Here is a 67,561-nt window from a genome sequence, read left to right as displayed (position 1 = left end):
TTGACATATTAAAAAGAAAGAAAAAACTTCGTATAATCTCACCGGAATAAAATAGAAAAAAAAATCAACGATTTATTTATTGAGATTTCAACCCGAAGATAGTAGGAAAGCTTTTTCTTAGATCAATGGTTTGGCTTCCACTCAAAGTGACAATCATTAACTTTTCTTTCTTCCTTTTTTTGCTTCTTTTTAAAGAAAAATTCCAACCCCACCTAATATTAACTCTATGATAAAATTATTTACAATATAAATTGTGGATTTTATATTAGTTATACTGATAAAAATTATTATTTTTATATTTTAGGGCTTAATTATCCTCTCATATGCAAGCTATTCCTATGAACAAAAAAAGTGTGAATAAAAATAAAATAGGATTTATTATGAACTATCATTTGATTAAAAAAAATAGTTATGAAAAATTTTCAAATAACTTTTTATTACCATTATTTTCTTAATTTAATACCTGAAATTATTAAAAAATTAATTATTATTTTGAATCAAATTATTGAAGTGTTATCATAATAAAAGGAAGTTACAATGAAAAAGAACGTTACTCTTATTTGATTAATATTAGATATAATTTTAAGACGTATAAATTTTATATATTTTTTTAAAAATATAATCTACTATTAAAAAATGATTTTTTTTATAACTTTAAATTTATTATTATTTTTAAAGAGAGTGCAAGATTTTGATAACCAAATATTGTTTCTACTAAACATCGCTCCCTTAGCTCCAGCTGGGAGCTGCGGTTAGGTATAATTGATATTTTATTTTTTTTGTTTTTTTTTACATATATGTTTTAATAATTTTAAATATATTTAAAAAAAATAAAAAAATAAAATATTATTAAAAAATACTTTTTTAATCATTGAGTAAAAATAAAAATAAAAAATTCTAAAGATCATTTTACTAATTAAAAATATACGATAAAATCTAAAACTGGTATTATTTTTCCGAACAAGTGAAGCGGGGGGGGGGGGGAGGCACTGTTTTTTCTTAGCGATGGGTGGGTGAGCAGAGAGAGGGGAGTGTGACTGTGACAAATGGAAGGAAACACACGCAGCGCTGAATTCGGAAACCCTGCCTGAAACCATTCACTAGTCCCTGTCAGTTCCACTCCCCTACCTATTCTCTCTCTCTCTCTCTCTCTCTCTCTCTTCTCTCTCTCTCTCTCTCTCTCTATATATATATATGCAATGCACCGACTCCCCGCCGCTCTACTCCCCCGGCCATGACCTCCGAACCCAGAAGCCGCCTCTCCAGCTGCCACCGCCATCCCAGCAGACCCGTCACCGGTTTCTGCGCCTCATGCCTCCGCGAGCGCTTCGCTTCCATCCATCCCGCCCCGCTCCTGGAGATCCCCGCCTCCGCTGTGCTCCGCCGCAGAAAATCTTTCTCCGCCAAGGACTCTTCCGCCGTCGCGGTGGCATCCGAGCTGCCGAGCCGGAGGTCCTGCGAAGTTAGGACTCGGAGCACGCTGTGGGACCTTTTCAATCTTGATGACGAGCGCAAGGCCCTGATTGGGAGGTTTGAGGTGGGATTAGGGGACCTCGGATTTGGACCGAGGGAAGAGGACGAAAATGTGAATGATTGTGGAGGAGAAATTAGGGCTACGGAGAAGGTTCTTGCTGATATCGGCAATGGACTAGAGAATGAGATTGTGGAGGCAGGGATGGAGCTTAAGACGATGAAAGAGTTAATAGATCTCGAATGGCGGAGCAAGAAGAGTGGAGTAAGGGATTTCAAGGACATTGCCGGGAGTTTCTGGGAGGCGGCTTCAGTGTTCAGCAAGAAATTGAGGAAACGGTGGCAAAAGCAGAAGATAAAGAAGCACAATGCTGTTAGTAGTCGTAGTTTTGTGGAGGTTGAGAAGCGGAGCGGGAGGCGGTGGTGGGAGACCCAATCAGAGATTGGCGAGTACGGAGTGGGGAGTAGGTCTTGCGATACGGACCCGAGGTTATCGGTCGATGTGGAGCGGTATTCGTTCGATGAGCCGAGGGCTTCTTGGGACGGGTGTTTGATAGGAAAGGCATATCCGAGGCTTACACCAATGGTAGCCTTGGAAAAGAAAATGAATTTGGGGAATGAAGAAGAGCAGAGGAGTCCCGGTGGTTCAGCTCAGACGAAGGATTACTATTCAGAAACTCCGTGTTCGCAGAGGTGGAGGAGCTTTGATCGTTCCAATTCGCATAGGAAAGGGATGGTATCGGAGTTTGATGACCTGAAATTGGTATCCAATGCAAATGCTAAAGAGTCTCCAGTGAGTACGTATTTATTCTACGGGGCGAAGTTGGGCATTGCAGAGGAAGCTGATGCAAGGAATGGAAACCCGAAATGTGCGAAAAATGATGATTTGGGGAGTATCGAGTCTGTTCCGAAAGATGCTGCTGCGGCTGTGGCAGGTGCGACTTGTAAGAAGGGTTTGAAGAAGTTGAGTAAGTGGCCCAAAATACGGAATATTTTCGGATTGATACAGAGGCAGAGGCGAAGCCAACCTAAATGTGGTAATGAAGAAGAAAAGTACGATGAAGGAAATGTGGCTGATCAGCCATTTGGGGAGTCTTGGCAGAAGCTGAGGCGGGTGGCCATTGCAAGAGCAAATGTGTCTGTGAGCCAGAAGCTTATCCGCAGCTATACCGTTAACTGTAGGAACTCCTACAGAGTGGCGGGATTGCAGCAGAACAGGACCGCAAGATATTCGTCAAACAACCTTGATAACGGCCTGTTGAGGTTCTCTTTGACACCGTTGAGGAGCTATAGGAGAAGTAAATCTGGAAGGGGTAAGCTAAAGAACACGCATTCAAAAGCCAGGACCCTCTTGTAAAGGTGCATTCATCTGCTCTTGAAAGACATTAACTTATTGTAAAAAGACATATAAACGTGTTTGTTCTTGTTCATGGAATAAATGCCCATTACATTGCTATCTTTTTCTTGGAGTTAGAACGCTGAAAACTTTGGTTTCTGTTAGTGTTAATGATATTGAGAACTGATATGACAATGTAGCTTAGCATATCCAGCAAAAGAAAAGAAATGATCAGAGGAAGGTTAGAAATTAGAATTCTTTAAAATCCAGGCTTAAATTTCTCTATTTTCAGTAATGTCGAATGTCATTGGCCATCTTCTTGAACTCAATTTTCCTTGTGGAAGTGGGGATAGAGGATAAAGAAAGAAACGGAACTGGCGAGACAAGAAAACAATATCTGATTGTGACGTTCGGTCGAACAGTTGGGAGGCAAGTTCGAAAACGCATTGCAGTTACACCAACACCAATTCAAAGTAATTCCTGTATTAATGTTGAGTTTAACTCTTCGTGAAATATAACTTTCAATTTTACTTGCATAATTATGCGTGCTAATGTATCGATTATTGAAAATAGTGAAAATTTTAAAATTCAAAATTTAAAGTTTAAAATTTAAAAAAATACTGATAAAATGAAGTGCACATAAAATTGTAATTACGTGCAGCACGTTAATATATAAAAAAATGTTAAATGTATTTAAGAAAAATTTACGAAAAACTTATTTTTTTATATGTCAATTATTACGTTGAAAATCATAAAATTTGAAATTCAAAATTTAATTAAACTAATAAAATTTTGAAAGAAAACTAACAAAATGAGTATTGTAAGTAAAAGTATAAGTAAAAGTATTAGAACATATAGCACTGCTCTAATAAAAGTTTAAAATTTAAAAAAATACTGATAAAATGAAGTGCACATAAAATTGTAATTACGTGCAGCACGTTAATATATAAAAAAATGTTAAATGTATTTAAGAAAAATTTACGAAAAACTTATTTTTTTATATGTCAATTATTACGTTGAAAATCATAAAATTTGAAATTCAAAATTTAATTAAACTAATAAAATTTTGAAAGAAAACTAACAAAATGAGTATTGTAAGTAAAAGTATAAGTAAAATTATTAGAACATATAGCACTGCTCTAATATATATTATCTAGTTTCGATACTAAGAATTCCTTATTTATATTTATTATTTATATTTATTATTTTTTATTACTATTTATTATTATTTAATATTTTATTATTACTTTTTTCCTATTCATACAATATTTGGATTCACTTTCTGACGAGGCAATGGGTCGAAATGGAGGTAGCCAAGGCCCAATAGGTTTATCTTTTGGGTTGGGGGGGGTGTTTACAAATTTACACTTTCACTTTCTGACGAGGCAATGGGTCGAAATGGAGGTAGCCAAGGCCCAAGAGGTTTATCTTTTGGGTTTCTGCTCACGTGCTTGCTGGATCAGACTAATCTAATGTGGGCCTAACAGTCCTCATAAGGTGTATCTTTGGATTAAAAAAATAAAATTATTTGTAAACTTATTTATTAATTGACTAAATACAACGTTGATGTGAAAGTCTATCACATTGATAACTATTAATTTTTTTTTTAAAATTTCTTTGATCGACACCAAAGTCTATCACAGTCCTAATAAAGTTTCTCACTTTGTTTAACGCTAAAAGTGTAGATATAAATTGACGGAAAATAGTGCTCCGTAGATCACAGGTTACAGGTACAATAATGCACAGTAACTTCTCTAAAGAGAGTCTGGTTGGTTAAGATTTAGAGATGAGATGAGATGATTTTAAATAAAAGATGAAAGTTAAAAAAATTATTATTAAAATATTATTTTTTAATATTAATATAGTTTTGAGATTTGAAAAAGTTGAATTATTTATTATATTTTGTATGAAAATATAAGAAAATTATAATGATGAAATAAGATAAAACACTTTTCGAATCTAAATGCTGTCATAGTCATAGGATTAAAGTTGTTTATATAGCAGTTCGAATTTTCACTGACCATTTGGTTTTCTGAGCTAAAATAGATGAATGACTACCTAGAAGTTGTACATGTGGAATTACTTAGAATTCACGTCTTTTTTATAAGCTGTATTCGATTGAGATCAAAGACCAGCGATTTGGGTTTCTTAATGGCTTCACTTTGTAGCAAATCTATCACCTTCTATATAAATGATGCAGTGAATCAAAAGAAAAGAAACAGAAAGGGTAGTGCATTCAGTACTTTAATTAGCTATCCTTAATGCCGACCTACACTTGCATAGACGTTCTGATTTGCTAATAAAGGGTAGTGCATAAACAAAAGCTTGTCCCTATTTTTTCTTGGAAGCTGAAGTTGGAAAGTTCGATTTTTGTATTTTGCTCTATATTTATCAATATAATGCATATAGAGAAAATATATTTGCAACTGTGAATTGTATAACCGTCGCGTAATCGCTTTAAAAAAAGTGAATAAAATATGAGACCTACATGAAAAAATTAATTTTTTAATAGTAGACCCTACTCTTTTTCAAAACGATTACACAGCATTTATGCATTTCATAATTATATGTAGAATTACTCATCCATATATATGAGATTCTTAAGGTCTTATCATAATATCTGAGCAACTTGTTCAAAAGGCATAGCAAGAGAAGAGCTACTCGTTGCCTGTAATTTGAAGTGTTTTGTCATCAAGGGAAAGCACGTTGGTTAGAATCTTCAGAGAAAATGCTGACAATCATTGAGGCTGCAGTAAATGTTCAGATATAGTTATTGTGGTACATTGATTTATGAAGCGAGAAACATTTGCTTAATCTATATCGCAGTTCACTTTCTTCCTTCATCCTATTCGCTTCATTTTTGCATTTTCTGATGAAAGCAAACATAAGAGTACTGTTATGCTTGAATATACTTCCAACTGTGTTGCATGCATAAGGAGATGATACTCATAAAGCTGATTGTATATACAAGAGTTTCGACAACCAGAGTATCCGATCACTGGAGAGTTCCCGCTGTCCTTTTGTATGTGTACCATTTTGAAATGAAGATAAAAGCTATCAAGTTCAGCACACTCAGCACAGCCAAGAGCCAAAAGAAGTATTGGAGATGACCATAATTCAAATTGTCTGGTATCCATCCAAGCTTTCCGTTTTTAGTGCTCACTGTGGTAACAATGGTTACAAGCAGAGAACTCAAGTAGCTCCCCAGAGCCACAGTGGTCAATGAGAGAGCAGAGGACAGACTCCTCATGGCATCAGGTGCTTGTTCATAAAAAAATTCCAACTGTCCAATGAAGGTGAAAACTTCTGCACAACCTATGAGGAAATACTGAGGAACTTGCCAAAATATGGACATGGGGATGTACTCAAGTTCGTAGTAGTCATGTCTTCTAACCATTTGAAGCCGAACAAGCTCCAAAACTGCTGCAGATATCATGGAGAAGATGGATATGAAGAGGCCAATGCCCATTCTCTGGAGCTGAGTTAGGCCAGTTTTGTGACCAGTGTATTTCCTAGCTAATGGGGTAATGATTCGATCATAGATTGGGACCCAAAAAATGACACTAAGGGTGTCGAAGATTGACAGAGATGCAGATGGGATTTTGAAGCTTGAGGGGCCAACATGAGGATCCATGGTCTCACCTTGCAACACGAATAAGGAGCTCATTTGACTGTAGACAGTGGAGAAGATGATACCAGTGGCCCATATCGGCAGCAGCCGTATAATAGCTTTCAGCTCCTCAACTTGAGTTACTGTGCAAAGTGTCCATGGATTTGGTGAGTCTTTTATGTGATCTTTTTGTGCCTCGACTGCTGCTTTGTCAAAGAAACTGAAGAATACAACATTGGACAAGGATATAGACTAATTCAGGGAAATCTGACAAAAATGAGAACTGAACCCACCCAACCAAAGAAAAAAGACCGTTTCTTACATTTGTCCAAAAGCATCGTGGGCTATTATATATAGTTTTATTTTTTTATTTTTTTTCCAGGAATCGGATTGTAATGTGGGTGACTTTGTGAAATTTATGGATTTGAAATCCTAACATATCATTTCTGATTTTATGGGATGTTATTCTGACTTTGAACCATTAAATAATTACATAATAGATATTGAACTTGGGATTCTTATGCTATTAGCTTTCTTTCTTGAAGATATAATTAAAAGCTCTGGGATATTCATTAAGATATGTTGCTTGAGTCGGCTAATGAATTAAGATTAAAATCCTGTTAAACTAAAGGGACAAGCAGATTTTGCTCCCAAGTTTTGCTGACCGAGGTGGACTAGAATACTGGGACAAGGCCAAGAAAATGCTGAGAACTAATTCCTTTATCCTTGCTTATTAGCTCTCATTGACAAGTCTTAGAAACTAACCTTAAATCTTTTGTGTGATCAAGCTTGCGGCTTCCTGTGATAGTTGATTCTGCATCTGTAGTCTCATACAAAAGGGACTTGTCAGCAGGTACCTCAACTTTGCGTTTTCTCAACGATGCCACCACCACCTGACAGATGCGTGTCAGAGGGCTACCGCCAGGTTTCTGGTTACGATACAATCGAGTACCTGAAAAGAAACTCAATACAGCGATTGCCATGGCCACTGCTGGGATGCCAAAGCCCCATCCCCAACCCACATTGTTTTGTATATAGACTAGCACAGAAGAAGCAATGAGAGCACCGATATTGATTGAAAAATAGAACCAGTTGAAGAAAGAACCTTTACTTTTCTTCTCAACCTCATCATTATCATCAAATTGATCAGCTCCATAAGATGAGACACAAGGCTTAATCCCACCAGTGCCCAGTGCAATCAGGTAAAGTGCCACATAACACAGTGCAGCTTGTGCATCTGTTGCATTACAATTATCTTTTCCATAACATGTTGGCTTTAGCCCAGGGACTGATGCTGAGAGTGTCAAAAGCGTCATTCCCTGGGTAAATTACAAACAGATTTCATCACTTGATGAGCAAGAACATGCAACTCATATATAAACTTTTTCTGAAAACTGAGGCCAAACATGTGGGGAATCTGAATTATGTATCACTAGTCACCCGAATCATGGATGACATGGCCCAAAAGAAGCAAAACTTTTGCTTCAAAAATATTACATAAATGAAAGTAGACGAATGCTATAGATGAAAGAAGGCGTAGTGTTCCTGATCTTAAAAACTCTATGACCTTACAAATTCTTTTAAATATATGATCATTTAACACATAAATGGAAGACGTATCTCAACAGGAGCAGATGCTATTGCTTTGAAAACCATATAACTTATAGACATAGATTGTAAGCCTGGATAGAGTAGATGAAAGAAGGGGCGTTTAGAAGTGTAATGCAGGAAGAACAAACAAATCTATCTGATTTCCTTTTTAATTGGCCATTTGTATGTGCTTCTTCATAAATTCTTAAAATTCTTATTACCAAGTTGTCTGTCAAATACTAACAAAAGCAAAATCATTCCTAATTTCAGATTCCCCATGATGGATTGTTAAACTGAGAATGTGCTCCACCAGTTTGACTCTCGGCTACATGAACTACTGTGCTTAAGACTTCAAGTGAACCAAACTTACAATAACGTAGATAATGGAGAAATAGGCGATAGTCCGATATCTTCCAAGATAGGCATCAGCAAAAAATGCCCCAATCAAAGGGGTGAGATAGCATGTTCCGCCCCAATTCAAGTTGTTCCTAGTGGCAGTAGCACTGTGCTGATGGAGTTGTTTCTTAAAATAAAGCACAAGGTTGGAGCTCATCCCATAGAACGCCAATCGTTCACAACATTCAGTTCCTGTTGATGAAAGCTGAAATTGATGAACATCTTATTTCCAATCATGAGTTCCCACTAGTTGTGTTAGGAGATGGATTACCTAGAATGAAGGGGCAGGCCTTCCAGGTTCCAGTTTTACTTCTATCAGCCGGATTTCCAAGGTGATCTACTGTCCCATCTTTCGTATATTTATCATCTTCGGCCATGATTTTTCAGAAACCTTGTGTGTTTGCTTGTTCTTTCCAAGGGATTTGGTAAAAACTGATCAACCCAGACCTTGAATTTGAGCTAGAAGTGCACTAAACAAAAACCATGAAATGCATTAATTTTCTTCACAAAAATGATAAGTTGTACAGCTTTTGTGGCTTATTAGGCTCACTTCAACAAAATTCCTACTCCAGATTAATGAAGCAATTTAGCCGCAGGCATTCTGTTTAACCATTGCACTCTGATGCATAGGCACAATTCTGCTTAAAAGGAAAGGAAGTTTGAAGCTTTTTTAGAATTTTAATTCTGACTTTTCTTGGCTTACATGGATTCCAGAAATTTACCAAGAAACCCTTTTTACAAGCTATGCAATAATGTGAAGGCTAATCACAAAGATTAAGAATATACAGAGGCAATAGATGAAACATAGTGGTGTTAGGCAGATAAAAATCCTAGGAATATGAATGTCTTAGGACATCAGCTTCACACAAAACCTTGGAGTATACGTGGTTTTAGCCAGTAATTTCTCAACAACTCCTTTCTTTCTTTCTTTTTTTCTCTGAACATGTTATATCAACCACTCGCATACCAGGATTCAGGATCAGCTCGTACACTCCAGAGATGCTATTGGAAATTATTGAAGAAATTTCCCAACATGGAGACAAAGATTATTCATTTACTTTTTCTTGAATTTAGGAGCAGAAGTTCAACAATGAAGCACATACAGTACTCACACAGACAAGAACATACTAGGATGAGGGGGAACCAAACCTGGGACTTCACAGTTCATTACATTTATCCAGAAGAGCAGTAGATGCCCCAAGACCAAGAGCAGAACAAGTGCTGTAGATAGAGAGAGAGAGAGAGAGAGCTGGAGAGAGAGAGTGTGTGCCCAGAAACTCAACACACCAAAAACACTACAATTCAGGATGACAGTCAAAGCCAGGTGATGTATATGGAGTCATGGACAAAGTATATCTATAATCTATGATACTTTGTTATTTTTTTCCTCTGGCTACCGTCCTTGGAATCTTTGACCTTGGGGATAGCAATAAATGCAGAATATCACGAAGCCAATCAAAGATGACTTTATAATTGCTCTGATCTAGCAGACTAGTATATACCACTAGAAAGAGCATGTTACTTTTGAGCCCTTTGACATTTCTATGATAATAATGAGAGATATTTAAACGTAACTAGAGCTTGGTGTGCAGTGACTGCTGGGTGTGAACAAGAATACGGCATGCCAAAAGAATTTCCCACTTCAGTAAAAGTAGCCGAAATCTGATTGCTATCAACACATCATTTTTCTCTGATTAGAAGATAAAGATAGGGCGAGTCAACATTAACTGCATATTTTCTATTCTTTTTTGGGGTCCAAAGCTCTTTCCACCATTAAAGCAATGACTATTACCATATATTATATATGCTTCATATCATTGAATGGATGAAAATAACTCTTACCTTATTTATGTATAATGATGCTGGAACACACTGGACATAGTGAAATTTGTGAGTGAAAATTCCAATGAAAAATAAGGCTTCTCAAGCAGTTCCAATCCTAAGAAGTAACAAGTTCCTTTAATGGAAGAAGTAGGGAGGATGGGGTTGTAATGACTGGACAATAAGAACGTTTTGTTCAAGGGGTCCCTCCCATTCTTAGCTGTATATATGCTTTTACAAATCCCCCACACCCAAAAGGACAAAACTCAACAAGGACAGCTTCTTATGCCATATTTAATTGCTCTCATATATTCATATATATATATATATATTAAACTGGTAGATTCCTACGGAATACGCCGTCTCTCATTTATAATATATGATTCTATCTCCGTGACGTTAGGTCCAACAATTTTGGTAAAGATAGATAATTTATATTAGATAATTATGTAATAAGAAATGATATTTGCAGTACTAGACTGTATAAATTTTGCGTTCTTCTTTTAAAAAAAGTGAGTAAATATAAGATTTATATATAAAAAAATATTTTTTAATGATGGATCTCACTTTTTTTTAAAAAAAGCGCCGAAGCTTGCAAATTCTAAAATTGTATTTAGTATTATTCGTATGTAATTTTTTAATAATGGACCTCACTCTTTTTCAAAGCGATTACGCGACGTTTACGCACTTCACAGCTGTATGTAGAATTACTCTTATTAAAAATACTAATTTTTTTTTATTCCACGTTCAAATTTTACATAATTGTGTATCATTTAGAGTAAATTTGTATGCGATTAAATTTGGAATTATTTCAGTTTATTATTCTTTAAGTGTATATGTTATTGCTACAAGAAAAATGATTATTTATGATTAATTATTTGTTGCGAAAATGACAATTTCTTATCAAAATGAGTCAATTAGTATTACGTCATTCTTTTTGAAAATAATTCGTCACAAATATTCGTATATAATATACATATATATATATATATATATATATATAAAAGCATTTTTTATGGTAAATAGATGTAATCGTGTTTGGACTTTCAAATCAAAGGCATAGATCATTTCTTCAGTGTGAACAAACATATTTGAAGGGACTCTACGAGCTTGCGTGGGCGAGTGTGGAAAGAAGAAAAATGCCCACTTACGTACGTTGAATTCTAGGACCAAATGACAAAAAGAGAAGAACAAGAAGAGGGGAGGAACTTGTATTCAGTTGGACTAAAGAGCATTATTCAATGCATTATTCGCAGTATGAACTATTAAAGAAACGCCATTGGACAAAATGGGGTGGAAAAAGACAGCCACAACGGCTTGTCCCTCTCCATCAATCTCCCTCGTGCCAATTGACAAATTCCAAAAATAGTTCACATCATTTCAGACCATATGTCACGGTAAGTTCAAGGGTTTCAAGTGACAAAGAGGGATACAAAAGATTCGATGTCCTTGATGATTAAGAATGGCACAAAAACAGATCCTGGCATTATCAAAGATTATTTACAATAGGGGTAGATTGCAATCCAACCTTCCTAATTTTTTTTTTAAAGAAGAGGATGATACCCGAATTTTATTGATTGCTCTCGCTTATGACGGAGGAATACCGATGTAACATGCTTGACACTTGAGATTTACAAATATTCAATAAAACCATCTCATGCATCAAAATTGGTTAAATAAAAAACCCCTATACAATAAACTAAACAAATAAACCAATCTAAGCATGCCTATTTTTCTTTTGCTAAAACAGTTAAATTCTAATGCTTGGAAGACCAATCTTGTCTAAACAAATCATGTCTTTTAACTTCCATGGTAAAGAATCAATTGTAGTAAATCTTCTATTAAGACCGTCCTCTCCCATACATGCAAGAAAATCTGCCGAACTATTCCCTTCTATGAATTGATGCTCAATGGTAAAATGAAGACCATGTAAAGCAATCATCAACTCATCCCAAAAATCCCATAGGTACCAAGTCGTGCACCTTTGATTTTGTAACCAACTAACCACAAGACTAGAGTCGCATTCGATTGTAACCTATGAGAAACCCATCTCTTTGCAAACTCCAACACCCACTATTAAGACTCATAGTTTCGCTTCATTATTAGTACCATGTCCAAAATGAGTAGAGAAAGCACTTATAAAATTCCCTTCATGGTCTCATAAAATACCCCCACCACCACAATTACCTAGATTATCACGACGGCTTCCATCCACATTTAATTTGATCCTACCCCGTACAGGTTTGTTCTAAAAAATGAGCCTCGGTCTTCTTTTTGGATGAGTAATAAAAGGCACCTCAAGTACTGCTTTAAGAATGGCCTCATCAGTAGACCATTTTTTAACCATAAGTGAAGAGAGTTTATGCATCCATACCTTCACCGCCACCCACACTCCCATTGCCGATTCCTGCACCCCCTCCATCCAAGCTTTGCATCTCCTAAGCCATAATCGCCAAGTGATGAGTGATGGTAACATGCCAATTAAGCTACCACGATGACTTTATTTTTTTGCATAAGAAAACCACAACCTTACCATCGCCCACCATGTTGATCCCTCCAAACTAGGAACACCAAATGCAATTGAGGCCAATGCCCACACCTGAGACGCAATGTTTCCTGACCGTAGCACATGTTCCACCGACTCTTATTCCCCTTCTAAATAGCAGTCACATCGAGATGCAATTGGAATGCCCAATGCTTGGACTCGAGTATCAACCGCTAGTGCACCAAACTTGGCTTTTCACATACAAATGGATATTTTCTTAGGCAACACGAATGCCAAATCCAATCCATACCTGGCTGCTCAGCTCCCTTTATGCGAATTAGATCCCAAGCACTTTTTGACGAAAATGTTCCATCAACTTCTGGCTTCCAGACCGTTATATCCTCTCCTTTTTTGCCGGCGACTATTTCTTGCATAATCGTCCCAAGAACCATCAACCCAAACATCTTTAATTTTGAGCCCCTCACCTCTCAACTCAGAACTACTGCATAATGGTCCACTCTTTAGCCATTTATCATACCAGAAAGATGAGCCGCCGTTCTTAACTTTCACTTGAACATTGTCAACCGCATCTAGTAGCACACGAAGAATAGCTTTCCAAAAACAGGAAGCAGTATTTCTGGGTTCGACAATCAACACATGGTCCTGTTTGCCATATTTAGCTCGGAAGAACTTAGTCCACAAATTATCCACCGTCAAAAGTCTCCAAGCAAATTTCATGTGTAAGGATCGTTGTACGTCCGAAAAGGTTCTAAGCCCTAGGCCACCCTCTTTGACAGGTTTGCATAAACAGTCCCAGGCGCACCGTTTCCTCTTTGGTTTACCTCTAATCTCTCCCCAAAGAAACTTAGACAAGACAATATTGATTTTTTTGAAGACCACCATAGGCACATGGAGCACGGCCAAGAGATGAGTAGCCATGCTAGAGAGAACATGCTTCAAAAGAACAAGCTAAGCACCTTGAGAAAGCAACCTTAATTTCCAGCCGGCCACTTTGTTTCAAATCTTTGTTATTAGAGGCTCTAAATCTTGGGAGGTTAGTCGGCCTGACACTAGGGGAACTCCCAAATACGTCACTGTAAATTTCCCCTCCACAAACCCCGTCAATCTCATTAAACTCCGCCGTCTAGAGATATCAATTTCTTCGAAAAAAAAAGTCAACTTGTCTTTATTTATTAACTGGTCTGACCATTTCTCATAAATTCCCAAAACATTACCAAGTCTCCGCATTGAGCTCTTTCCACCATTTACAAACACCAGGAGATCGTCGACATAGAGTAGGTGGGATACCAGTAGAGCACCCAATGGATGTGAGAAGCAACGTATTCGACCTTCCTCAAAATTTTTACGTAGAAGTCTTGATAATACTTCTTCCATAAGGATAAATAAATAAGGCGACAAAGGATCACCTTGCCTTAATCCCCAGGAAGGTTAAAAAAACCTTTATACATCTCATTCATCATTATAGAAAACCATGGTGTTGTCATGTAGCTCATCACCAACCTGCAAAAATGAGAAGTAAAATCGAACCTGTCCAAAACCCGCGCCAAAAAAGACCAGTCAATGCGATCATGTGCTTTGGTCATATCAATCTTCAACATAACATTTCTGCCCTTCACTTTCTTGTTTAAAGATTGCACTAATTCTTGGGCTAAAGTAATGTTATAAAAAATACTTCATCCCGGTATGAAGGCTCCTTGTTTAGGCGAAATCAAACGGGGTAGTAACCGAGTCATACATTGAGCCAGTATCTTAGAAAAAATTTTATACACCACAAAATAAAGATTGATTGGTCTGAACTTGTCAAAGCTCTTCGGTTCCTCAACTTTATGGATCAAAATAATGTAGGAAGATGTATAAAAAAGAGGCAAAGGAGTACCCAAGAAAAAATCCACAACAGCCTCCACCACATCCTCCTAAATAAAATCCCAACAATATAAATAAAAAGCTGACCCAAACCCATCAAGACTCGGTGCACTCTCCTTAGGAATTGATTTCAAAGCAACCTGAAGCTCTTCAACAATTGGTGCATGGACTAGTTTGAGATTTTCGGCCATAGAAATTTCTTCAGCCAACAACTCGGTTAAATCTTCTTGTACAACAGAATTTGGTGACGTGAGAAAGTCCTGGAAATAACTTGAAGCAGCCTCATGAACCTGCTCCGGCGTCTCCAGTACACTGCCATCTTGAAGAACCAACCTCCCTCCCTTTTGTTTGGGTTAACAGCCTTAACTTTTCACAAATAAGTTCTAGGTGAGAGAAGTTGTTGCGTACACTTTAGCTTTCAGGTGAATAAGTTTTCCAAATGAAAAATCCTTGAAAAGCCAACTACTGGTTCAATTTTCCAGTCTGCAGTTTTCTCGCAGTACCAAATGTATAAAAAACTAGCCAACTCTACTTATTCTCCGAAAAAAATCAACTATATATTTAGTACTAGAAAGGTCGTTCACTAATATTTATTAGCACATTTTGATTCATGACATAATTTGTCATACACGTAACTCCATCTGAATTGTAGAAAATGTTTAGGTTAAAAAAACTGTAAACTCTCCCTTTTAGGGGTCAAATCAACAACCTATAATTTAGTCTCGAGATAAAGCCGAAAGTCAAGCCAAGAGATAAAGCTGAGAAGAGATAAGGTAAGTTGATTTAGACTCCTAAAAGGAAAAAGACTCTAACTTCTAAAAGGAAAGTATGAGACTCAATTACTCCAAGGAAATAAACCTCTATATAAAAAGGAGATCCAACAAATCTGACAAGCTCGACAACTTCTCTAGGCACAGACTCCACCATGCACAATAACTCCAAAGGATCTTCTCTCAAGGGAGGCATCGCCTTTAAACTCTAGAAACTCTAAATTTCTCCATTATATTGAGAGATATGTGAGGTCATGAGATATATGTAAAATACCTATCATAGTGGATTTTGCCTCAAACAACCAGTGGACGCAGGCATTATGCTGAACTACGCAAATCTTTGTGTCTCTCTATTTATTTTTATATGTTTATTTATTCTTTATTTCATGAATGAACGTGAAGAACACTATATCGAAGATAGAATCACCATCATGGGCCGGGGATGATTCTTTCCTCGCTTCCAGTCTGTTGTGCAAATTAAGGCATTGACATTCCCATTTTTTGAAACTTTGGGAACAAGCCTTCAAGCTTCACAACCGCCTTGCGTGGGTTACCTTCAGGAGCGAGTCGATAGGCTCAACAACTGCCTAAGATGTACCTAAGGGGTTGACGGGCTCTCTGATCACTTAGTGCGAGTTACTACCAACAAACACCAACAGCAAAACGGGAACACCAACAACAATTTACACCAAGGAGCAAAAAGTCCGCTACCACCAACAATAGTAAAAACGATCATGAAAATACACTCTTTGTTGAAAATAAATGGTCACATGCAACCAATAAAGTCCATTACTACCAACAACAACAAAAACCAATCATGGAAATATGCACTATTTACTGACAATAAATAGTCTTTCAGGCAAACATTCACACAAATAAACGAACTCAAAGCTGAGCTCCACGCTCGCACTTAATGCAGTCGAGTACATCTCCCTCTAAATTTGTGACGCTCGCACCTAATGCAGTTGAGTACATCTCCCGCTGAAGCCGAGCTTCGCTTTCGCACCTAGCACGGTCGAGCACATCTCTCGCTTATCTCTCCAAGCTGATCTCTTTATTGCTTGGCACGAAACAAACAAAAAGCCAGGGACCAATTTTTGAAGTTTATTTTTTTTGCATATTATTGACTTGAAGATTCTTAAGGCCTCATTGTTGTGAGCAAATCAACCTTAAGAATTGCAGGCATTTGTTTGGGGTTAAATCAACAGACTATAATTTAGCATCGAGATAAAGCCGAAAATCAAACCAAGAGATAAGACTAAGAAGATATAAGGTAAGTTGACTCAGACTCCTGAAAGGAAAGAGACTCAAACTTCTTAAAGGAAATGAGTTCACAAGGCAAGTGTGACTCAATCACTCCAAAGAAATATACCCCTGTATAAAGAGGAGATCCCCACAAATTTGACAAGCTCAACAACTTCTCTAGGCACAGACTCCACCATGCACAATGACTTCGAATGATCTTCTCTTAAGGGAGGCACCATCTTCAACCTCCAAAATCTTAAATTTCTCCACTTTATTGAGAGATATGTGAGGACATGTAAAATCATCTATCATAGTGGATTTTACCCCAAGCAACCCGTTGACGTGCATTACACCGAACCATGTAAATCTTTGTGTCTCTCTCTATTCATTTTTATATGTTTATTTATTATTCATTTCATGGATGAACGAGAAGAACACCGTATCGAAGCTCAAATTACCATTGTGGGCCGGGAATGATTCTTCCCTCCCTTCTAGTCTGTTGTATAAATTAAGGCATTAACACTCCCATTTTTTGAAACTTACAAATATAAATAACACAAGGAATTTTGGCATTCTGGCCAACTTTTCATGTTCATGTGTACAAAGTTTTGTCTCAAAATTATCAACTATCCACCTATTATGTAAAAACAATCTTTTAGTAGTCTCTCTTTGTATGTTTGCATTCATTTGTACTTAGGCCCAGTGCCAAGGCAACAATATGTGTACAACTTCACCATCATGGCTAGATGGGCACACTATGGTGGCATGAACACATACGTAGGCCCAGTGCCAACCACAGTCCATGGAGCTTTGTGTTGGGTTATGGAGTATGGTTGTTTTTGAGCTGAGAAGACGTCAAGCCAAGTGTTCGCTCAACTTTTGCTCGACAAGGCGTTTGATTAAAGGTCAAGCAGTGAGATACCTCGAGGTACGCTTGAAAGTTGGCTTGAGCAAAGCTTAGGTAGAGAGTTTGCTCGAGACTCGCTTAGTGGTCGACTTGAGCGAATGTTGGACGGAATATTTGCTCGAGGTGCACTCGACACACCGCTTAAGTGAATAACTGAATGTTACAGCATTAGGGTTTCCTGGCACTGTTTTCTATATATATATGTAATGTTTTATTCATTTGATGAATGAGATTGAACAGAGAGAGGCAAGAGGTGTGTATAGCATATTCTTGAGAGAGAAGGAAGCCCTAGAGAGAGAGTTGAGATTTGTGTGAGTAAAGTGAAGCACTTGTAACTCACTGTGTGTTTGTAATCTAGGCCTCATTTGGAATAAAATTTCCTGCAACTCTGTAGATTTGGGCGCGTTGTTGAACCATAATAATTCTATGCGTCGTGTGTGTGTGCTTGATTCCTGTATTTTCGTAGTTATTTCACTGTCTGTCTCATTATCGTTGTGTGTGGGTGTAGTGTTTGCACAAAACTTTGGTCATCCTGCCCAAATGTGGAGTTCCTTATAATCCTTTTCTCACACCCAACAAAGAAGTGGTTGTTGTCTTGAGTGAGTTCCAAACCTATTTTCTACTCTCTCAAAATGTCCTCGATCAAGATTTATTGCAATTTTCTGATCCAAATATTTCGTACAATTTAGAGAGAAATAGATATAATATGTGTGAAAGGGGAATTCCCCTTGACGGGGTGAGTGAAGGCCCTGGGCCTTCCTAGGAGGTGTGCGGCCCGACTCCGCAAGGATAATAAGAGAAGACTTAGGCCCAGCCTGTGGGGTATGTGTCAGGAAGGAGAAGGCAGTCAAAGCGACCACGCATATCATTGCCTGCAGGAGGTCACACTGCGTTGATGGTACGGGTACATCCACAACCAACAAAAGCGGCAGGAGCCATGCCCTGGATAAGGAGTTTTGGATAGTGGACGCACTTTCTCAACCCGATGCGAAGTGCAGACAAGAGGAAGGACACACCCACACTTAAAGTGATGACATGGCCACTGAGGAGACAGGTAGTCGCCCTGCCATGAACATGGTGTTTAGTACAGCCTGCAGACAACCTAGCCATAGTAAGGAGGGACCACCTCAACTGAGTATATAAACCTATTTCCAGGCTTAGGTAAGAGGATCTTTTTGGACTCTCTCTTATTCTTCTGCTCCCTCGTTCCTTTTTCCTATCATCGCACTCAACACTAATTTTGGCATCGGAGGTGTCGCACACACCCCTCGAGCCCTAACAGCTATTGTTCTGTAAGGCACCACCAAGGGAGGCCTAGGAACGTGGCGGGTACAAAACACCCCGTCAACAGTGGCGCCTTCTATGGGATACCTATAGAAAAATGTGTCATTTGTATGCCGGTCACGACACATTCACAAGCCACTCGTGGACAAGAGGAATCCTCAGGAAGCATGGAAGTAAGGTTCATTGAAATGGAAGAGGTGGTCAAGATACTAACGATGGAAGTGGAGAGGCTTCGGCAAGAGAAAGAGACCTTAAGGAAGGGACACATCGGAGTCGCGGGGACGCTAAACCAAGCCAAAATGAGCACATGAAATCACAAAACACAGTAGGAATGGATGCGGTTGAAGAAGACAAAAGATGCACCACGAGTTGGGTGGAATCATGGACAAGTATGAAGCAATGGACAAAAAGATGGGCGCGTCATGGGGGTCATGGCGACGCCTGTCCCGCCCAAATTCAAAGTCCCTCAAATTGACATACGAGTCTAAGTCTCCACTTGAGCACCTAGAAACTTTTAAGGCTCACATGACCCTCCACGGGCTCCCTGGGGAGATCGCATGCTGAGCCTTCCCACTAACGCTAAAGGATGCGACAAAGGGATGGTTTGGCACACTGCCCCCGGGATCAATCGATGGTTTCAGAGAGCTGAACCACCTACTCTTGACACAGTTCATGGCAAATAGAAATAGGAAATGACCAACAACATACCTCCTGTTCGTCAAGCAGTGGGATGATGAAAACCTGAAAGTGTACCAATCTTGGTTCAATAGGGAACGAATGATGATGAACGACCAAGATGAAAAGATCACCTTGGCTGCCCTCTTGGGAGGTATGTGGCCCTGAAACTTGTTTATAACAAAGCTAACAAGGAAGACCCCCACGTCATTGCGTGAGTTCATGGACCTTAACAACACTTAGGAAAATTGAGTTAGAACAAGTTGACTAGAAGACCAGTGGGTCCAGCCGAGGAAAGGCCCTTGAGAGTCCAAAGAAAGCATAATACAAGGCAAGGCAGGGCGAGAACCCGTCGGCTAAAAAAAAAGGCCTGAGACGGACCCACGCTAGCTTGGTCATATAGGAGGAGAACCAGACGACATCGCGGAAGGTTGATCAGCGGGACCAAAGAGATCGTCGCTTATGCACATGCCACCAATCGGATTGACACCATACCGAGGAATGTCATACCCTAAAATGGAGGATGGAGGAATTGGAACAATTGGTGGCCCAACAACCCATGAAAGACAGACGAAAAACTGACCGCGTAAGAAAACACGCGTGGACTCGTTGGAGTGAAACCCTCAAGAATAGAAGAGGCAAGGCCATAGCCCCGGGGAGCCCACCCCACTGCATGCCGACATGCCATGATAGCCCCCTGGGATACGCCGAGGGTGGCCCCACCTCGTTCGCAAGGAAAGTCCATGCCCGTAGAGCCCGACATGAAAAAGTGTTCACAGTAGATAAGCCCCGAAATAAACAGCGAAGATGCTCTGATGTGGCCGTCATCACATTCGATGAGGAAGACAGTGAAGGATTGCTCCGACCCCACGAAGACACACTCGTCATGACCATGCTAGTCACCAACTTCACAACATGAAGGATTCTGATAGACAATGTCAGCTCGGCCGACATCCTGATCTGGGTTGCGTTCGTCAAGATGGGAATTGACCCCAGTTGCCTATGCACAACCCCCATGCCTTTGAAAGGGTTCATAGGAGACATAATCCGGCTGGTAAGAGCCATCACCCTACCAGTGCTAGCCGGGAAGGCCCTCAAGTCTATCGCAATAGTGAATGACTTCCTAGTGGTAGAAGCCCTATCGTCGTACAATGTGATCTTAGAGCGCCCCACTTTAAACAACATGAAGGCAATAACGTCGACTTACCACTTGAAAATGAAGTTCCCCATGGGAGTTGGGGTTGACGAGATCAAGGGAGAACAAACGCTAGCTCAAGAATGCTATGTACAAGACCTGAAAGCTGGAGGCGGCGACGTAAAAGCCCTCGAAGAACTGACTAACGGCGGGGGCCCTTCACTGCTGCCCTAGATGAAGAGGTCTGGGATGAGCAAACAATTTGACAGGAAGAGCCAAAAGAACCCCTGGAACTGCCCCTATCTATCCTGAGAAACCCAACCACACTGTGAGGATCGACACCAAAAAGGACGCCACAATGAGGCAATCCGTGATGTGTTCGCTTGGAGTTACAATGAAATGTTTGGCACTGACAATGCAATCATTGAACACCGCCTTTTAGTGAGTCCAGAAGCAAAGAAAGTCCGGTAGAAGCGCAGGAGTTTTACCGCGAAAAAGGTGGCCGCCATAGCTGAGAAAGTTGATCGTCTTATGGGTGTTGGATTCATCTGGGAAGCACAGTATCCTGAGTGGTTGTCGAACATAGTACTGGTAAAAAAATTGAGTGGCAAATGGAGAATGTGCATTGACTTGATTGACTTAAACAAGGCATGTCCCAAGGCTAGCTTCTCCCTTCCCCGCATTGACCTAATCATCGGCTCTACTGTAGGTCACTGTTTGCTAAGTTTCATGGATGCCTACTCAACATACAATCAAATCCGAATGAATCTTGAGGATGATGAGAAGACAACATTCATCGTGGACTGGGGGCTCTATTACTACCTGGCCATGTCCTTCGGGATGAAAAAAAAGAGGGAGCAACATATCAACACCTGGTCAATCGGATATTCAAGAGGCAAATAGGTCGTAACATGGAGGTTTATGCTAATGACTTGCTAGTCAAAAGCAAGGAACCTGAGTGCCACTTGGATGACTTGTGAGAAACCTTTGCAGTCCTTCGACGATACAGAATGAAACTTAACTTGCTGAAGTGTGCATTTGGAGTGGAATTAGGCAAGTTCTTGGGTTTTATGGTCTCCGAGAGTGAAATTGAAGCCAACCCGGAGAAGGTTGAAGCCATACTGAACATGCACCCTTTGCGAAGTATTAACGGCGCCTAGAAGCTGGCGAGGCGGATAGCCACCCTCAATCAATTCATTTCTCGATCAATAGATAAGTGCTTGTCATTCTTCAAAGTCATGTGGAAAGCTCAAGATTGGAACCCCGACTGCGAACAAGCGTTCAAACTATTGAAGAAATATCTGGCTCATCCTCCACTCCTCAATCAGGCAAAGGTAGGAGAAAACTTGATGGTGTACCTGTCGGTGTCTCCTCACGCTGTTTCGACAGTCTTGGTCCTGGATAAAGAAGGATGCCAAAGCCTGTATACTATACCAACTGGGCATTTCGAGGAGAATAAGCTAGGTATCCCCAGATGGAGATGATGGCCTTTACATTAGTGATCATGGCATGACGATTGAGACCGTACTTCCAAGCCCACCTAATAAAAGTACTAATTAACACCCCCTCAAGAAGGTGCTGCAAAGGCCCGATGCCTCTGAGTCATCGAGCTAAGTCAGTTTAACATAGAGTACCTCCCCCGCATGACGATAAAAGGGCAGGTGTTGGTTGATTTTTTGGTAGAGTTTGTTGACTTTTTAGAAGACATCCCCGTCGCACCCACAAGAAAGCCCTAAAAAGTCTTCGTAGTTGGCTCGTCCTGCCGGGCTGGAGTGGGAGTGGGAGTACACATCACCACAGAGTCCTGGAAGGAGCACGACTACTCGATCAAGTTCGCATTCAAGACCACCAACAATGAAACAAAGTATGAAGCACTATTAGCCGGACTGACTATAACTGAGACATTGGGAGCAGTGGAGATCAAAGTAAAGGCCGACTCCCAGGTGGTAGTCAATCAAGTGCTAGGTGAACTTGCCACAAAAGGCGAGATGCTGAAAAAGTACCTACAGTTGGTATGGGAAAGCGGGACTCCTTTCATTACTTCTGCATTCAGCAGATACCATTGGAAGAAAACCAAAGGGCTGACAAATTGGTGCGGGTTGCGTCGGGACAGGAAAAAAGTACATCGAACCAACGAAGTACCAGACGATAAGTGTGAAGCTCGGAAGGTCAGAAATAGGGTGGCACAGTTCACCCTTGTTGGCAGAATCCTATACAAGTGGGGTTTCTCGGAAACTCTCCTCCAATGTGTCTCGCCGGAGTAGACCCAATACATAATAGCAGAGATACATGAGGGAGTCAGTGGGAACCACTCTGGAGGAAGAGTTTTGGCAGGAAAGGTGATGAGGGTCGGGTACTATTGGCCTCACACTCTCAGAGACACGAAGAAGTTTGTTAAGAAGTGCTCAAAATGTCAAATGCATGCACCAGTACCTCACTGCCCACCAGAAGAACTGATATCAATCACGTCGCCATTGCCTTTCCCATAGTGGGGAGTGGACTTGGTCAGCCCACTACTCTCAAGTAAAGGAGGAGTGAAGTTTGTAGTCGTCGCTGTAGATTATTTCACGAAGTGGGTAGAAGCGAGAACTCTAGCAACAATAACCATGGGTGCTATCACAAAGTTCATGCGGAAATCTGTAGTTTGCTAGTTTGGCAACCCAACGAGCCTCATCTCGGACAATGGATGACAGTCTGATTCTCGCCACTACTATGATTGGTGTACGGAATTGGGAATAAAATTCAAATACTGTTCCTTGTGCCTCCCAATATCTAACGGACAAGTTGAGGCGACCAACAAGACTACTGGGAATCCTAAAGAAGAAACTGATGGAAAAAAGTAGGACCTGGGCAAAATAATTGTCGGGGGTCTTGTGTGAGTATCGAACCACTGTCAGAACACCCATAGAAGAAACGTCATTCGCCTTAACTTATGGAAGCGAGGCAGTGGTACCAACGAAGGTAGGGGTCCCGACCTATAGGGTTCAGCACTTCGATCTAAGTGCCTTGACTTGACTCTTTGACCCTCGCACACCAAGTCGAGTCCCTTGACTCCCCACGATGTAGAAGTCGGGATCAAGTCAAGGGACGTGATCCCCTTACTCGCATATAAGTGAAGGCCAGTTCCTAGACCTATCGCAGAGACGACGACCGGGCACCTAGAGTTAGAAACAAGACACCAAAGAAAACGAAGGGCTAACTATGAACAAGGTCGGTAACATTCCACACAAAAGTGAAAGTGTACAAGAGATGAAAAAAAAACACAACAAAAACATTCAAGAGCATGGGGGCGTGTCGCCAAAAACAGTGCATCACATCTTTTTTTTTGGGACTTGGCAAAACCGAGGGCTCGCCGGTCAGGCGGAAGGGAAGCTAGGTCAAGGCTCCTCAGGTCAATCCCAGGGTTCTGCAACAAATGGTCTCTCAACAGGTTGAGCCCCTCTTCTTTGTAAGCATAACCCCAGGCCATGTTACGGACTTCTTTGGCATTCGAAATCTACACCAACATATCTTTCAAGGACGCACGGGCATCTTCCCAACTGGATTTCTGAGCCTGAATCTACAAGTGGTTGGATCAGATTACGTCACAGGCCAAAGTCAACTCAGATTCAAGGGACCGGATACGAGCATCTCACTTTTTTACGATCTCCCTCTAGCGCGTCACGGACTTGGTCAGCTCCATATACCTGCCCTGCATCCAGTTAGACGACCTTACGTCTGAGCTATGTTGCTCGACCAATTTCTTGTTCTTGTCCTTGAGCGTGTCGCACAATAACCTTGATTCCTCCAGCTCCAACTTCCATTTGGCTAGCAAGTCCATAAACCAGTCTCGCTCGTCTTCAAGGAGCTTGGCCTCTAAATGGCTCTGGTCGGAAGCCTCCTGAGCCTTAAGCAGGTGATCCTTGAGAAAGGCGAGGTCTTGACGAAGCTTTGTTAACTCCCGATTTTGGTGCTAGCGACTGGCTTGTAGCTCCACCATGGCCTCCCTTTCACGTACTGCTTCCTCTGCCTCCCGATTCACCTTCCTGACCTTAAGGCGAGCAAGAATTACAAGGGACTGAAGCGCCCGGGCTTCCTCCTCGAGTTCCCCCCATTCCTCGACAATCATGGCAGCCAGAGGAGGAATGGCTGCATTACATGTGAGAAAAAGCTCCTTAATTTATCAGCCTCCCGCTTGATGGCCTCAGCCCTTGCCTTGTCGAAGCCTGGCCCAATCATCACGGGATCACTTCCACCAGCTTGTAAAGAAGGCGCAACGCCTCCCAATTGCCAAAGAGGTTCGACGAAAGGTTGGGTAGGGGAGCTAGAGGGACCAGCTCCACTAGAGCCACTTCTCGGGGGTCCCAAGGCCCCAGAAATGCATCCATGGTGGCCTCTATCTCCAGTGCGGGTCCCCTAGACCCAACGTCTCCTACCGTAGGGGCTTGCTCCTCCACGACAGAAGGCTCTTGTGACTCTCGCACAACCTCCAACTCAAGAATGGGATGTTGGGTGGCAGGCGACTCTTGCGTGGTCACACCCTCAAGCCCAAACCCGGGCACTTGATCAGCCACGATGACTTCGTCTACTATCCGGACCTTGACACTGCCTGCAAGAAGACACAGGCTCTTCCAAAATGGAAAATGAAAAAATATCCGACTCAGAATTTTGGCTAAAAGGCGGGGAGGGGATGGAGATATGTCATCACTAAGTTCTATCAACGACGGGCTGCTTGGGCTTTTACCCTCGCCTCGATGAACTAGATGCTCCACCACTGCGGCAAAAGTCATCGCCTCTGGAACTTCCACCTCAACTTGGGACTTTCAAACTGGTGAGCCAGCCATCTCCGGGATGTCCTCAAATGGCACGACTGGTTCATGAAACTCCTTCGGGGTGAGTTCAAAGAAGGTCGTCTTGAGATCAGCCTCTTCACGGCTAAGTTCCTTATCAAAATCTTGGTTGTTTGACAGAGTAAAACATGAGATTGCTGTCTATGATGGTGCTAGGGAACCGACGGTCGACGGCATTACAACTACGGAAGATGTGCTGCCCGCAAGGACCCTTGTCTCGGGGCAGACGGGAACTTCAACAGACTGGCCTAGCCCTGCGGTAGGGACCGATGGCCCCTCAAACTTAGTCCCACTGCTAGAAGCCTTCAAGGATTGTTTAGGACCTATATGGCGGGAAGACACCCTCTTAGCCCGAACTCAACTAGAGCCAACCTCGGGAATGCCATTGGGAGCTTCATGCTCAACGCAAGGCCTTCTCCCCTATCTTCGACCGCAGAAGGCTAGGAGGCCTCTTCTGACCCCAAGGTGCAAAGGACTCCCTCAGAAAATGCTGGCCCAATACATAAGAGTGATCATGTGTAAGAAGATGACGGGAAATGTTAGCATCGGTCAATAAAGCGTACGTCCAAACATCGTCGGGATGGTCTTTGACCCAGGCGTTAACAACCGCCAGCCAGGCCTCCACCTACTCGGACAAAGTGATAGAAATGTTCTTGTTATCTGGAACAACCGTCCAAACGGCAAACCGAAAATTCCTGAATGATTTCGCTATCAGGAAACTCCCAACCCAAGCCCGACACGAAAAAGAAGCGCCTGATCCAATCTTTGCTATGAGAAAAGCGCGACTCCAGGTGGGCGACACGTGTTTTACCCCGCGCCCGAAACCTGCACAAGTTGCCGTCGAGGCACAACACATTATGGGTAAAGAGATATTCCCTCGTGGTTAGATCAGGATACTCCTCGTTCACTGCTCCTAACGTCATACGATAAACCACACAACACGAAACCAAGATCTGCCAACCATTCGAATGGAGCTAAGATGGGGCCAACCAGAGATAATCTAGAACGTCACAAATGGGTTGGCAGAAAGGCAACCATAGCCTGTTCATAAACATCAAAGGGAAGACGACCACTTTCTTAGCAAAACCCTCAGAATCGATGACTCTAGAGCGAGGACCAAGAACCTTTAAAACCACTGAATCAAGGACGTCGTAAGTCCCCCTTAGTGAGCGGAGGTCCGTAGGAGAAGCCATCGAGGACCAACTGTGCAATTCAAAGAACGGCGAACTCCCACAAGTCTCAAGGGGCACTGAGCCCTTGAATCCTGCAGAAGGGCCTTCGATATGAACTAAGCAAGGTGTCTTTGGTGCGGGGCGTGAAGCATTTTTAGGGACCATTGACAGAGGAGGAAGGTGAGACAGAAACTCTGGAATGACACTTAAGTGGGGAAGAAAAATTGAAGGAAGAACAAGAAAAAAGATAAAAATGACGGGGAAATGGGGCTTAAATAGAGGATTGGCGCCGATTGGGCTTGCCCTGCATATGAGAAGGACATGAGCCACTAGAAGGAACCGTTGGGGATGAATCCCGAGATCTTTGCTGCACGCAATGATGAGAAAGTTGAACCATCGCAACACCCAGGGCACGACAAAGAAAGGCACAAGCGCCTTACAAACACGGATCAATCAATTGACAACAGTTTGGGCTCGTCAGATGCTTGGTACCCATGCGTGGGAAAATCTAACTGACACACACCTCGGGGGTTCCTCACACACGCTTCTTTGATCACATTTATGATAGGCAATGAACTAAAATCCCCATCACACGCGGGATTTACGGGATAACTAGAAGGGGAATTCCCCTTGGCGGGGTGAGTGAAGGCCCTGGGCCTTCCTAAGAGGTGTGTGGCCCAAATCCACATGGATATAAGAGAAGAGCCGGGCCTAGTCCACAGGGTACATGTTAGGAAGGAGAAGTTCGTCAGAGCGACCGCGCATATCACTACCTACAGGAGATCACACTGCGTTGATGGTACGAGAACATCCACAAGCGATAACAGAGGCAGGAGCCACGCCCTGGATATTGGGCGTAGTAACCTGACTAGTTCGGTTTGATTTTGGATATATTTTAGAACCGAACCGATTTATACCGGTTTTGAGATTTAAAGAACCGAACCGCACCGGTTACACCCCTAAACTGGTACTTCCGATTTTACCGATTTCGGTCCGATTCGGTCCCATTTTTCTTGTATATTATATAGTATATATAATATAGTATATTATAATATATAATAATATATTTTATTATATTCTAATATATATTATAATTGTATTATAGACTATAGTGATATATTATAGTATATTATAATATATAGTGATATAATATTAGTATAACTATTAATACAATAGACTATAGTGATATAGGATTTTAAAATTTTACATTATATTAATTAGTAATTTATTATATAATACAAAATTATTTTATATATTATATATAAAAACCATATATAATATAAAAAGCTATATAAAAAATATTTTATACAATATAAAAAATTAAATATATATATATATGGATTGGTCCGGTCCGGTGTTAGAAAAAGAAAAATCAGAACTGAACGGATTTTGACCGGTTTTGAGAAAAATAAAATCGGTACCGGACTGAACCAAACTTGGTACCGGACCAAACCCACCGGTTCGATTTATCGGTTCACCAGTTTTTTTTTTCACCCCTAATTGGGCGCACTTCCTCCACCTGACGCAAAGTGCAGAAGAGAGGAAGGACATACTAGCATTTAAAGCGATGGTGTGGCCACTGAGGAGACAGGTAGTCACCCTGCCAGGAACGTGGTGTTCAATACGGCCTGCAAACAACTCGGCCATAGTAAGGAGGGGATCACCTCAACTGAGTATATAAACCTATCTCCAGGCTTAGTTAAACGGATCTCTTTGGACTCTCTTCTTCTTCTGCTTCCTCATATCTTTTTCCTATCATCGCATTCAACACTAGCTTCAGCATCAGAGATGTCGCACACACCCCCCGAGCCTTAACTACTGTTGTTTCGCAGGCACCACCAAGATAGGCGAGGAACGTGGCAGGTACCAAACATGCTGTCAAAAATGTGGACTCAATTGTATTAAATGTTAGAACGCATATTGCTTGTTGGTAGTATTTAATGCAATTAAGCACTCCACATGTTGTATCTACTCTATCTAAATAGTAAACAGTGATTGAATTAGAAAATTGTAGGAAATCTCAATCTCGTGTTACGTCAACATAATTCTCTAATTTCAATTTGTTTTTTCAACTGTAGGTGAACGGTGGAAATCAGATCATGTGGAACTAGTTGTCACTGATGAAGCTTTAAAATCTGGCTTGGCCCCTAATGTCTCTGATGCTCACACCATTAATGTCATCCAGGACCTCTCTCAAGTTGCCCTTCAAGGCTTCAAAGGCTAAAAGACCCGTGCTATAAATAGCACATACTACCTAACACAAATCTTGGCAAGACATATAACATGATACAATCATCAATGCTGCAATTAATGAAAAGCTTTTCTTCAAGATTAATGCTGGCCACCAAGACCAACTCACTGTCGTTGAGGTTGATGTTGTGTACATAAAACCCTTGAAAACCGACAGTACCATTCTCATTGCACCAGGACAGACCACAGACGCCCTGCTAATCACTCATCTTGGAGCCGGGAATTACCTGGTTGTAGCATCACCTTTCATGGAATTACATGGTTGTAGCACCACCTTTCATGGACGCACCCATTGCTACGGACAACACCACCGCCATTGCCACATTACACTATTCAGGCAGTAGTAGTAATCTAACCTCTACCGCCACAATTCTCACCGCCTGGCCACCTCCCCAAAATGCCATCCTAATCGCTGCAAACTTCATCAGCTCCCTCCGAAGCTTGAGCTCGAAGATGTATCGCGCCCAAGTCCCTTCAAAGACTGATCATCTTGGCGTAAACCATTGCTCTACTTGCGTGAATGGCAGCCTTACGTGTGGTGCCAGATAGCAACAATGGTACGCTTGAGATGCCCTCCATCTCACTACTTCAAGCTCATTTCTTCAACATAAGTGGAGTTTTCACGAATGATTTCTCTGGCAACCCTCCAATGAAGTATAACTATACTGGTACGTACGTAGCCCACGAACCTCCAGATCATCGACCATGACTTGGACTAGGCTTTACTTTCTTGCAACTCAACCGTACAATAATTAGTCTTGCAAGAAACTGGCAATGATGATAATCCCGAAAATCATGTTGGGGAAGCTAGTTGTTAAAAACCATAAGAAAAAATAAAGCGAAAAATGAAATCAAACTGTTAAGAATATCATAAAAATAATAAGTCTATCTCTTCCAATTAGTTTAAATTTTTAAGACAAGTTATGATTTCACATGGTATCAGAGTAGAGATCATGAGTTTGAATCCTGATTTTACACTCTACAATTTTTAATTAAATATTTCATGTTTTGGGCCTATTCATTAAGGGGAATCTGACCCACACATGAATGAGAGTGTTAAGAATATGATACAAATAATAAAATCAATATTTTCTCATCAGTTTAAGGAAAGTCGAAATACACCATGGAGCAATACAATCTCTCTCTCTCTCTCACATAGGCTACCTTGGTTTCAATCTTGTGGCCGTACATATACAATACAAATATGTGTGTGCGCGTGCACAACGAAACCCTAACAAAGTCAGTTATTTGATTGTTCGCTTGAGTGAGTATCGAGCAAACTTTTTGTCTGATGTTCTCTTGAGCCAATTGTGCTCAAGCAACCTATCCAGCAAACTAATTTTTGTCTAATTTCACTCGAGTCATAAATTAGGCTCCACAAAACCCAACCAACCATCCCCTGGATTCAATTTCTTTGAGGTTGGAAGGAGAGTAAGTAACTTTAATCTAGGGGTGTAAAAAAAAATCGAAAAACCGATTAAACTGGACCGAACCAGTGGATTCGGTCTGGTTTGTATGCAATCCGGTGCGATACCAATTCTTAATAATCAAAACTGGTCCTAAACCGGTGTGGTACCGATTTTCATATTTTGAAAACCAATTTAAACTGAACCGGACTGGTATATTTATTTATAATTTTTTATATTATATTATATTATATTATATTATATTATATTATATTATATTATATTTATTATATCTTAAATTGCTAATTAATATAACATGAAATTCTAATCTTATTATTCAAGTCTATTAATCTTATAACATAAAATTAATATAAAATGTGATATAATATAAAACTAATCTTATAATTTTTAATATAGCATTTAATATAACATATTAATTTTAATCTTAAACATAAACATTAATATTAAGTTATTAATATAAACTTACTTTTGATATATATCTATATATATTATATATCAATGATAAGTACATTTTTGGTATAATAAATTATAATATATATATATATATATATTCTTTTTGTAAATACATTTTTACACATTTGATCATATACACTCATATAAAAGTTCTAGAATTTATATACACTATAGTTAAATTTAATATTATACTAGTATGTGTTAATTATTATAAAATAATGTATTTATAATATAATATAAATAGACTAATAGTTTTATTTAAAAAAAAATAGACTAATAGTTTAGCATATGTAAACATCATATTATTACTAGCATAGATAATCCATAAAACCGGATCAAAACCAGAAAAACCGAAAGTTCCGATCTCGGTAGTAAATTGGTCTGGTATTTGATTTTTAATTTTCAAAATCGGTGTATACTAGCTTGATTCTAAAGAATGTACAAAACTGGATCAAACCGGACCGATTACACCCCAACTTTAACCCAAAGAAAGATCCGAAGAAATTCAATCTTGTTGACCCACGGGAGAGAAACACCATTGGAGTACCATCTGGGGGATGGATGCGGCTGTCAGATTCAGGACTGATAATTCAGGCACGTATATATCTCCTTGTTTGATGTGTTTCCCAGTTAAACCTTTCTGTTTGCAGATCTCTTAGTTTGATCATGCGAAGTTTGGTATGGAATGGCATTTGTGGTGGACAAGGACTAAGACCCTAATGAATCATCTCTTCTAAGTACTACCTCCTCCAAGTGACCTTCCCAAGTGCTAGAAATAGATCGCCATGGTACCACAATTCAAACCTGTTCATGGGCTTTTACATCCAGAAAGAAATAATGATGCATTGGGGACAAGAAAACACATATCTAAAAGGAAGAAATTCTTTTGAGCGCTGCATTAACAACCAAAGAATTAAGCTGCTCAGCTAGATTAATGGAACATTCTCCAAGTTCGATTCATCTTGTTCATTCCCAGCTATTTTATACTTCGAGAGTTCTTGATCAGTACTGCTTCTAATTAATTAAGGTTGTGCTGCTAATTGAAGTTTTCCAAAGGGTCTTGAATTTGACGATTAATTACTGAAATGAAATCACATGTTTTGTGTAAAAGCAACGTGATATTTGTTCTGAAAAAATCTTTAGTACTAAACATATATGTATATATGTGTGTGTGGGTGTATTTATATACTAATAAAAGAGATACGTACCCCATGAATTTTGCTGGATTCCTTAGACGCTTAAAGAAGCAGAGGAAAACATGAGCAACAATGGATGATATACATTTGAATAGACACATTGCCAGTACTACCATGGTCTTAATACTCTTTACAATACCATTGATGTCGAATAGATTCTTGTACCCCTAAAACGAGGCGTAGAGAGACAGGTTATTTCCTTTTTGTGAAGGATATTAGTTAGGATTTTTGTTCAGTTATCATGTTAAATCATCACTTGTCTAAATATTTAAATGAAGAATATGTAAATTTAATTATTTAAATTATATCCTATCAAATCTCAATCAAGCTGAAATACTCTCTTGTTAGTAAATAACTCCATTAATAATAATAATAATAAAAGCTCAATTATTGCTCAATCTCGTTTAATTCTTTAGGTCACTTTGTTTCTATGATAGTAGGGTAAGGTAAGTTAGTAGGTAGTCCACTCCCCACTTTCAAGAATTATCCATACATCTCATGAAAACCAATTCCTTAAAAGTTAATTATATCTCTAACCTTTCTTATTAATGATGCTCCTATTTTGAAATGGGTAAGTTAGGTTCGAAATAAAAGGCTTTTTGCCATATTTCAAAAGCCTTTTATTTCGAATTGAGTTTCAAGTGGGAATGGACAATCTCGGATCGATATGTGTTAGAAAAATGATTGTATAAAAGGTTGTACGTGTATCATTACTCAATCTTAATATTTTTTTATAAAGTAATGTTACACGTGGTACAACTTTTTTACTCAATTCTATTTTAAATTGAGGGTATTTCTATAAAACGATGACGCTTGAAGTTATTTTACAACAATATACTTAATTTAAGATAGAGTTGTGTAAAGAGTTATGGAAATAGTGTATGCAGTGGCAGACCCACATTAGACTTGAGAGGGGCCATGATTTTTTAAAACACAATATACCCCTAGATTTTATACATAATTCTATAAATATAGAAAATGGCCCCACCAAAAAAATTATAATCTCCATATACTCTCTAGAACTTTCTATAATTTCAATATACCTAAAAATGCCTCTCTCTAGTTTTTTTCTTCTAGTCCCAAAATTCTATTTAATCTCTATATATTATTTATTTTCAAGGATGTGGCCTCTTCAAAATTAAACTTAAAACTAAGCTTAGGAGAAATAATAAGTTTATTAATATAGATCCCAAAATTTTTTATTATACAATATTGAACTTCTTAATATGGAATCCAAAGTGAAAAATACAAGAAAAATATTTAAGGTCAATGATTTATATGAAAAATAGTTGCGAAATTTTATCCTCTAGACTTCATTGAGTAAGAAAATAATTTATTTAAACTTTTAATTGTAGCATTATATGTTTAATGTGAAACAAAAATATCTAGATTTTGCATGAAATATGATAAAGTAGCTTACATACTAGAATAAAAGATGACATTCTAAAATATCTCTTGATAGTTTATATGAAGAAAATAAATTCTAAATATTTCATTACAAAAATAACAATAAATGAATATATTCCATGAAATCTTATCGTCAGAATCGAAAAAATATATTAAGTTGTGTTTTTATAATTTTATTTCAACATGCACGTATATTATAGCAAATTACCGAGATATACTTTTATATGTAGTTATGTTTTTATGATTCTTCAATCTCTTTTTAATTTATATAAGAGAAATGATATTGACAGTTCTAGGATATGCAAGTCCTGCCTACTTCATTTGAAAAAAGTAGGTAAATCTATAACTCACATGAAAAAATTATTTTTTAATGGTGGACCTTACTCTTTTTTTAAAAAGAAAATGTATAGTACTTACTTGCTTACAACTGTATCTATTATTATTCTTTACATAAATATGTCACACAATAAAAAAGTTTGCCCCCTTTAACACAATTGTTGGTTCTGCTACTGAGTGTATGTATATCATTTTCTATTAAATTACTCCGTTACATTATCTGACTAGGTAACATAACATGATGTTGGATAAAAGTAAACAGATAGGTATCACATAATTTCAACCATAAGATCTTAAATAAAGGTAGGTAAATTGTAATTTATTTTATAGTTTTAAAATTAAAGACAGGTACAGATATAAAAGAATCTCAAAAATTAACGTGAATTGTATCACGTCAATTTGTAAAATCTTTTTTATAAAATTATTTTATTTCTTTAATGGTTTTCATTAAGATTATAACATCTTAAGTTTAAGAAATTTGAAATATAAATTAATACTTTTATTTTTATTTTTTTGTGAGTGAGTTATAAAATGGATAATATAAGTATAATGTGAAATCAAACGTGAAGGAAATAAAAGCGTTTGAATGATCTTCCCGTGAAAACATACGCGTTGTCGGAAATGAATGCGTGCACGTGACTTGATGCACACATTGTCTGACCTTTTGACCATTATTGGAAAGGAAAGAGAGAACCCGTAAAACGGAATCTTTCCATTAATAGAAACAGACTAGCCTGGGGCCCTGGTGTGAGCGGTGTCCGACCCCACCTCTTTCATTCATTATTTTATTTTATTTAAAATACACTATTTTTATTTTTTATATATATATATATGCCTCGTTATCATCTCCCATGACTCTCTCCCTCTGCCTCCACAAGGGTATCAAAGGCCAATACGCATGTCTATTTCAACAAAAACAAAAACCCATACTACAAAATATAGAATTCTATATAATATATTCTCAAATTTGGTTTGAATCATTTTAGTATGGAGTAATGCTATATATAGTGATATTATGTATAAATTTTATATATTTTTTAAAAATAAACTTAATATTAAAAAATATTTTTTTATATAAATCTCAAATTTATTTAATTTTTTAAATAAAGCGCACAATACTTATACATTTTAAAATTGTACAAATCATTTTCCTTTAACATTCATCAAGAAATACATGGTGATGTTTATTTGTTTGAGATGAGGGAGAATTTTTCTTGTCGTCAGAAAATAAAGAGTAATTAAATTCGTACGTTGTCATGACTGATTATAATTCAAACTATTTTTCTATATTAAAAACATATATATATATATATATATGTATATGTATATATGTATGTGTGTGTGTGATTGGATTAGCTTGAATCCTCGCACTTTGGATATATTCTCAAATTGGCTTTCTTATCTTTAAAGTCTCATCTAAAATTTAGTCAAAGGAGAGTTGTATAATAGAGCATATTAATGCTCAATCAAATATATATTCAACAGCTAGAAAGAACATTTACTGATGCTATTTTTGGGTATCTTTAAGTTGAAGTAGCCACATCCAAACCATTTGGTGGAATTTTTTTTTTATGGAACAGAGAGCCAACCACTTGACTAACTTAAATATCTTAAAAAGAATAGTTCTTCTCATCAGCTACTATTCACTGCACACACCCCACACCTTATTAAAAAAAAAAAGAAAAAATTATCAGGTGTGGGGTGTAGGGGTGAATAGTGGCTCATGATATAGCAAAATCCATGTTAGAAATTATTTCCAATTTCTTGTTATTTGTTTGCTATGTTTCTCTCTGAAAATCAAGACAAAAGCAACTATACTTCCAATAAGATTGTTCAAATGCATTTCAACAAAATAGAGTTATCCACGATTCCATTGTACATGGCGGTTCTACTTAATTATTTCATTTGATAGCTGTAATTTTCAATGTCAAGTAATTTCTTTTTACAAATTCAAAATAGATAAAGATATCATGCAAATAAGTCGTCATGAAGGTTTTTTTTTTTTTTTTTTTTTTTTTTTTGCAGTATATAAATATATGGATTATGCTACTCAAACCGATAATTTAATCGAGTAAGTCGAAGTGCAAATGCACTTTTTTATTTTTTTTTTCCTTTTCTTTTAATCATTTTTTATATATCTTTAAAAGTTTTAAAAAACATATCAATTCACTAATAGTCACTTCCTTAATCATTAAGTAAAAAAAAAAAAAAATTCAATCGGTTACTTTTATCGGTTCAATTAGAATTTTCCTATATATATATATATATTGTTAGGATAACCTAATATGGCAGGACTCACATATAACCATGCATGAGAATTATAACAAGAGTCAAATATATATAAAAAAACACATTAATTATCTTAATTATCCATAAATTTATTAATAAAATCATGGGTTTGCACATTAATATTTGGACCTCTTAACTAGACATAAATAAAACTAAATAAAACTTGTTAGGTGCTTTGAGTCAACCATACTTACCATCGAGAGCTAAATAAAACTTGTGGAATTCTCTCTCTTTGGTATAGAAAAGTTCAACCTCCATGTAATTGGAATCAATTCTTTATTATTATTATTTTGCATCTTTTATTGACCAAATGCAATGCATGATCTCTTTTCTATTTATGCATTTTAATATCTCTTGCACGCGGACGGTGCTATGTTAAAGGTGGTGGTCCTAAAAAAAAAAAAATTAAAAAAAATTAAATGTGTATATATATATATATATATGATACTAAATACAGTCTTAGATCATTCATGTACAAGGCTAACACACTCATTTTGAAAAAAAATCGAATCCATCATTAAAAAAATAATTTTTTCGTATAAGTATTATATTTATCCATTTTTTTCAAAAGAAATACATGAGATTTAGACACACTAAAACTGTAATATCATTTCTTATATATAATTTTATATTATATTTACATGTGCATGGCCAAAAATACAAATTTCAAAGGTTCAGCCGCCCCTCAAAAAGAATAAATTAGAACTTACAAAATTAAGGAATCATGAGGTGGTCCTCCAATGACTTTTATAGATGTTTTAAGGAGACAATAAATCTAATAGAAATAATTGAATTTACTGGCATATTACATGAATCTTGTGAAACCACCGCAGACAGACACTCTGTAATTTTTCCAAAAATTAAATAATTTAAAATTGAGTTGGTATTCCAAAAAGAGTGCAAATTCATTAAAACTGACAAAGATATTAGGTTCACTTCTAAAATTGTTTTTTAAATCTTAAATTTTCTTGTCACACATACACATTTATCTATGTTATCTGTACGTATATTAATATTTGAGGTTATCTTAATTAAATGGTGCATCAATAAAATTAAGAGATGCATCATGTATATAGTAATAGTTTAGCTTCCAAATAAATAAAAATAAATAATTGACCCCATGCCTCCTCTTACATTGATGTAACACTAAGAGTATGTGATCATGAGCTTAAACAAAGGCTCTTAAGAAATAAATTTAAAGATAAGTATTAGGTCTACACACTAATAATACAAATAATATAAAAAAATTTATATACTAATATGACTTAATATAATAAAAAATGATATTTGTACTTACAATTTTTATTTATATAACAATACATATTAACATGTCAGTTATTAATATGCTGAAAATCACATTAAACTACGCTGAGCTTAAATTTTAGAGAAATGATATTTGTAATAATAAAGTATGTAAGTATTATATAATCTTTGAAAACAATATTAAATATGGGGTTCACATTAAATAAAATTAATTTTTTAATAATAAATTTTATTTTTTTTAAAATGATTCTGTAATACTTACTCATTTTACGAAATATTAATCTAAATTTTATTGCATTAAATTTCTGTTTACACGTGTCATTTCTGAAATTTAGGCGTTGATTATAATGTGGACTGGTCCCCGCTAAAAATGGCAGGTTTCGAAAGACTATTTTTTAGAACAAATTTATATTTTTATTAAATTAGTTTTTTGTTTTACCCATCACTGTTTAGATTCTGCTCCGAAAATGACACCTCATACCAGCAAGAAGGGCAATGGCGACATTTCGAGACCTCGGCTTATCAATGGAACACTTTGTCTCCATCGAATGGAGGAGGGTGAGAGATTCGAGGTTGCAATTAAAGAAAGAGAAATGCTTCGTATAATTATAAAATACGTAAATATTATATAGTTATTTTAAAAAAAATAAGATTTATTATTAAAAAATTAATTTTATTTTCATGTAAATTTTGTATTTATTTATTTTTTTTAAATTAGTTGCATGACACTTATACACTTACAATTATAACTATCATTTTTATTAAAGAAGATGGTTGATGAAGACCAAACTTTCTATGAATTAATTTTATCCAACTAATTTTTCTTTTTAGTGTAAAATATAAAATAATTTTATCATTGTATTAAGTGAAGAGACCAAATTATTAAGCTTAGAGTTAAAAAAAGAAAGAAAAGAAAGAGTATCTAAAACTTACCACTTATATCATATTCTTGCCGTGGCATCATCACATAGGGTCATATATTTTATTAAAAAAATAAAAAATATATATTTAAAATAAAAAGATGTTCGAAAACACAAAAAATAAAAAAATAAAATAAAATCCTAAGTTTTCTCTACCATTTTTATATTTGTGTTTTCTTATTTAATTTCTTTCAATAAATTACGTCATATGTCGCGTCAAGAAGATAATCTGAATGGTAAGTTTCAAATGGTTAAATAGCATTATTCAAAAAAATATAGACATAAAATAATGTGTTATTATATATACTAATGCTAAATTCACTACCCCTTTACGTGATTTTAGCAATCATAGTATATGTAAGAAAACCCAACTTAATTGTAAGGGATTTTGCTTTTTAGTTTGGAATATAATTAGGGGAGGTTTGGATAATGAGTTGAGATATGTTGAAAGTTGAATAAAATATTATTAGAATATTATTTTTTAATATTATTTTTATTTTGAGATTTGAAAAAATTGAATTATTTATTGTATTTTTTTTTAAGAATTTAAAAAAATTATAATAATAAGATGAGATGATATATTTTTACGATCCAAACAACTCCTTAGGGTGACTATGACATGATGTGTATTGGGGTTGAAAATTCAGCTGATAAAATGAAAAAAGAAAAGAAAAGAGAGAGAGAAACCATAGTTTTCAATTAATTATTTCGAGTTTTCTAACCTCATAAGCAATAATCATAAATGATAAGCTGATGTATATATTTAAAAAAAATTATTTATTTAAGATTTAAGGGTGCCTCCAAGATATTAATCCCAGTAAAAACATGTATTAGCTTCAACTATTTACATTAATAACAATTACACATAAAAAACTAATCATGAAAATATGCATTCTTTGTCGACAATAAATAATCTCTCAGGCAAACATTCATACAAATAAACAAACTCAAAATCGAGCTCCGCGCTTGCTCTTAATACGGTCGAATACATCTCTCGTCCAATCAGAGCTCTACGCTCACACCTAATGCAGTCGACTACATCTCCTGCCAAAGCAGAGGTCCGTGCTTGCATCTAATGCGGTCAAGTGCATCTCTCATCTATCTCTCCAACCTGAACTTTTCACCACTTAGTACAAAACATATAGAAAACCTAGGACCAAACAGGAAACCAGAGATCGATTTTCAAAATTTATTCTGCACATTATTTACTTAAAGATTTTTAAGATCTTCTTGTCTAGCAAATCAACTTTAAGAATTGTAGGCATCTATATGGGTCAAATTAGTAGCCTATAATTTAGTCTCGAGATAAGGTCGAAAATCAAGTTAAGAGATAAAATCAAGAAAAGATAAGACAAGTTAACTTAGACTCCTAAAAGGAAAGAGACCCAGACTTCTAAAAGGAAAAGACTTCACAAAGCAAGTTAAACTCAATTACTCCAAGAAAATATACCTCCATCTAAAGAGGAGACCCCTCACAAATATGATAAACTCTCCGTAGATCTCTCCATAGTCTCTCCATAGAAGTTCTCTACGTAAAAATTCTAGTACACATAGCGACTCTAAATGATTTTTCATAAATTTTTCCATTGTATTGTGAGATATGTGAGTAATGAGAAATTGTAAAATCACCCATTATAGTGGATTTCACTCCTAAACAACCCGTGAACATAGACATTATGCCAACCACATAAATTTTTGTGTCTCTCTTTATTTATTTTTATTTGTTTGTTTAATATTTATTTTATAGATGAATGTAAAGAGCATTGTATCAATGCTTGAATCACCGTCATAGGCCGAGAATAATTCTTTCATCCCTTTCAGTTTATTGTGCAAAATAAGGCATTAACGACAACTTTTTCTAAACTCTCACCAAAATCCATTAAAAATTAAGTAAATAATCTATTTTTTAATCGCACCTTTCCAACTAAGAGAGGTGTTTTGTGGTCTCTCTCCCCTCTCTTACCTTTTCACCAAGCAATAGCATCCTTGCCATTTCCATCCATTTCACTTTCACCATTTTTCTTATCCTCTTAGGATGGATGAAGTTAGACCTAATAATTTTGGACACCCTCCAAATTAAATGTGTATTGCATTCTTCGACCATTGATTTACAACTCTCACTGGTCAATGGCTCATTTTTACCAGTTCATGAGACTCACACACCGCTTAAAAAAGAGCAATTCAAGCTCTTCATCATCAAACTACTAAAAAGCTAATCTCCTAATTAATCATCTTAATTTATTCAAGTCCCCACCAACCCTCAGTTTCTTTCTTTCTTTTTCTTTTTTAAATAAAAATAATCAATGCATCGTTTGTTCATAAAAAAAAAAACAAAAAGTATTTACAATAGTAAAAAAATTTAAAAACTCCTCTTTGGCGTGTGAGCGCATTTTGGACTTCATTTTTATTTTCTTTTATTTTTCATAACTATCTTTATATCGCAACCACATTGTTTAAGCCATTTGACTTAATTTGAGTGTATAATTGCAGAGCAATCAATTATAATTTCAATTCCTCAATAAAAAAAATATAAATTAAATTGTATATACATACATATATATATATGTATACACGCATATAATATATTACATAATGATCAGACAACATTTTGGTTTTTTCTTCACACTATCTTCTCTCTTCCAAAAATGGATTTTTTTTATCTTCTTTCTACACACACACACACACACACACACACACACACACACATATATATATATATATATATATATATATATATATTTATTTATTTATCTCTTATCCCACCCATTAGCATTCAACAGCAGTCCAAAGTCCAACCCCATGTTAAAACTTAAGAGACTAGTCTTGGAATACCAAAATCTTATTCATATTCATAATGTCGGTCCAAACATAGAAACTGAACATTGGAATGGTTGGTATTGGCATAAATGGTATCACTTTGTGGGTAAAAAAAAGGGGCACATATAACGGCACCACCATGCAGTGATTAGGCATTAATCAATGGGGAAAATTAAGTGTCTTTTTATGTGGGAGAGAAGAATTAATGACTCGCATTAGCATCGAGCCCAATTCTCACTTTGAGAGTCGGGATTCGACTCTATCTTCAAATGGTTCAAACAAAACAAAAAGAGAAATGATATTTATAATTGTGGAGTGAGCAAATGTCGCGCAATTTTTTGAAAAAAATAAGGAAATACGGAACACATGAACAAAACTAATTTTGTAATAATAGACCACACACTTTTTTAAAATAATTACGCGACGCTTGTGCACTTCACAATTATATCTATAATTACTGAAAGAAAAATGAAACAAAAAACATTATCGTTAGCATGTATTATGCAAGAACTCATCAAATGAAAATGAGCTGATGTTTAGCTAATCTTTTATTAAGATGCTCTCACTATGTTTAATTTACTTAGATTTTGTTTGGGTAATAAGGTATTCTTAAGTATTTTGTGAATAGTAGTAAAAAAGTAATGATAGAATATTGAATAGTAATGAATATTAATAAAAAAATAATAATAAAATAATAAATAGTAACAAAATATTATGAAAATCTCAATACCCAAATTAGGCCTTAAGGCTAACTTATGCATGAGGTATGTCTCCAAAAATGGAAGGAGAAGCAAGACTAGGTGGGTACAAATTAGCAACTAAAGAGAAATGTTAGATGTCGGTTTAGGATATCCAAGTTTCATCTGTGTTTTTTAAAAAAGAGAAAAGATATTTGCAACTGTGAATTGTGCAACTGCTGCGTAATCACTTTGAAAAACGTGAATAAAATATGAGACTCACATAAAAAAATTAATTTTTTAATAGTGGATCTCACTCTTTTTCTAACTGATTACACGTCATTTATACACTTTATAATTGTATGTAAAATTACTCTTTAAATAAGGGAGCAACCCATTTTGAAAAAGTAAAATTTTTCCCGTGTTTATCATACTTTTTTTAAAACTTATTGAGATTTATATATCTTAAAAAGAGTGATGATATATACAATCATATAATGTAAGTCTCGTGTATTTTACTTCCTTTAAAAAAATAGGCAAAATATTTTAAAGAGTAATGTTAGATACTGACATAAGGTCTGCAAGGCTCGCGCATTTTTTTTTTCTATGGGTGCACACTTCATTTGAAAAGAAATAGGGTTTATAATTAAAAAATTAATTTTATCCCGTAAATTTTATATTTAATTATTTTTTTAAAAGAATATTTAGTTGCACACCCTAAAACTATAAGTGCAAATATCATTCTCATGTTTTAAAGAAAAGTGTTGCATATACAAAAAATTTTATAAAAATAAATTTATAAATATTTTGTAAATTTCTTTATAAGAAAATCATTTATCTGTTTTGAAAGATCGGGAGAAAATAGCAACGGAGCAGTTGGTCACATCGGAAGGAGACTGCTAGATTGTATTGCATTGGTTGAGAAGAGAGACGGTGGAGGACGGCTTAAAAGATTAAGGATGGGTTTAGATTTTGAAATGAATTGAGTTGAATTGAGTTATGATGATAAAATATTATTAGAATATTATTTTTTAATATTATTATTATTTTGAAATTTAAAAAAGTTGAATTGTTTATTATATTTTGTGTTAGAATTTAAAAAAATTGTAATAATAAATTAAGATCAGTTGAGGTGAATTTGGTAATCAAACGCACTCTAAAAATATACGCGTGGGAATACGCGCCGGTTAAAGGGTGACAGGTGTACTATTAAATGAGTTTGGACGAAGCAAACGGTGTGGGACCTATTAGCTTGTGACTTGTGAGTCCCTTATTGGAGTATACTACACACGCGCATATGATGAGAGTGAAGAACGAGATCGTTCTCCTACTGAATTCCACTGACCAACAAGGTGACAAAAAAAGAAAAAGTGAAAGTCGGTGGTTGGTTGGCCAGAAAGGTCCACGAATAGTTTGCAATTATGTGTGGGTTGCTCCAATAATTAAGGGTTTATTTACCCTCTGACGTGGATCCAGCTAATTGGAGGGTTTCCCTCGTTGGCGGCTTCTGCCTTGGACTGAATGAATACTGCACCTTGTTTCCACCAATTATTAAACTCCACGTGTTAAGTTCCAATAGCCTTTCCAAACGGACCCAGCTTCCTTCCTTGAGATCACAACCCATACAATTATGTCTTGGGGTCGTGGGGGCGAGCTTTAAGGCTTCGGATACATCATTACTTTCAACTCATCTCAATTTATTATTATAATTTTTTTAAATTTTAACATAAAATATAATAAATAATTTAACTTTTTTAAATTTTAAAATAATAATAATATTAAAAAATAATATTCTAATAATATTTTATCATCTCAACTCAACTCAACTCACTTCAATATTCAAACGCAACCTAAAATTCTTCGCTACGAATTATTTTCTTCAAATACATTAATACAATTCTAATTTGGATAATTTGGATATTGAGATGAAATGTAAAGAAATAAATTCAAATGAATTAAATAAAATATTTGTAAAATATTATTTTTTAATATTATTATTATTTTAAAATTTAAAAAAGTTAAATTGTCTATTATATTTTATGTGAGAATTTAAAAAAATTATAATAATGAGATGAGATGAGATGAGATGATTTCTGTATTCAAATAAGCCCTAAATCTAATTAAAACTAAAACTTATTTTATGAGTAGAGTCAGTTTTTTTAAAAAAAATCTCATTAAAATAAAATTCACAAATGAGAAGTCTTTAATTATAAAAAAATTTCATAAAAATAAATTTATAAATTTACTTGATTTGATATGATAAGTTAAATTATAAAATTAATTTAAAATATTATATGAATTCATATAAATTTATAAATTTACTTTTATCATACTTTTTATAATTGTAACATTTCTTTTATAAATTTATACAATTAAACGTTATACATTATATTTATTTTATAATAAAAATAATATTATTACGAATATATGTGATCAACAGCCTAATGAGAACCCTGGTTAGTTGTGACAGTGTGCATGTGGGGGGTCCTCACAGCATCAAGCTGACAAGAGTGTATGAAAAAAAAAAAAAAAAAAAAAGCCTTTACCATTGATCTAGACCGTCGTTTTTGGCGGCTACTCTATTTTAGACTCCAAAGATAAAAAAAAAAAAAAAAATACAGAATTAATTATCTCTGGTAAAGTTAAAATGTGTTTGGATGTTAAAGTGAATTGAGTTGAGTTGAGTTGAGATAATAAAATATTATTGAAATATTATTTTTTAATATTATTATTATTTTAAGATTTAAAAAAGTTAAATTATTTATTATATTTTGTATTGAAATTTGAAAAAATTATAAGAATGAATTGAGATGAATTGAAAGTAGTTGAATATCCAAACAAAGCTTAGGACTCGTTTGTTTTCAGAAATGAGATGAGATGAGATGAGATTAAAGTTAAAAAATTAAATAAAATATTGTTAGAATATATTTTTTAATATTATTTTTGTTTTAGGAATTGAAAAAGTTAAATTGTTTATTTTATTTTGTGTGAAGATTTAGAAAAATTGTAATGATGAGATGAGATAAGATGAAATGAAATGAGATATTTTTTGAAAACAAACTAGCCCTAAGTCTCATCAAACGGTTGAGAGCAATTATGAGTTTGAGCCTCCAATGACTAAGTGCAGTACATGAACCAACTTCCATCTTTTTGCCAGGCCCTATATAATGCCTTTAACTTTTAAGGCTTAAACAGATTGAATTTAGAAAATAAAAAAGGAAAATAAAAAGGGGATTTTTTTATTTATTTACTTTTATCTAAAAAAGAATTTGAGAAGATGGGTCTTCCCTGAGAATCATGTTATTTTTGAAACAGATACAGAACAAGGGGAGTGTGTCTATTATTATAAGGAAGAACTTTTCCATGAGTTGCACTGTCCACAAACATCATCTCCTCCAATCACAGCCCACCACCTTCAACCTCAGCTATTCTCTCTCTCTCTCTCTCTCTACAGGAGTTTAAGCAAAACTTTAGATTCTTTTTTTTTTTTTTTTTTTTTTTTGAGCAAGCAAAACTTTAGATTCATTCCTTGAAGTTCACTAATAACTTGCTTTTCAGCTTCCTTTAATTTTCTCTCCTTTTCAATTAAGTTTCACGTACTTTTTTGTTTTTGTTTTCCTTTTCTTTCCTTCCTTTTCTCTGTTGCTGAGGCCACGAGAAAAGGAAGAAAGAACAGATCTTTACCAGCTTGTTCACTGCTCCAAATCCCAGAGTTTAGTGTCTCTTTTGTTTTTCCAATTGGGTTTCTATTTCCAGCCTTTTATTTGTGTTTCCTCTATTCTTCTGAGTTCCTTTCTAGTCTCCTCAGCTTCTTTTCCTGTCGCAATTGGGATATCAAGTGGTTGCTGCTGGAGATTCAAATGTTAGTTTCCTCTAAAGCTCATTGCTTTTTTTTTTTGGAAATCTTCCCTAGAAGCCCTACTCCCTTAGAATTCTGAGCATTTCAGGTCCATTTTCTTGAATTTTTTTTCCTGGGTGTTTGCTTTTTGATTCTGTTTCTGTGTTTGTTTTTATTGGATATCCACTGGGGTCAGATCTCAGAGGTGGTTTCAGGTTCTAGGTTTCCATTATGGAGCTGCTAAATTATTTTCCTTTTTAATTTATTCTGTGAAATTTTGTTTGTTTTTCAAAAAGGTGGGTCTTTTTTGTAGATTCCTCAGGGGTAAATGCCTATGCGCAAAAAGGTATTCTGATTCCTTTCAAAATGCTTATTGATTTAACACTGATATTACTGCTTTGAAACCTCCACCACTCTGCATTTTCCTCTAATGGGTCCTTCCCCTATCTCCCTGCCTTTCTTCCTCTGTTCAACAAAATCGAAATCCTGCGCCAAATCTTAAATTCGCTTTCTCATAAAGTACGGAAAGAGCAATCCCAGAACAGTAAATTCGTTCATATTTTTCGTCGTACGCTACTGATAATTCGCATGGTAGTTCAAGACGATGAAGTGGGAAACGGAAATTATCTCCCCTGCATCGTATATTCCAAACGCGAATTGGTTCCTGGAAGAGAGCAAGAGCGCGAAATGGACTCCGGCCGAGAACAAGATGTTCGAAAACGCGCTGGCGGTGTACGACAAGGAATCACCGGACAGATGGCAGAAAGTGGCGGCGATGATTCCGGGAAAGACTGTTAACGATGTGATGAGGCAGTACAAGGAATTGGAAGTTGATGTTGGCAAAATAGAGGCTGGGCTGGTACCGGTTCCTGGATATTCCACCTCGCCATTCACCTTGGATTGGGCGAACAGCCATGGCTATGACGGGTTTAGACAATCCTACGGCATCGGCGGAAAGAGATCATCTTCAACTCGACCTGCGGAGCAGGAGAGAAAGAAAGGAGTTCCATGGACAGAGGAGGAACACAAGTGAGTGTTGCTCATAAATTCTTGTTCTGCTTCAATTTTACGTAATGGTAGAGTTTACTGTGTACGACAGAAAACCCAAGTACTTGAACTAGGATAGCATCTACTTTAACGACATGGATGTTGTGATGTAACAAAAGACCATATTTATGTTAATTCTATGTATATATATAATATGAAGCTTGTTAGTGTTTCTACAGGAACATGTATCAAAAACCTAGTTTTCTTATATCTTTGTTGTTAAGATGTTTGAGTTTTGTAGTATTTTTTTTACTATTTAGGCTAATCTAATCTCTCGTCTCATCTTGACAGATTGTTTCTGGTGGGGCTGAAGAAGCACGGGAAAGGGGACTGGAGAAATATCTCTCGCAACTTCGTTATCACCAGGACACCAACTCAAGTGGCAAGCCATGCTCAGAAGTACTTTCTCAGGCAGCAGCTTTCCGGAGGGAAAGATAAGCGGAGAGCTAGCATCCATGACATAACTACCGTCAATCTCGCTGACATGAAAATGCCTTCACCGGAAGATAAAGCACCCTCCTCACCGGAGCACTCCTCAGTGCTTCAGCAACAGCAGCAAAGAAATTCCACAGCCACGGCTAGAACACCACCTTTTCATTGGAATCAGCCAAATGGAGGAGGAGCAACCATGTCTTTTAGCCCAACGCAGGAAAATTTGTTCATGGCCTCTCCTTATGGGATTGTTGGCTCTAATTATGGGCACAAAATGCAAGGCCAAAATCTGCCCAGAGGCGTTTCTCATGAATCTTACACAGGACAAGCTCAAAATATGGTTTTCCAAATGCACTACCCCCGTGGATGATATGCCAGTTTTTTTTTTTTTTTGTATTTCAATGACTTGACTCGCCATATATCTTTGTTCTGTTCGCTAGTTACCTGTGTTTGTTCTTCTTCCTGGTTCTATGTGAATATGTTATTCAGAACTTGGGGTTTAGTCCATATATGGTACATGAACTTAAAGTGGACGAAGATTGTGTTCTATCTCTCAGTTTCTCTTGTGGGAACTTCCAATTCTAAGCTATGAAATTGAGTGGAAAGAGTCTCTAATTAACCTACGGTTCTTTGTATAAGTTTTAGCGTTCAGGTTTTCTGCCATGATATTGTCTTGCAATGTTGTCAAGGATGAAGTGACAGGCCAGCTTATGCAGAAGGGCACTTAATGATGGGCATGGTGCATGACTCTGATGGAGACTATTATGTAAAGGAATGGGAGATAGTTGTGAAGCAAAAAGAAATGGAGATTTCACTCTTAACAGTCCGACGTTTGGTACCTTAATGAATTGTCCCTCGGATAAGATTAGAATGCAGAAATGCATCATGCATCAATAAACTAAACAATGGAAGTCTAAGCTTGCATGGGGCATGAAACAAAGGCATCATTAATGAGATCAAAGTTTCTCCAATCATACCCACCAAATTACAAGTAGCAGATCAATTAAAGGTCGAAATCTGCAGCAGTACCTAAATTCAAGAAATAAAAAAGATAGTCTACTGAAGTTGATGAAGCATTGATGTGGGCATCCTAGGTGGTGGCTTTGTACACTTTAGGGGTATGGTTGGAGAAAAGCTAACCGAGTCATTGAGCACTCAGTTTGGTTTTCCGTAGCATCTCTGATAACCAACTTTTCTTTACAACCCTTTTTAAGACTATTTCAATTTTCACCACTCCATTTTCCTCAGACCTAAAATGGCCAAGTTGACTGTGCTTAAGGTCCTTAGCCCTAGTCGATGCTGACTCTTCATGCACTAACGTCTGAAGTTATCATATAAATGCTTCAACCCCACCTTTTTTTTTTACTCTTTTCTTTGGTGATTTGTCTTTCATAGTGACATCTTTTTCAAGAGATCCCTATTAGAGAGAAGAAGATCCCACCCTACAAGCATTAATTAATGATTAAATAATAATTATGTAATATAAAGTAGGATTCATGTTGGATTACTCCAAGTAACTTTACACACACTCTCTCTCTCTCTGTGGTTTTGTCATGAATGGGGGCAAAACTGTGGGCCTGTGGCCACCAGCAAGCATGAGGCAACTCTTTGAGTCTGTCCAAGAAAAAATAAAAAGCAGTGTGGTTGGTTTTGCGATTCTAAGTGTACGGCACCAACCAACTAATCAAAAATTTTTAATGGGTTTCACTGTTCTCTAAATCTAGAGACAAGTTGTGATCCCTTTCATGGAGACAAGCCATCTTAGCTTTTCATTAGGCAGGAAAAAGAGCTCTTAGTAATTCTTTACCTTTTCTTAATCAGTGTAGATATTACACTTAAAATATCTCTACATGATGGGCTTCGAGATTCTCTTTCTAGTGGCGGAAATTTCACTGATCTCATATTTCCTTTAGTTTTTTTTCTTTTTTATAAAGTTATAGGACCAAGAATCTTCTTCCTGATTTAAGTGCTATGTTGAGCTAATCATGATGATCTAATAAGACAATGTAACAATTATTATCCAATATTAATTCAGCGAAGTTGCAGTGCACACTGAATCCTGCATGCTGCAGCCAATACATATACATGTGTGTAGATATATATATATATATATATATATGTATATGTATATAAACACATATATACGTACGTGGTAGCATAATGATTGAATCACGAGTAATTTCATGGACTTCTATATGGACCAAGTTAGGTTTTGTTTGCATCTAGCTATCTTCTGTACGCACGTCTCATGCACATAATACACAGAGAAAGATATATGTTTCGAATTCCTCGTGACCATTCTGTCAGAGGGGGCAGGAGGCCAGGGGGAATCCTCCACCATCTTCAAATTAATGAATGGATCGATATTATTTGATTGCACTTCATGTGTCTTTTCTCTTTGGTTCTCATTGTTTTCCTTTTCTTTTTTCATTTCCTATTATATTTCTATGAGAACACTAGAGTTGAGTTAGAAAGAAATAGACACATGAAATAAACCCGACAATATATATATATATATATATTTATATATTGAGGATTTAAATGCTGCTCGAAAGATGGACATGACACTCCAACACCTATAAATACTATAAGACAAATTTTATGTGTTTATCTCTCTCTCATTTTAAATCGGAGAGACAAATCCGTTTGTTACAACCAGAAACTTATATGTTTTCGAGATTATGTAACTAAGCACGTAAAGCAAAGAATTGAGGGCAAGATCAAGTAAAGCTTAGCTGTAACCATCCATATGGCCTGCATTTAGTACTATATTCATACCCATCCATGAAGCAAATAATTGAGGGTAAGATGAGCAATATGGTGATCATTCCAACAAGTTTTTTCTACAGTAGATGACAAACTAACCGCCATCTTTACAGAAAGAGGAAGCATTTCTGCAAGTTGCAGAAGGAAAAAGCACCAAGCTAGGCCACTTTATTCGTAACTTGATCAATATCTTAACAAGTTGTTGTAACTATATACATGATAGTATCACAACTATACACTTTCTGTCATCTAGTTTCCTCAAATTATTGAACATTAATGTTCTGATTCCCTATTGTAGATGTAAAAGTTTGGTTAGGACTAAGTTGATAAGTTTGGATAGAATTAGGTGACTAAAATGATAGAGTTTATCCTTGCATTAAATTTGTAATTTTGGATGAATGTAAATTATTTATTGGCTTTATCTATAACAATATCTAGGAGGTATTAGAGGTTATTTAAATAAGTCATAAGTGTGAAAATCGAGTCCTAAGGAATCCACACTTATCCAGAGAAGAGGTTGAACTGAAATTTGTTATTGTAGAGAAAAATTATCTCAAAATGTCAGCATTCCGTCAGGAAACGTCTTCGCGACAAATTTGATGTGTCAACAGAGTCTTACTGAAACTAAAACTTCTTTCAGGTTGTTTATTTAAAAGATCCTAGTAGTTAGGACCTACAGAGATTTAGATCTGGGTATTTTCTAGAGTACTTTCAAGTGCATATTTTGACAAGAAAATTCCTTAGAGGATTTTCATATTGTTTCTCTCAAAGAGTGTGATCATGCTCCATGTTGAAAAATTGATTGGTCGAGTTTCAGTCACTAGAGTTCTAGGAGAAAAACTAATGTTTGAAAATCGTCAAAAGTTCTGGCTGCTACTGCGGTAAAAGACAAATCGGTCATTTGTCTGGTCAAATAAGAGTGTCAATTGACAAAGGTTTTGTAATTGAGCTTTACTTGTAATTGATTTTCAAATAATAAAATTGACTTTTCTGGGTTTGGCTGTCCAATAGGGTTTTACCTTTAAAGAGTTTTTTTAAAATATTTCTTTTCGATACCAATCTTATGCAATTTATTCACTTTATGTTATTACTTAATTATTAAATAATTGCATGATTAACGACAAACCAATTTGTTAAGTGAATTGATAGATATTTTCGTTGTTTTACAATACAGGGGTGCTTGGGTAATTTCAATTGGCATCAGAGCTTGGTTCACTCATTTGAGTGTGATCCATTTCCCTATTGACCATATTGTTATATGTCCCGCCACATTTTGATGTTGAAAATTATGCATATTGAAAAGTTCGTATAAGGACTTTCCTCAAATCTTTGGATGAACGTGTGTGGTATGCAGTTGAGCGATGATAGACTAAACCCGAGACAACTATTGATGATTGGACAAGAGATGAGATCACCAACTCTAATTGGAATAGCAAGGGACGTAATTCTATCTTTATGACAGTTTCTCCTGAAGAATTTAAGAGAATTTCCATGTGTGAGGTGGCCAAAGAAGCTTGGGATATTTTAGAAGTCACACGAGGGAACAAAAATCATAAAAAAATTTAAATTACAATTACTAACCTCAAAGTTTGAGGAAATTAGAATGCTGGAAGATGAAAACTTTAATGATTTTTATGCTAAACTTAATGATATTGTGAATTCCAGGTTCAATCTAGGTGAGAAGGTGGAAGATTCAAGAGTTGTGAGGAAAATCCTAAGATCTCTACCTGAAAGATTTTGCCCAAAGGTGATTGCTATAGAGGAAAGCAAGGACTTTGATGCAATCAAGATTGAAGAACTAGTAGCTTCTCTTCAAACCTATGAATCTTCTTTTCCACAAACAAGAAAAGGTAAGTCCATTGCTTTCAAAATTGTGAAAGAAGATTATGAAAATTTTTCTGATAAAGAAAATCTAAATGATGAGGACATAACACTTACTGCTAGAAAATTCAAGAAATTCATGTTTAACAAGAGAACAAATGGTAAGCAAAAGAGAGGTAAGGAATTTCCTGCTAAAAATAGTGATTATGAAAAAATGTAATAAAGATAAATCTGAGCAAAAAGATAAAGTTAAGTGCCATGAATGTTTAGGATATGGTCATATAAGAAATGAATGTCTAAACTTTAAGAAAAATAAATGAAAAGCACTGAATGTCACAATTAGTGACAGTTCAGAATCGAAAACTTCAAGTTCATCATCTGATGATGAAAATTTTTTTTGTGGTTTTTTCTACTGTTGTTAATGATTTTTCTGATATTGTATAAACAAAATTTGAAAGTGAATTTGATAATAGTGACTCGGATATACCTATTGTTGATGCTGACCATGAGCTAAGTGTACATGAAACTTATAATGATTTATGTGAAGAAGCGGTTAAGCTGAAAAAACTCAACAAGAAGTTGTACAAAAAACTCATTGCTAGGGAGAATGAAAAGAATAACCTTGTTGAAGCGCTAAAAATTTCTGATGTTGAAATATTAAGGTTAAATGATCAAAAGGCTGCACTAGAAAGAGAATTAAAAAATTTTCAGAAATGTAAACAAAAGACTGCAACATAGAAATTGGAGCAAATGTTGAGCTTTCAAAAGTCGAGTTGTGATAGAACTGACCTAGGATACACAACTTCCAAAGGCAAAGAACATCGAGCCTCATCATTCACTGCCACTACTTCTAAAAGTATTGTTTTTGTCAAAGGAAGTCAATGTATAAATGCTCAAAATCATGATGTATCCAAGTCATTTTATTCAAAAAATCTATATGGAAAATCAGCTACAAAAAGGTTGAAGAAAGGTAAGTATGTAGGTAAGTTTATTCCTACTTGTCATCATTGTGGTGTTGTTGGCCATATGAGTCCATATTGCTTTAACTTGAATAAAGTGAAAACAAAAATAGAGGTGAAAGAAAGTTAAAAATGAAGGGAAAGACTAAAAAAAATCAAGTTGATGAGACGAGTCAACAAATTACCTTCATAAGTATCAAGCTTGGTAAACTAGTAGAATTTTATCTTCATAACAAAGAAAAGATCATACAAAGTAGTATTGATAAAAATAATAGACCAAAATTTAAAGTAAAGTAGATGGTCAAAGAAGATGCTGTGTCACATTAATAGAACCACTTTCATGTTCTTGCATTCCTTGCATATTATTAAAGTAGGACATGCATTTTTGTTTAGTTTTGGTTTTATGTTTCTGTTTTTCAGTTTAAAATACATTATTTTTTTTTTCTAGTTTGTTTATAATTTTTTAAGGAAAGTGCATGCTTGATATGTCAAGATTTGAGCACTTGTGTTCTCACATAGTAAACTCTAGAAGTTATGCATCTCTTTATTTTGTGCAGTCTACTTTGTGTATACTAATCCTATGGGTTACCTTAACAAAGTTCAAGCACTGTGAGGAACTTATATATATGTTCATTATAATTAAGTTTCATATTTATTATTGGGATGCTCACCATAGTGGGAGTTCATGTCTTAAATTGACTAATACTAATTGAACCTAGTACAATAATAAAGGGATCTCCTCTTGCCAAATACAAATGGTTAATCCATGTAGAAAAAGTCGGTGTTGAATCATTGAAAAAGACAAACACCCTACACGGATTTGTCCCTTAAGTCATTATAAAAAGAATCGTTGCTCAAATCATTGTGAAAAAAGATGAGCAACAAAAATGGACATAAAAAAAAATGGGACTGTGCAAACTAGTGTTTTGAGGAGATACTCATGTATCTAAGCCCTAGCATAAAGTTTGACTTTTGAGGTGAGTGACATTCTCTTAGGAGCATCTATAAGAAGAAAATATTCATGAATAATATTATCAAAAATATATTGAAAAGAAAAAGAAATAAAGAGTTACTTTTTTATATAAGTTTGTTCATTCACACACTCACACATTCACATGAACTTTGACATTGATAATCTTACGAAGTGTGAACATCCACTGGGAATTGTTGCAAATAAGAGAGTGTATTTTATTGTATATTATTTGTGAGTGACACTATGTTCGAATTGAGATGCATCCAAACATGTTATTTGCCTCATTTTTTATTTTTTAATTTGTTTTTAAATATATATATATATATATATATAAAGATTTTATTTTATATAAAATAAATAAAATGGTGAAAATATAAAATATATTTTATATTATTTTTATGATTTTTTTTTATGAGTCAGTGTTAGGCGTTTGTGCTTCTCGAGTAGAAGTCTGGGAGTTGGTCTCTATTTTTATGGGATAAGTCCTAGTGAGACTCTATGCCAAGAGTCTGTGCACGGCACTGGTAACTATTAGTGACTTAAGTCACTTAGACCACTAAGACCCAGACCCCCTTTACATCCCAATATCTCCCTTACTCACTCATCGCAATACACAGACCCACGACACTACCTTACGCGAGCCCTAGCCCTTCTCATTCATTTCTTATCCCATTCGATTTTTTTTAAATTTTTTGGTGATAGAGCAACAATTTTGATTATCTTGATCCACTGGTCTATATCAAGGTAAGATTACTTCATTAAAATCCCTATATTTTTCAAGTTCTAGGGTTCGGCGCACATATATATATATATATATATATATATATATATATATATATATATATATATATATATATATATATATATGGAGTTTGGTTGTTGCTGTGTGAAGTTGGGGCTTGAATATTTGAATCTTTATTCACATAGGTTTATATTATTCATGTATATAGGTTGGATTTTGGTGGGTTATGGGATTATTCATTTTAGTTTTAAACTAGTGTCCACCAAGTATTTGTTTTTATGTCTCAACCAAACTACTTCATTTATTTTGTCATGATTTTACTTGCATTCATACTCATACATCAAGTGCATTTAATCCATGAAAAGTTGAGACACATGAGAGTTGTTCATCATGTCTTTCTTAGTATCTTCATCTCGGCTCACATAAGTTATATTTATTATCTTATAAGTCTTGTCAGATTAATGGCAAAAAGGGAGAGTATTGGAGGGGTTGATTGATTTATTTTGGGTATTGTGAAATTTAGGTGGAGTTTGAGTAAGCGTGTTATTTAATGAATTTGCTTGAGGGAGAGTTGAATGATTTTTTTCGGTGTGTTTAAGATAATTTAATATTGAGGGGGAAAACTAATTATAATATTGAATAAGAGAACTAAATTATGGACATAATTTTGATGTTGGACTAGAACATGTTTAGACTTTGATTTGGATTTTAAATCTTGTGAATTTTGATAGTACTAATCTTAGTTTAGTACTAATCTTAGTTACTGTTCTATGTTAGTATTTTTTATTCTTGATTATTTGCTTGGAATTTCCACTCAGTTTCTTGGTTTGTTGGTTTTGCTTTTGACAGGTTTATATTACATTTATCAAGTTGATTTTGTCACCAATCTGTCAAAGGGGGAGATTGTAGATGCAAGACATTTATCAAGTTGTAAATTATTTATTGACTTTATCTATAACAATATCTAGGAGGTATTAGAGATTATTTAGATAAGTGTGAAAATCGAGTCTCAATGAATCTGCACTTATCTAGAGAAGTGGTTGAACTAAAATTTGTTACTGCAGAGAAGATTTATCGCAAAATGTTAGCATTCTGTCAGGAGACGTCTTCGCGATAGATTTGATCTGTCAGTAGAGTCCTATTGAAACTAAAATTTCTTTCAGATTATTTATTTAAAGGACTATATTGGTTAGGATTTGCAAAGATTCAGATCTAGATATTTTTTAGAGCACTTTTAAGTGCATATTTTGGTGAAAAAATTCCTTGGAGAATTTTCATATTGTTTCTCTCAAAGAATTTGATTGTGCTTCATGTTAGAGAATTGATTGGTCGAGTTTCAGAAAAAAAGTTAATGTTTGAAGATCGTCAGAGGTTCTGTCTGGTATTGCGGTAGAAGACAAATGGGTCATTTGTCTAGTGAAGCAAGAGTATCATTTGACAAGAGTTTTGTAATTGAGATTTACTTGTAATTGATTTTCAGAGAATAAAAATTGACTTTTCTAAATTTGGTTGCCCTTTAGGGTCTTAGTGTTATGCAATTTATTTACTCTGCGTTATTGCTTAATTATTAAATAATTACATGATTAACGACTAATCAATTTGTTGAGTGAATTGATAGATATTTCTGCTACATTATAATACATAGATACTTGAATAATTTCACCTAAAATCTGCTTTTAGTAGCTTGAAACATATGTATTGGAGTGGAGCTCTAAGTTTTGAAAAGGGATAGGGAAAAGCAAGTGATAAAAAGTTTGGTGTGAGACTCTAAATAAGTTGTTTCATTGGCCCACAGACATCAATATTGAAACATCTCCTGTGATCTTACACATATATCCAGAAAAAGAAAAATGAGGGATGGGAAGCAGAAGGTTATCAAGTGATCCAACAAAGACAACTAATAACAAAGACAAAATGATCTTGGTGGTGTTTCAGGAGGGGCCTCTGAGAGTCAATTAAAATATCTTTGTTGAAGGAGATTGAAAAAGTATTTTTCTAGAATATGCTGTGTATCTGAATTCATTTCCTAAACTTGGAATACGTAGGAGACCACCTGCTGTGAGTAAATATTTCCATGGCCACGTGTCGTGACAAGATTGATTTGACGATTGGGAGGAAATAATGACCTTTTCTTTCTTTTTTTTTTTTTTTTTTTTGGACGAAGATATTCCTTGACATCTAATTCTCTCATCATTGACAAAGTCAAAGAAATTCTCGTTTCATTTGCCCACGTTGCTCCTAAAAGAATACCTCAAGTTGAGACCATGAGACCTTTGATATTTGTCTCCCCTAGGCATTGTCAATATGTTTAGTTCATATCTAGAAACTTAAAATTTAGGCCTAGTTTGTTTTTATAATTCATCTCATCTCATTTAATTATTATAATTTTTTCAAATTTCCACACAAAATAAAATAAACAATTCAATTTTTTTAAATCTCAAAATAAAAATAATATTAAAAATCTATATCCTTATAATATTTTATTTAACTTTTAATTTTAATCTCAATTCATCTCATCTAATCTCATCTGCGAAAACAAACGCTTAGTGAGAATAGAAGACTGTAGTTCATGAGAGCCAATAAAAGGCCTACACGCTTAACAAAAACATAATAGCAATAACTGCAATGACAAAAATGTTATATGCTACACTCTCATTTTATGTCATACGGCCATCTCATACCTATTCAGCTGAACATGGCGGGAACTACTTTTATTCAACAAATCATAATACATTTGCATAAAAAGACATGCATGGGTCCAGTGCACTATTTACAGGACAATAACTAGAAAGCCAGTAGAAATTGAGCTGTGGTAGAATAAGAGTTTAAATGGAAAGCAAATACCTTTGATACCAGCTGTTTGTACATAAATGGTTTTGAGAAACCTTATTTTTTGAACTGACCTTAGTACACAACTCATCAGTTCAGAGATTTCTCTTTATTGCACGTCAACCCAAAGCCTAGGGGGAATAACGGGTCATATGAATTGACTCCAATATGCAAAGGCAGTTGCTCGACTCGTTTAAACCATGTCACTGGTAGTCGGCCCTTGAAGTCGTGATCCCCAAAGATAACATCGGCAATTCCTCCTCCTTCACTTCCAGGCAACCAAGCAGCAATCAGAGCATCTATCTTTTCCAAAAGCCATGGCTCCAAAACCAAGGGTCTTCCGGATACCAAAATCACCAATGTGGGGATATGGTCAGCAACTGCACTTATTATGCCGTCTCCATTCAAGGGGATTACAAGCTTGGAATTATCACCAGGGGTCTCTGCATAGGGTTCCTCACCAACAGCTACAATTGCATAAGAGAAATCCCGACGTGCTAAAGTGTCTGCTGATGGATATTGCTCATAAACTACTTCTGTTTCATCTCCCACCGCTTCTTTAATTGCATCCAAGATGGTTGTGCCTAAAATGCAATGATGTCATTAGTTTTGTGCGACTGTGCCAATGTGCACCAGAGGCATTATTATTATTATTATTATTTGATAAGTAAAAAATTATATATATCAAAAGGAGAAACCAAGAACACTGAATGTATACAAGAAAACACCTTATCCAAAATGACCCAAAAAGTCCCTAATGGCCCAAAAAGCCCGTGGAAAAACAACCCAAAATACACTAGACCCGATCCCAACCCCTTGTTTCCCATAGAACTAAAACTCTACCTGAACACCCAACCCCAACCCCTTGATTCCTACCGTTTCACAATGCCCTCCCTTTAGACTTCCCTCTAGATGAGCTACCACCCTTAGTGTTGTAGTTGATTGCCCAAGAAAGATGCTGTAACTCCCTGCTTTTCTTGAAATTTGATTTGGTTTCAAGCGCGTGGCTTGCATCAATCGTAGTGATTAGTTCTTTAAATTGATCTTCACATCCTCCATGTGAGATTCTCACAAACTGCTGAATCTCGTTAACTTTAGGCAAAATCCAGTCTGCTATTGGAGGAAAAGAGACCAGGGGAACAACGTTATCCCCAAACACAGTATCCAACTGCATTCCCGACTCTACACAAGGCACCAACGCCAAACGGCATTATGGCCAAATACACACAAAATCTTAGTCCATAGATGTATTATTGCCAAAAGTTTCCAGAAAAAGATCAAACTATGTTGCAATAAAATAAAGGGATCTTGACAAGACATATCAAAATACATTTCATTCTTTAGTTAACAGATTATTTCTTATTCCATAGACTAACTTATTATTGAATGGGTCTCTTCACAACTGAAGAAAGAAGTATATGATAATATAAAAGAACTGAATAGCCATATTGGGATAGTCTTCCTAAATGGATTGCAGTTTGGTCAAATTAACTTAAGACAGTCAAAGTGGACAATGAACACGTGCATTTTGTGAAGAGCACTCTGCACTTGGCAGAAGTCAAATGGCTTCAGTGATAAACTTGAATGCAAAAATGAAAAATCAGTCTTACAAAGGAGAACAAAAAGTAAAATGAACTACAATGAAAATATTAGCAAAAAGTTGCACAATGAATGCAACAAATCAGCCTTAAAGACAAGAAAAAATCAGTCTTAAAAATGATAAATGTTGTTGCTTTGGTTGTGAATTAACCTATCGCTCGATATAAATAAAACATGGAATGGTGTAACTGTGTACCGATTGTGATCCTTCCGCTGCCTCCATACCACGTTTCTGTCCACCCTCCACACTGATATCCAAGATCATCAGCATGTGTTCCAACAACAAGAATTCTTTTAGCAATTTTGTCTAATGGAAGAAAAGGTTTCTTAGGATCCTTTCCATTTTTCAAAAGAACCAAGGACTTGCGGACTGCTTCACGTGCTAGATCTCTATGCAACTGCAGAAAATTCCAAAGCTAATACTTTACTTGACCTTTGGAGCAATAAATCAGTGAGGTTGCATTCTTATAGTTCGATGGTGACTTTTTTAACTAAAGTGTTCTTTTTTTCCCTTAACATTAACTAAGCATGCAATTATCTCTAACATGCATTATAATACGATATATTGTAAATTTAAAAAGTAAAAATGCAACACTTTCTATTCTTTTATCAGGGTCTACTCATCCCTGAGAACTCTAAAAAGGTTCAAGGCCTTTAGAAATCTTTCTTCCTCTAGCCAGTCTCCTCTCCCTTTGTGTCTCTTCATTCAGATCATCCATATTTCGTTTCGTAATTGCCAGTGATTCATTCCTCTAACAAAATTGGCAAGTCATTTTCTTTTGTCCTAGTTGGATTTTGTACCCCAAAATACCACCCCTCTGCAACATACACCACTACGAAAATATGCCATTAATAGTTCTGTCTTAACTAAGGGTGCAAATTGAAACTTACTGTTAGTTTAGGTTGCACATTACACCTTTTCATAGTTGAGGGTACACATTGCGAGAGGGATGATAGTTTAGGGCTGCAAAGTGTAACTTTTCCTTTTTGTTTCCTAATTACTATGGTGCAATTAACGGGTTTCCGGTGATAGAAAAGTTAGAATTTGTGGCAGTAATAACCATCTATTTTAAGCCACAGGTTGAGGCCATCCCACTATTCTCCGAAAGGGACTGTGTTGATAAATTAGAATTGCAGAAAAAGGACCTGGAAAAAAAAATTCCTTTTTCCCCTTATTTATGGTAAAAGATAATCTACTTACTGATTGAGAAATCGTTTCTCTCCTGGTAATTATAATAGACAGAAGAAGACGGATCACATTTGAGGGAGAAATGACTAAGTCAGTGTGACATACCAGTTTTGGTTTTAGGGTATATAAGTAATTTTTCTAGTAAACTTATATTTTTAGAATTTATATTTTTATGATTATAGTTTTATCAGAATTTATATGTACTTTATCTTTATATTTTCTATTATAGTTGCGATTTATGATTTGTTAGAGTTTTGTTTTAATAAGGATTTCTAAAGTGTATCAGATTTTGTTACTACGGTTTTGTTTTGAAATTTAAAGTTTAAAATTTTTTTCTTCTAGTCACCGAACCTCATCACTTTGTTAGCCTCTGTTGAGAACTTCAAACCACCCAACCCGTATGTTTCTCTCGGTGATTTTGTTTGTTTTGCTAGCGTCCTAGTGGAACACCAACTCTAGTGCCGTGTATTCCTCTACTCATGCCGTCTATGCTCTTCTAGGGTTTCTCTAATTCTCTATCATCTACCATTATAAAACGTGCTTACCTGTGCATGAGAAGACAAACTTGTGAGTTGCGAAAAACCCCTGTTGCCGAACCAGTGCCGTCGCCCCTTCTCCTCGGTGGCCACCTCAAGAGGCACCGAACCTCTCCTCGACGACACAGAAGCCGCCGACCCATAACCCCCCGTCGAGCCACTCATTTCTCCGGTAAGGCCTCGGCCGCCACAGCTCTCTCTCTCTCTCTCTTGGTTTCGGTTTAGTAGTTCCTCTCTCTAAACTCTCTCTCTCTTTCTCTCACTCGGCGCCGACCACCATAGGAACCCTCAGTCGCGCCGCCGGTCACTCCCAGCCACCAGCGCCGCTATCGCCTCAGCCCCTCTCCCTCGGTGAGTTCCTCCATCGCAGACCCTCTCTCTATCTCAAACTCTCTGTGTTTTGTTTTGGCCGTGTATTCGGTTCTGCCCTTAGGTTCTTGATGGGCCATTGGGTCCTAGGCCCTTTTGTGCGTACGATGGGCTTATGTAGATGGTTTCATGTAGTATTATTATTATGGGCCAGAGTTTTTAACCCTTTTTACAGACTATAATAATGTTTAATTGAATATGATCTTATTTTATTTCAATAATTATTTTAGTGAAATTTAATGAGTTTAATATTACTAGTTGAGTTATTAAAAAAATGTAGTTAATTAAAGGTTCATTTTTTTTAATAAAAATGTTTAAACAATTAGAAATATGTTTTTAAAGAATAATGTTAAGTCTAATATTTGAGTTAAATTTCCTTTGTCAATTTAGTAAAATTTTAATAAAATTTCTATGTTAAGAATTTAGTGGAATTGGTTAAGTTTCTTATAAGATTTAATAATTATGTTGAGAAATGAAACTTAGTTTAAGAATTTAAGTTTTTGTGAATTATTTTAAAATAGCTCGAGTATTTCTACTCAATTATAAATTTGTATTTTAAGTAATATAAATACTATGAATTATTGATTTTAGTGTTAAACAAATATTGGTTTGACTATATTTTAGAATTTCGAATTTAGTTAAGTAAGATATTAGTATTTATTTATTTCCAAGCAATTTGGTGATAGTTATTTATTGAATATAGGTCTCAAGTTACGAAGTATTATTCAAGAAGAAACGCATCGAGGTAAGTAAATTTGATCATAAATTAGGATAATCACAGTTAGCTTATATGTATGTATTATCCAAGCCAGTTCATTGACAGCCACTATTTATGAACCGCTCATGTCATATGCAAGCATGTCATCTAGGATAGCATACGACCATGTCATTCCGCATCATGTTTAAATTTAGAATTTATGATTATGTATATAGTATGTCATGCATCTCATGTGTATAAGACACGTAAGCCATCTTAAATTCAAGTGTAAGATAATATCAGATCAGTTAATAAGATGACCATTCAGATGCATGGTACCAATGCACTTCAGTTCAGGGTGGATGTGCAAGCCACGAACTCAGTCGTGGTCCACCATAGTATGTCAGAATACTATCAGCGGCTTCCCTTGCGGCCGCGGGATGTGGGGCCGGTGCACAACCTTGCACACAGGGTTAAGTGTGTTGGCCAATCAGATAAATCAGTTAAATCAGTCAGATCAGTTTGTTAATTCAGTTAAGACAGTCATACATAGCATAAGCATCAGCATGAACAGTCATGAATTTTTTTTTAGTTCAGACTTTCTAAAATAAACATGTTTTTATGACATGAATTTATTTCAGTTTATTTCATTTAATGTTTTGGAAGACAGTTTTATTAGACATTTTTCCGCATAATAAAAGTTCAGTTTTTTTTTTTTTTTTTTTTTTAAATTATGAAATTTTGGGATCTATTACCGGATTATTTTTATGGAAAATACGTGGCACTCCTAGCCTACGGGAAGGGGGTGTTACAGTCAGATTGGTGGAAAAGTGTACACTCTCTAAAGATAACTCGTTTCAAACAGAGCAGTGCCACTAACCATGTGCTAAAAATTACCTTGCAACCAACACTATCCAGCAAAGATCTATCTGTGAATGGAAATTCAAAAAGACCAGCAACAAACTTCACTCTGAGTATCCGCTCAACAGCATCATCAATCCTGGCCATTGGTATCTCCCCTGATTCAACCAGAGAGATCATATCCGTCACAAATAATTCATATCTCAGAGGCACCATCACCTGCAAATTTTCTAAGTCAGGCAAAGGTGAGGGATAAACAAAGGAAGTAACCTTAGTTTTGGATTTGTTGTTTGAACTCTACCATGTCTATTCCTGCATTAACTGCAGTGGAAATGCAGTAACGATAGTTTGAGCCGCGCGGTTCACTTAATCGGTCAAGTGCTTCCCAGTCGGAAATTACAAAACCCTGCAGTAGAATATTGCCCCAAGATTTACCCAGATGTACAGAAACTGTAATCTAATATCTTCCTGCCACTCCACTTTTGATTATGAAAAAAGAATAAAAGAATGAGAGAAAAAGTATACTGTGAACTGACAAGAAAAAAAATTTGGAGACTACAAAACTAGCAAATAATCAACCAAGATGATCAAAACTGTTTTTACCCAATAGAATATCCAAAAACCCAATTATAACTCTCTGAAGTGACAAGAAAAACGAATTAGCTTGTTTCAGAATATGAGCATTATTGGATTTTTACCTTAAAACCTAGCTTATCTTTTAAAATTTCTGTAAGGAGAAAATGATCAGCATGCAGTTTACGCCCATTCCAGCTAGAATAGGATGCCATAACAGTGGAAACCCCTTGAGAAATACAGTCTAGATAAGGTGCCATATGAATCCTCTCCAAGTCCTCATATGATGAAATGGTATCCCCCTCATTTATTCCACTGTCAGTACCCCCATCTCCCACAAAATGCTTTGCACAAGCAATAACATTGTTTCTGGAATAAAAAAAATGGGCATTATGAGAAAAAGTCCAATAGTGGTTGTTAACAGAGGAATTGACAATCAAGGTAATCTACATAATGAGTGGAAAGAACAAACAAGGTAAGTCAAAAGCTTAGAATTATAACTGTAATGCTTTTTGTAGGACTATCTAAGATTAAAAGAGAAAAATATAGAATAAAATGGAGAAGAAAATAAAAAGCAGGAAACATTCTTCCCATTTCCCAAGTGAATCTCCAACAAGTTTAATCAAAGAGCCAAGACTCATTGGTCTGAACAAAATAGAAAGAAAGGAAAGCATATAGCTCTTCAGTTGTCAAATTCTTTCCCTGACCAGAATGATGCGTGTTCAATGCAGCGGTGGATTTGGAAGATGAACTTGCTAAATGAGAAACTTTGCTACAAAGATACTAAATGTTTAGTCATTAAAAAAATATGAATAGAATACTATCAATGACTTTCCTCTACCTTCCAGCCAAAAAAGGGTAGCCTTTTGGGTGTTCTTGGGATGGCTGACCCTGCAAGCCTGAGACAATGGAAGTCATCTTTCTAACAATTTCAGTGTCTTCACTGTAACTCTCGTAGCATCTACCCCATCGGGGATCTCTGCATACCTGTGAGAACCGACCTAGATCATATGTAAATAATTTTTCTTTATATAAGTAAAAGTAAAATTTTATTGATAGAAATAGGCATAGCCCAAGTGCACAGGAAGTATATACAAAAAATGCCTAAGTGCCATTAAGCACTACTGAGGGATACAAAGAGATCATGAAAACTGTCTTCATTACAACTAATGATCCAAGCCCAAGAAAATAAAGTATTATAAGAGAATCTCTTCAGCTCATCCAAGGAACATTCCCAATCTTCAAAACGCCTCTTATTTCTCTCCATCCACAGACACCACATAATGCAGAGGAGAATCATTTTCCACACAGCAACAATGTGAGCATTTCCCCGAATTCTTTTCCAGCACCAAAGAATATCCTTAACTCTTCCAGGCATAACCCAAGGTACACCAGTCCGGTTAAAGATATCATATGTAAATAATTTTCTCGAGGACATAGTTTCACAAACAAAAAAGTTTTATTAGAGGAAAAAATATGATGAAAGAAGATAGAAGAACAAGAAGAATCTAGGTTCTGGCCGAACTCCAGCTCACAGTTTGATTTCCCAGGTGTGGTACATTATTGAAAGGCATTTAGAGTACCAATCTCATGTCTCGATTGAATATTAGCTCTTTCCAGACCTGCAATTTTATCTGACAGAAATCACCTGGCACAACAAAACTAAGGATTTACAATTTTACGATATCTAATTTTAATTTTGTACTTCACATGGCGGGAAAGAGAAATCTTGTGGAGCAGGCACCTGCTCACACCCTAATGCAGCAGATGACCCAGGATCCTATGAAATTGGTCTCAGGATTGACCTTTTACCACAACCATGCAACAATGAGTTGTACGCTTTTGGAATGCCCTAAGGATGATGACAGACCTAAAGGTCATGGGGTATCAAAAAGGACATGTCGGCCTAGATGTTTACCATTCCCAAGTAGACCCAGTGCACAAATGGCATGATTGGATTAATGTAAACAACATAGGTGTTCATGGTATAAAATTTTATCGAGTAGCTATTGTACCTCAAGCTAGTTTTCTTCAGCCATATTCTAATGGCCTATTGAACAAATTTTCCAATGGTAATAAACCATTGCTCCTATTAACAACAGAGATCTGATAAGAATAATAATCTTTTCTGAAAAATTTAAATATTAGGAGATGGATCACCTGCAAAAGTATTATTAAGAGGTCTTTCCCTTCATCTTGTTTGTAATTTATACGGAGAGCTTCTCAAGAATTTAAACCAGTATGTTAACTAACACAACAAGAAATTATCGAAATGGTAACAAAATTAAAAGATAAGACTCAGTCAGTATTGTTGTCAGAAATCGCCAAGCATAAACAACAAAATTCTTCTTCCAATATAAGAAACCCATTGCCAGATTGCAAGCATGTGTTTACACCAAGTGCGGTTACTGAATGAAGTTTTACTCATAATCGGAGTTACGGTCTAAACTTAATCTACCAGTTAACACTGCAAACGCTTCAAAACAAGTACTTCCTCGGCAAAACATTATATTTATAATACTTACAGCCAGACATGGAGCAAAAGTATAGTGAATGCCGCTTGCCCTAACTTCAAGTGCTGTTGCTTCCCCGATCTTTCGATTCAAATCCGCATCCCTATCACAAGTTCAAAAACACAAGTGGCTCGGAGTCTGCAAAGGCTGCTAAGAAGTTTTTAAGAAAAGTACATAAAAAAAAAAAAAAAAAAAAAAAAAAAGCTGTTATGGTTCTTTGAATTTAACTTTCCCGGAAATGAAATCATTTTTTCCGACGTTTCAACTAGTACAACATAACTAAGATGGTGGTTGAAGGCTGGCATCGTGAGAATTTTTGTTTTGAGAAGTATTCGAGTTTGCAACATTTATTGATCGATTCCTCTGCCGGTTTGCTTGGTTGAGTCGGTGAAGCTGTTTTAGTTCTTTCTTCTAAAAGAATAAAAATTCTTCCTTCAAGTTTGAGTGTTTTAATTTAGTCGAGAAGTGATTAATTATGTAAGAAACCCCGAAAGCCAGGGACACAGTCTAAAACCAACCTCGTAGCTCCGAGGCCAATATTGTGAGGAAATATAGTGGCACCAAAGACACTATTGTTACCATGAACCGCATCAATCGCATATATTATTGGTATCCCGAGCCGTGACTCAAGCGCAGACTTCTGAATCCCGTCGACCATATCAGCCCAATCTGAAGACGCTGCTTTTGCAAAGGGTCCACTGCCACCAGCACTGAGTATACTCCCTGCAAAAAGAGTCCACCCATTTTATGGGAAAATGCATAACTGAAACATACACATACAGTCATCAAGATCCACTTAGCTAAAAATGAATGCGAACTTTTAATTTCTACTGTTTTCAAAAGCGCACTTTCATATGATCCAAATGACTTCAGTATGTGTCAACGGAGAGAGGGAGAGAGAGAGAGAGAGAGCGCATTTTCTTATACACAAACGCATATACACACCCACAAACACAAAGTAAATTTTTACATTCACAGAGAGAGAGCGAGAGCGAGAGAGAGAAGAGGCTACCAATGGAGAAGTCTTTGACGGCGTCAAGAGTGGCGACTCGGCGCTCAATCTGGGTCATCTGGCCGATCTTCTCTTTCAATGTCATCCGAGAAAGCAGGTCTTTGATACGAGCCTCTACGGGTGCGTTGGTGTCCCTGTAAACGGAATCCATGCCCTCTGCTATGCTCATTCTGAAGATCAACCTCGCCAATCAGCTTGGACTTAGAGAAAGCACCCAGAAAACAAATCGATAAACATACGAAAAACGTGAAATCGTACTGTCTGAAAAGTTTGTCCTCAGAGGGAATGACCGGTAGGTAGGTAACCACGTGAACGGTCACGTGGCTAACCGGTTCTTTTGTTATCCTCGTAATGACTGGTCTCGGCTCTCATTCACTTACTTCGGTTTTTATTGCATCCGCTTGATGATTGGTCATTTTTTTTTTCAGACTTGTTATTCCAATTCTTCTTTCATTATTCCGTCCATCCTGCCAATTAACGAATCACTTATGCCAAGCCAACAATTAAAAGAAAGACATACTGTGCGTTTTACGTATTCTTTGTGTACTATTGATGTGATTGACTAAAATAATTATTTTATATTAAAAAAATGATACAACTAATTATATTAGTAGAATACATAAAGAATACGTAAAAGTAACTTCACGAAATTTTTTTCTAAAAAATAGAATGAAAAAAAATAAAAATTGAAACAATATTTTAATATTTAAAAATAGAGATGTGCTAGGTCTAGTCCGCTTAAGCAATCCCCGCATACTCTACTGTTTATCGTTTGTCCATATCAGTTTAGGTCGAATGACCAAATTGACCTCATACTGCTTTTAGCCTTTCATGAATAGAAGGAATTAAAAATTAGAAATCATTTTGCCGCTATTCATCCCCCGCGACCCAGATTGTTCCTCCACCATTGACGTTGTGCTCATCTCCTCCACTATCAGCGTTGCGCTCATCTCCTCCACCACCATCAGCCGGTAACGTCGATCCAAAGCAAACGAGAAAATCGTTTTGCCGCTGATAGCCTCGCGATACCCAGATTTTTTTATCTCCTCCATCATTGCCGTCGTGCTCAACTCCTCCACCATCATCAGCAGTAAATTCAACCCAAATCAAACGAGAAAAATCGAGACCTCTGCCACCCCAATAAGAGACCTCTACGCCACT

The 67,561-nt window shown here is 36.3% G+C and overlaps 4 protein-coding genes and 1 pseudogene across 12 annotated transcripts; 3 read left to right on the top strand and 2 right to left on the bottom strand.

The window, feature by feature from the left end:
- The first annotated feature begins 1,099 nt into the window (after nucleotides 1-1,099).
- Nucleotides 1,100-2,926, top strand: LOC121240556 (protein OCTOPUS-like). Its single transcript, XM_041138021.1, has one exon. The coding sequence runs from the start codon at nucleotides 1,235-1,237 to the stop codon at nucleotides 2,825-2,827; it is 1,593 nt and encodes a 530-aa protein (XP_040993955.1). The 5' UTR covers nucleotides 1,100-1,234; the 3' UTR covers nucleotides 2,828-2,926.
- A 2,601-nt stretch (nucleotides 2,927-5,527) lies between these two features.
- Nucleotides 5,528-10,481, bottom strand: LOC121240554 (protein NRT1/ PTR FAMILY 8.2-like). Of its 8 annotated transcripts, none has more exons than XM_041138013.1 (6): nucleotides 10,245-10,481; nucleotides 9,552-9,893; nucleotides 8,674-8,872; nucleotides 8,377-8,594; nucleotides 7,182-7,735; nucleotides 5,528-6,636 (listed from the first exon to the last, which is right to left on the bottom strand). In XM_041138013.1, the coding sequence occupies exons 3-6, from the start codon at nucleotides 8,777-8,779 to the stop codon at nucleotides 5,802-5,804; spliced, it is 1,713 nt and encodes a 570-aa protein (XP_040993947.1). In that variant the 5' UTR covers nucleotides 8,780-8,872; nucleotides 9,552-9,893; nucleotides 10,245-10,481; the 3' UTR covers nucleotides 5,528-5,801. The 8 variants fall into 8 exon arrangements, with proteins under 8 accessions (XP_040993947.1, XP_040993948.1, XP_040993949.1 ...); XM_041138014.1 differs by having other exon boundaries at nucleotides 9,552-9,818; XM_041138015.1 differs by having other exon boundaries at nucleotides 9,552-9,697.
- A 6,928-nt stretch (nucleotides 10,482-17,409) lies between these two features.
- LOC121240762 lies at nucleotides 17,410-29,578 on the top strand (annotated as a pseudogene).
- Nucleotides 29,579-45,172: 15,594 nt separating this feature from the next.
- Nucleotides 45,173-47,494, top strand: LOC121240553 (transcription factor DIVARICATA-like). Its single transcript, XM_041138011.1, has 2 exons — nucleotides 45,173-46,511; nucleotides 46,821-47,494. The coding sequence occupies exons 1-2, from the start codon at nucleotides 46,087-46,089 to the stop codon at nucleotides 47,329-47,331; spliced, it is 936 nt and encodes a 311-aa protein (XP_040993945.1). The 5' UTR covers nucleotides 45,173-46,086; the 3' UTR covers nucleotides 47,332-47,494.
- Nucleotides 47,495-57,046: 9,552 nt separating this feature from the next.
- On the bottom strand, nucleotides 57,047-66,663 carry LOC121240552 (beta-glucosidase BoGH3B-like). 2 transcript variants are annotated; one of them, XM_041138009.1, is made up of 9 exons: nucleotides 66,401-66,656; nucleotides 65,907-66,111; nucleotides 65,401-65,491; nucleotides 63,717-63,862; nucleotides 63,001-63,244; nucleotides 62,604-62,708; nucleotides 62,339-62,521; nucleotides 58,847-59,048; nucleotides 57,047-57,635 (listed from the first exon to the last, which is right to left on the bottom strand). In XM_041138009.1, the coding sequence occupies exons 1-9, from the start codon at nucleotides 66,567-66,569 to the stop codon at nucleotides 57,142-57,144; spliced, it is 1,839 nt and encodes a 612-aa protein (XP_040993943.1). In that variant the 5' UTR covers nucleotides 66,570-66,656; the 3' UTR covers nucleotides 57,047-57,141. The 2 variants fall into 2 exon arrangements, with proteins under 2 accessions (XP_040993943.1, XP_040993944.1); XM_041138010.1 differs by lacking the exons at nucleotides 57,047-57,635; nucleotides 58,847-59,048 and adding an exon at nucleotides 59,506-59,934 and having other exon boundaries at nucleotides 62,260-62,521; nucleotides 66,401-66,663.
- Nucleotides 66,664-67,561: the final 898 nt, after the last annotated feature.

The sequence above is a fragment of the Juglans microcarpa x Juglans regia genome, chromosome 7S (genome assembly GCF_004785595.1).
Source record: "Juglans microcarpa x Juglans regia isolate MS1-56 chromosome 7S, Jm3101_v1.0, whole genome shotgun sequence".
Classification (NCBI taxonomy): domain Eukaryota; kingdom Viridiplantae; phylum Streptophyta; class Magnoliopsida; order Fagales; family Juglandaceae; genus Juglans; species Juglans microcarpa x Juglans regia.
The sequence above is the reverse complement of the archived record's forward strand: the minus strand, read 5'-3'. Positions and strand labels throughout refer to the sequence as shown.

Excerpts from the sequence above, each read along its gene's own strand:
- LOC121240552 (XM_041138009.1), bottom strand. The coding sequence starts at position 66,569 with ATGAGCATAGCAGAGGGCATGGATTCCGTTTACAGGGACACCAACGCA. Across the intron at positions 63,245-63,716 it reads TACCCTTTTTTGGCTGGAAG|AAACAATGTTATTGCTTGTG; the intron begins GTAGAGGAAAGT and ends TTTTTATTCCAG. Across the intron at positions 62,522-62,603 it reads TTAATGCAGGAATAGACATG|GTGATGGTGCCTCTGAGATA; the intron begins GTAGAGTTCAAA and ends GAAAATTTGCAG.
- LOC121240554 (XM_041138013.1), bottom strand. The coding sequence starts at position 8,779 with ATGGCCGAAGATGATAAATATACGAAAGATGGGACAGTAGATCACCTT. Across the intron at positions 7,736-8,376 it reads TCTCCATTATCTACGTTATT|GGAATGACGCTTTTGACACT; the intron begins GTAAGTTTGGTT and ends TAATTTACCCAG. Across the intron at positions 6,637-7,181 it reads GATCACACAAAAGATTTAAG|TTTCTTTGACAAAGCAGCAG; the intron begins GTTAGTTTCTAA and ends TGTATTCTTCAG.
- LOC121240556 (XM_041138021.1), top strand. The coding sequence starts at position 1,235 with ATGACCTCCGAACCCAGAAGCCGCCTCTCCAGCTGCCACCGCCATCCC.
- LOC121240553 (XM_041138011.1), top strand. The coding sequence starts at position 46,087 with ATGAAGTGGGAAACGGAAATTATCTCCCCTGCATCGTATATTCCAAAC. Across the intron at positions 46,512-46,820 it reads TGGACAGAGGAGGAACACAA|ATTGTTTCTGGTGGGGCTGA; the intron begins GTGAGTGTTGCT and ends TCATCTTGACAG.